This window comes from Anarhichas minor, unplaced genomic scaffold, assembly GCF_050575085.1.
Source record: "Anarhichas minor isolate MPS153535 unplaced genomic scaffold, ASM5057508v1 ptg000007l, whole genome shotgun sequence".
Taxonomy (NCBI): domain Eukaryota; kingdom Metazoa; phylum Chordata; class Actinopteri; order Perciformes; family Anarhichadidae; genus Anarhichas; species Anarhichas minor.
This window is the reverse complement of record NW_027466453.1, coordinates 18,969,719-19,040,984: the sequence shown is the minus strand read 5'-3', so window position 1 is coordinate 19,040,984 and position 71,266 is coordinate 18,969,719. Positions and strand designations below refer to the sequence as shown.

Genomic DNA, 71,266 nt, shown 5'->3' with positions numbered 1-71,266 from the left:
CCCTGCCTGAATGTGAGAGATCCTGCAAGCTACAATATCTTGTATTATGTAGTTAATTAACCTGCATAAAGCAGTTTTTTTTATTGTTTGTTTGCAGGGTGTTAAGTGAATTAATCACAGTGAATTATTCTTTCTAGTTTCAGAGGAGAAAGTAGAGAGTTTCACACCTCTCCACATTTTAAAGCTCCTTATTACCTCTTTGGAGAGTTGAAAATGTCTCAGCTACCAAGCCATTAAATATGTAGTCGCCTTCGTACTGCTCCATAATGAGCTGCTTTGGATCTCTTGGTGTTTCAGTACATGAATCAAAGCACATAGCTTTTTAATTGTCCAGATTCTAAAAATAGTTTTTACAAAAACTATGTATGTATATATACTACACATAAAAAGTAAATCATTCTATCAGAAAATACCCTTTGGAATCTCTGAGCCATGACCTACTGATAATATCTAAGTAAATAAATATCGGTAGATGTGATTTCCTTTAATTAACTTCGTACAACTTTTTAGTCCTTCCAATTAGAATATCAATTGAGTCATGGAGCGGCGCCGGCTCGTTCTAAACAACAGTGGCGGTTCCTGAAGAGGTTAGCATAGATGCTGCAATAGCATCAGCTATATTAGAACTGGAGAGTTTTTCATCATTGAAGGAAGAGCAAAGAACGGCATTAAGGACTTTTCTCGATCGAAAAGACGTTTTCGCTCTTTTACCGACTGGTTTCGGCACACGTTTGATGGTTTATCCAATCACCTGCCAAGTATTTGTTGAAAGTGCCTTATTTCTCCAAACTGTTTCCGATGACAGCTTCTCACATTGGTCTGTGTAACAAACCACCTGGCGAGTCAGGTTAGGTCAGGGAGGATGGATGGGTCAAACAACAAAGGACTTTCAGCAAGGTGACCGGTGTTCTTGTCCCCAGTAAAACCAGAAGACAACATAGACTTATTTGTCATGTAACTCCTAACTTTCCCTAAACCTAACCAAGTAACTTTGTTGCCTAAACAGGCTCTGCATTGCAGGGATTTGCGCAGCCGCACTGACAGCTTGTCTTGCTGGACATTCGTAGGTAGCCTGAAAAACAACTTGTCATACAAACTGTTAAGGACGCGTTGCCCTGATGCAAGTTCAAGAGACTTTGCAGTTAACACGTTCTCACAAGCAGCGTTTGTTTTTTAAATTTCAGATGTGATCTGAAAGATGTACTCCATTGTTTGCATACTATTTTTCCATTCCAGGACGTCTGAGTGTGTCGTCTGTTATCAAAGGAGTTTGAAGGTATTGTGTGAATTCTCCTTGGAATTACTAAGCGACAGTGTAGAAAACAAATGGATGCTATTTGAGTCCAGTTCCCGAGGCTTCAAGGAAAAAATAACTCTTCCACATTACCATCTGCGAAAATACATTGGATGTACGTATTATACCTTGAATCTGTCTACACAGCTTCACCATTTTCATTCAAGAAATGTATTGAGGTTTAAAAATATGTTTCAGTGTACATTTAATAATTGAATTAGGAATTATATTTCGGTACATCATGCTGCTGAATATCAATATTAGTTAATTTTTCAGCTAGACCGCTATGAATGCCTTCTGGCCACACTGATCTAATGAGGTGCTGCATCACAGACCAGGCAGATAATCAGTGGCTCAATTTAACAAAGTTATTTGAATTAATCAGGTGATACATTTTCGTGAAAATTTAAACAACACTAAAGGGCACGCTACTTATGTTTCATTTACATGCACATGTCAAAAGGCAGTTGAGACTGATTACCGTTAATGAACCCATCAACCAAATATGCTCAACTATTTAGACGGTGTTGGTGAAACCCATCAATATCCCCACACTCTGATGACATTAATTCCATCTTGTATAACTATTATATTTTCTTAATTGGCCAAGTCTGGCTCTCGGTCTGCACAGCATACATGCATAGATAAACTAAGTTAGCACTTAATGAAGGTCGTTAGTAATGATTAATGATTACAAATACAAGATTGAGAACCAAATACGGGCACTCAATGTGTGAAAACAATGAAAATGTGAAGCACTTAATATCTCAAGTACCCCTGAGGTGAGAACAATTTGTTTAAAGCAAGTCTTCTCTGCTGCCAATTATTCAAATATTCTTGCTGAAAATACAAACATCAGAAAATGTTGCAGAGGAAACAACCAAGGATGTAATCTACAAACAAGGACAAGCAAAGTATATCCACTGCTGACCTGAATACTGAGGAATCTGATGTTGCCGAAGGGTTATCACTTATATAACACCTTGCAACTTTCAACCAAAGGACAAGGTTTCACTTTCAGCATGATGCAAATGTTAATAGTGTACATTGTTCCCACCTCTACTCTGGTCTCTGGATATAGTCCCCCCCCCCCCCCCCCCCCCCTTCAGTGTGGATATTTATATTTCAGCTGGAAGTTAAGTTATTATAGCCTTATTGGATCATAGTTGGATTAAAAGATTACCTCAGCATTACCTCTATGTTTCTTACTTCCACAGCATCAACTTAATTACACTGGCTTAAGGTATTAATTGCTGCCTCTGCATCAGTTTTTGGTAGAAACTTTTACATACTGGCTACTGGTTTGTGTATTCACACGTGCAGGGCCACTGTCCACCGCCAGTAAACAGGAGCAGAGCATCTTCTTTTTCACTGGCGACATGGAAAGAAAAGTAAAGAAATGAATGTCTGGCTCTTGTATGCCACATATCAACATTGCAAAGATACTTAAATCAGTCACGATACATTTTTTGATGCAGCTGTTTGAAATCTTTTTTTATATGGAATTCATGTCTTATGTTCTCGTGTCTCTGCTTTTGTGTGTTTGAGGAGCACGGAGCCATTTAACAAAGCATTCGAATGTTAAACCTTTGAAAGGTGTTGCAGTCATGATTTCTGGAGCGCTGTGAAGAGCTGAGATGAGACAGAGTGAGATGTGTCTTTGCTGCTTCTCTGGTTTCTGTTTTCGTCTCCAGAATATTTCAATATCTCTTCTGTCAGTCACAACCCAAACCAGCAGAAAAACAATAGAAACATGATTTGTGAAACATAAGAAATGATTACCTCTTTTATGGTGCAATATACTGAAATAAAAGGGTTTTTTTGTGCTTGAGAATGTCTTGCTTTTCTCAACACTGGCTTGTTTTAATGTCTGCCACTGTTGAAAAGTTGAAAAAAAATGGAAAGTAGATCAGAGACTGCTCAAGCATGTAATTTCAACAGGCAGATATTTTTTTGTACAGTTCAAAAGTGCTATTTCAAAATCCGAAACCTCTGTTGTTGAAGTAATCTTTGTTGGTTATTAATTCCTGTCTCCCTAGATTATGGTAATCCTCTGCTATTGGATGATACAAAGTTTACAAATTGTTGCTTAACTTTGTGTTGTTCATACTGATTTAGGTGTTTTTTTTGTCTCAAGCAAAAAACAAAGACCAAACTCAAAGAAATCATATTGTCATACTAAAACCACTATTACAATACACTAGAATAACACTTTTGTAGGTCTGGAGCAAGAAAAGGTAAATCACAGTTTGCTTAGTCTTTCTAACAAATGCCCTGAACATGTTGTATTCTCCCCTTTGGGTTTTTCCTTGCTTGTTTTAAAAAAAACACTTAATGGAAACTAACCCCAGGGGTTAACCTCACGAGGCATGAGCACAGCTTTCAAATGTCATGGTAAAGTCGCCATTGAGCTCTATCTGTAATACAGCACAGCACTCTAGTGGCCACAAGGGTAATAATTGTCTATGTGTGTGTATGTATTCGTGTGTGAGTGAGAATTTGTGACTGTGGAATGTACTGAGGCATGAAGTTGCCTTTTTGCCTCCATCCACCATATGAGCTTGTCTGATTTTACAAAGGTGTGAGGAAAATGTTTCACCGATGACCTAATATTGAGTTAGTTATTATTCAAAAGGCGCAAAGAGACAAAAATGAGTCTGCGTGATACGTATTCAGTGCGTACCAAAGAGAGACTTGATGACATAAACAAAAGCAGCAAATTTAAATGTGAAGACGAAATGCAGGGTGGTGATGGGAGCTGCCTCATCTAGCAAATATTTTCATCTGGGATGACATTTTACTACAGAGTGTCTGTGTGTGAGACAGATAGAGAAAGAGAAAACGCTTGACTAGTCATACAGACACAGATAAGATGTTTGTAAAATTGAGAACCCTTAAGCACCATCAACTCTTTTTCTTCCAAGACAGTTTAAAGGTGCATCTGGTTCCTAAATTTGACTTGGCGAACCGTCATCCACATCCACAGTACATGTTGATGAGTTCACACCATTTTACATAACGACAACTACAATGTAAATCCTGCCCTTCTTTGATGTGTAATCCAAAGATTCTGATTTCAAGGCCCGCCAATGCATTCCCTCTAGCTTCAAGGCTATGATTGTTAACATGGCAGATGAGTTGCAAAAGGTTGGAGTAGCAAGAGGAGTGGAAAGAAGGAAGAATAAAAAGCCTTTGTTTTGAAAATCATTCACTAATAATTCACAACCTGTATATCTTCATATGAATCAAATTAAAAGGGATTAGACTACTGCTTTTTCCTGGAAACAGCTCAAGGACCCTCGATAGCCTGAAACAGCCACTTTAATCATTAGTCTACTATTCATTATGCAAAACAAGTCCTTACTTATTCACAAAGAAACATTACATGGAATGAGTAATTAGAAACTCATTACACATTTCCTATCATAAAAATCTTCTCGTGACCCACTGGATAAACCTGCTATGAGTATTTTCTCTAAGTTCCTGAACAGAAACTGACATTTGTGAATTTGGCAACGTTCAACCAAAAGCAATGATATGGAAAACGGTATATCTGTGTTTTCATTCCATAGCTGAGGGTAATAAATAGCAAGGGCCTCGTGGACATTTCATTCAAACTGATTTGAACAAAATTCATGAATATGTCGTGAAGCTTTTATGACGCTGTTCTGGTGTGTTTTATATTATGATGTATGACAAGTGTCAAGGGGAACATGTTGCTGTTTATCTGTTTGTAGCAGGCGGCAACATGATTTTATGGTCTCAATCGCTAGTTTCAAGTCTTCTTCAATACAGCGTGATGTTCATTTCGTAAGTTTTTGTTCCATTTAGAGTAAAATTGACAATAAAGCAGAGTATGCTTTAGGGCGGGGCTACCTTGTAATTGACAGGTGGTTACCATGGCGTTGTCTGGTCTGACAGTTGTCCGTGTTTTCGTCTTACAACTTTACCCTTTCACAGTGTGTTTTCAGTTGTTGTGCTAGCTACACTCTCAGGTCACTTCTGGTTTAAAGGGAAAAAAAAGATGGCGACGGCCAAAATGCCAAACTCAAGTCTTGACAACAGCAGTGCACAAACCAAGCGGTGATGTCAACGGGACTACGTCTACTTCTTATATACAGTCTATGATTTGTATTTGGAGTTTTCTACTCTCAAGAATAAGTGACTTGCCTTTTGGCATAGTTATGCATATTCATTGGAAGTAATGCATATTCATTCCAAAATGTTTTTTTAATATCATAATGTATTAAACATCTTCATTACCTCACTGTGGCCTTTCATGAACATTTTTGTGCTTTGCTAGTTCACGTGAATATACCATGACAGATTTCGGTGACAGTACATTACACAAATAATGCTAAAATGTTGCGCATTGATCTTTGCATTACAATTTTTTTTTTGTATCAAAATGATCACTGAAGGACACAGATGGTCAGCCAGGGAGTATAGGGAGCGGTCCAACCAATTTCATACCTACTGCTGCCTACTCAGGGTGCATAACAATTCCGCTGAGCTGGCGCTATTTGACATTGTGAGTGTGTCATGTTCATGGGGATGGCTCCTTTTGGATCAGTCAGCCTGATGCAGCACTTGCAGACTTCAGTGGAGCTCACATCCACCTGAAAAAAAAGGTCATGCAAGCACTTTTTCTAACAGTGAAAATTCCTGCACTGCTTTGCCTCTCCTGTAGCTGTAAATGCAGATGTGATTGCTGTAGTTGGCAAATGTAGCCAAAATGTAAAGGTCCTACTAAATTGTCCTTGCAGAGCCTACTATAACATTTTGAATGCAGTTAAAACGTCAGGTCAATACCAAGCTAAAAACACTTTTTCAGTTGGTTTTCATAATGGATGCGCTAAAAATTAAAACAATTCATGGACTATTTATACTTCCATTTCATCTGTATCATAAACGTATTAACCAGATTCAAGCGATCAAAAAACGTCCTCCAGTCCTCTCTATCTACTGCCACTATTTAATTAAAAAATAAGTTAAAAATAAAAAATAGTTTAAATTTCTTTATCTGCTCTTAAAAGTAAAGCTCCATTGACAGTTAATTAGAAAACATCTTGCCTCTGTGGTTTCTTGCTTTGGAAGATTTGTTTCTATTACTTAATATTGATTGAAATGTACCAGGGCAGAGGATCGGCTTAATTTTAAACTCTAAGACATTCACTCTTGATAATACTTAATTAAGTTCAGTTGAATCCTTACTTCATCACAGTCATTTCTATGACAATTACTATGCAGATTAAAGGAATACTTCACCCACAAAATAACCATTTGTGTATCAATGACTTGCCCTGTATTACCTTGAATTCTTGAAGAAAACTTTGTTTTGCTCGCATGCTTCCACGTTGAAAGGAGAATAAAAAAATCAAGAAAAGTCTTGATGAGTTGAACTAAATGGGGGCCACATTTAGCCACATGCAGCCTTGCTAAAACTATATTACAACACTTCGTACTTGTCCGGACTCACACAGATATGTGCCTGCGCAACAGTGAGATGGTTTGAAGTATTCCTTTATGTATAGTTGTGCATTGTGAACAATGATGGAACCTTGACTATGCTTTGTGAGAAAAACAAAGAGAAACACTAATTTATTTAGTTTTTACTGTAGTTCTGGTGAACCTGTAAGGAAGGTTCAGTATGAGGGCAATGACAGAAAATTATTCTTAAAGAATACACTGGTTTTTTTTTAACCCAAACTCAACATGATATCTTTTGAGACACTAGTTACCCACTCGGCTGCAGGTTCCTTCTGGATTTAAACATTTATGGTAACAGTTGTTCTTATGATCATGTATTTGCTTTATTAAAATATACACACTTCTCTATTCTTAGTTTTTCATTTGATTTAATTCAATTAAATATTACCTGGGATGTTCTTACAAAATGTGCTATTAGTGTGATTTAATTACAATAACAAAGGTCTTTAATTGAATCGAGAAATTATTGCAAAATCCTTTGCCAAATCTGTAAAATTACTCAATTTCAAAAGGAGGCATTTAATCGGAGGCAAACAGTTTATTAGACATGATTTTATTCAGTCTTAACCACTGAAAAGCCTCATGGGAGCTGTAGTTGTTGGATACTAATAATCTGAATCTGAAAGTTATTTGACCAATTATGCCCACACATAAAATATCACATTTTGTTTCAGTTTTACATGATGAAGGACCTCAGAATTCCTCTAATTAGTTTGAAATTGAACAGAAACTATCCTGGAAGTAAGGCGTGACTTCAGCTACGTCATCACGCATAGATATCTTACGTTCATCCCGACGGCGCATGTTTGTTTTCGGTGAACGACAGAGCACCACAGATCGCTGCAGAAAGTGAAGTGTTTAAGTGCAGACGGAGCTTTCCGCTTTCCACAGACGAAGTAACAGAGTGAGGATTTGTATTTTATTTCACACACACGCTGATCTGTTCATTGTAATGTCAACTATGACGATTACAACCGGAGCTAACAGTAAGGTTAGCTGTTTGGCTAACGTTAGCCTCTGCATGTCTACTTCCTCAAAGCTGAGCATCACCTCTGCGGAGCTTTTCTTTCACTTAGTTAACGTTACTCCGCTGGAAAGTAATAATATGGCCTCTGCAAGTGATGGGATGTAGATTTTAGTGAGGACACAACTCTCAAATACTTCTGTACTTAGTACTTAGCTGCTGCGTCTGTACTTGGCTGCTCACAATGTGCAATATGAGTCTGTAACCATTTGTTTGAATCTCATCTTTGACGATTATTTCCACATATTTTGTAAATAAGTGAAAGGTGTTATGCGCAAAAGTGATATAGAATACAGTAATGCACAATAGCCTAATATGGATGATGAAACACAGAGAAGTCCCTTAAATATTAAAAAAATAAATTTCTCACTGGAGAGGTAACGGTATTACCTTTGCACTCATAAAAGTATTTAGTAAGTAAAGTTATTTGTAGAAGTGACTGTAAGTCGTTATACAACTTCAACTTTACTTTTGTTCCCGGGGGGTAGTTGGTTTTTCTGCAAACACATGATAGAAAATAGATGCACAGTACAGTTAGGGGAAGGAGCGACGTCCTGAATACAAGTGGGCCAGCAGACAACTGGCGTCAGACTCACATTTCTACAGTCACAGCATCAATAACATCCAAAATATTTGAATCTATATAGAATAAGTAAGGGCAGAATATGACCATATGAATACAAATACACAGGAGGAGTCAAGTACATAGTGATAAGACGTGTTGAATAGATGATAAACATCTCTGCGATCATAACACAATTGTCATTGTCAGTGGTATAAACAGAATTGAACTACACCTGTTAAATGTAATAACTTATAAATGTCATTACTTCCACAAAAAACAAATGTGTGCGTGTTGTTAATCTAGTACTGAAAGGATTTGTCGATTTTTGATGAGTCGTTTTACATTTATTATTTGGCAACTGCCATTTTAGAAGCAAAAATACCAAACATTTGCTGCACCACCTTGTCAAATGTGTGATGCTTTTCTTTGTCATATATGTTAGTAAACTGATATGATTGTATATTTCCGAATTTTGGTTGTCACCCTGGGCTCTAGGAGATTGTGATGACCATTTTTCACTATTTTCTGACATCTTATCACTAAAATTGATAATCAGATAAGTTATGAAACAAGCAAATGGCTGGCAGAATAATCAGTAGTGAAGATACTCTTTAGCTGCAGCCTTTCAAATACGTTGTCATGTACCATTTCCTGTTTCTTTTTCTTCCCCAGGATCGACAAAATGTCTTCTACTGAGTCCGTCATCAGATCGAGACAGACAGAGAAAGAAGTCAATGGAATTTCAACACAGGTCGTCTGTACAGAGTTCAGCAATTACATATTCATAGTTCTCACTCAGTACGGAAAAATGGGGACATTGATATCTGTCACACCTGACTCCAGATCTAATGATATCAGCACCCCAGCGTTCTCCACCAAAGTACTGCTGGGCAAAGACGAGGTACGCTGGATGAAATTGTTCTGATGAATCAGTGCGTTATAGACTTGTTCACAGGGCATCAGACAGACTTATTGCAACACAGGGTAACTCATTTCATGCTGTCAAAGGGCAGATAGGATTGGTTCTGAATTGCTGTGGTGGATGGGAAGGAGTTCAGTGGGCTGTTAAAGTTTGCACAAGGCAACCTATTTCAGCTCTGCATTAGCATGTCATTTCTAACTGGCGTTCAGTGCTAGACATGGATTATCAAAAGATAAATGGAGTATAATTATGTCTGCTTGTGGAATTGACAGTGCAGGTTCTTTTTAAAGACAATACTTGCACTCTCGTGTAAGGTGTGGGGGTTTTGACTCGGGGAGGAAAACACAGTGTTGAAGCCCAGTCACAGACTGTAAGAATGATCATGATTGAATGCTGTTATGTAATGTAATCAAGCTTTAAGTCAACAGCCGAGTCTTCATCTCTGTTATTGGAAAGTTTACTGGATTTCACAGCAGCCAGACAACCTGCCACAGCCACATCAGGGGTTTTATTAAAATGTAATCATATTGTAAGTCATATTTAGAGTCGTGCTAACGCTGCTTATTTTGGGAGAACTTCACAGAAAGAAATTACTTTTCTCCTGGTGTGTGTGGGATATAGCCCAATCAATAATGCTGCATGACAGTAAAGGCGAGTTCTAACTGTTTACCACACAGGCGATGGCAGCGGCACAGAATGTAATTGGAAAATTTTTTTTTATTTTGTCATGTCAAACTTGGTGCAGTGGGAATGATTTGGAAAGTGAGCTGATACCTCTAAAACCTCAGTGTTTGAAGATATGTTAAATAGATGAGGAGATTATTGATGCACATAATATCAAACATGGAGTAAATAGATAAGGTGTCCATGCCAGTGAAGTGCTACAGGTGTAATGTCCTCATTTTATCAGTGGAGTTTCTCAGGCCAGGCTTTTGCACGTACGAAGATTGTAGAAGTCATTCATGTTAATCGGTTCATTTTCTTCTGACGTAAACATGTTGCATCAAAACATTTATCTGTGTGATAATCTAACCCCTGATTTGTGTTTCACTTTTCAGCCACTGACACATGTTTGTGCCAAAAACCTGGCAACTTTTGTGTCACAAGAAGCTGGCAACAGGCCTGTCTTAATGGGTCTGGCACTCAAGGATTCCACCATGGATGCAATAAAACAAATGAAAGAGATCATCAAAAGTTGTCAAGTCTGGTAGGGAGTCAACATAAGGGACACACAGCCTGAAGGCTGGCTGAAATACAAGCCTCTGGATGCCCCAAATGTCACATTCTTCTGTGTTTTTCTTTTAATCGGAAAGACTTTACTATTTACTAAATGCCAGTCTGTGATTTGAAGAAAGAAAACAACTGATGCTTGTGCTGCGAGACAGAAATGTTTGATACCAATTTCATTGACTCTGTTATGTTTGATTTGTTGAGCCAGTAAAGTTTTCTTGAAAATATTTTACAGTTTGTCTTGTTGGAAAGAGAGATTTTCTGAAAGCCACTGTGCTCTCAGAAAACGCAAATATTAAAAATGTGTTCATTAAGAGAATGTAGAAATAAAGCTAAATAGACCACTTTTAAAACTTGTTGTTTTTCCGTCTTCTCAGCCCCAGTAAAGGATGTTTTAGGCTTTGCACTGGATAAATATTAAATATTTTAAGCGTCACAAATATTCACATCAAACTGGAAGATTGGACCATGCCTTGTCTAGTCTTTGTAGTTTGCTTTATTTATCAATCACATCTGTGTTACACTGCGTTAAATGCAGTTAAACATCCATTTGGAATGATTTTCAACACATTTCAAAGGAATGCATTCTGTATTTGCAGTGTTTTGATGCAGATCATGCCCGAAAGCACAGAGCAATGAGAACTATACTAAGGATCCATCTGCTGGGAGGACTATTGATTTAGCATCATTAGAAATGTGTACAATGTAATAGATGAAAGGAATCTGTAATATGTGAGTCATTTGGAATCGTATTTGTGTGATTGAATATAATATATAGGATGTGATAAGAGCCTTGACTTTGTAAAGTTGATTTTATGTCTCACTTATTCTTGTAACATCAAGCTAGTAAAACATGGATGTACAGTATAACCTGCATACATATGCCAATTGTCAATCTTATTTTCTATGTTTAATTGCATCAGAGAGGTGTTTGTTCAACTTTATGCTTGATTTTCTATTATTTCTAAATTGGTGGTTGATTGTATTGAAAATGCAGTAGCCCATATATGTATAAGTAAATGGTAATACAAATATTAGATATGGAATATTTTAGTCAAGACTTTACCTTTGGCTACAACGTAATCTTTTTCTTATTAACAAAAGTATAACAAACAAAAAATCAAGTAAACAGTAGCAACGCATACAGAACAGATTGAGGCAACACAAGTACATATTCCATGATTTTCCAAAAGCGTAATACTTTTTCGTTGTGAAGGCTGGCCGATACGTAATGTGTCCCACATAAAGCCGACGTGATGACGACACACGTGGAGCTGCGGACACGTGACCCATTTACCTGTGCTCAACCTGTTGATCTCTACTGCGCCTCCGGCTCGCCGCTTAAGGAAACATTCAAATCCTCGTCGTTTACCTTGAAAGTCAGTCTTTTCCACGGGTTTCTCAGAGTAAACGCTACAAGCTACGACACAATTGTCAAGTTTTTTTGTTGCGAGATTTTATTCACCGAGTTTGTGGACTTCGATCTTGGTCAGACACCTGCTTCAAACAAGGAAGTCCAGTCTGGTTCAACCCGTCGTTGATAAAGTCGGTGGGGCGTCTGTAAATGGATGTGGATTAGGTCGGTTGTCTATTCTGAAAGGCGGGTTTATTCCCCATGTTGATCCTATAATTGCGTTTTGGACGATAGCCTGCCATCTAAACGGGATAAAGCTGCTTCCACCCTCCCCGCGACAAGGTGAGCTGTTTGTTGACTGTAAAGAAGGTGCATATCAAGACAGTGATCATTTATACACGATTGCAGCCTTTCACCTCCATCTACAGTAGTTTTATTTTACTAATTAATACATTTTTTTGAATAACAGTACAATCTAGGTTTCGTTGTGTTCACAGCAGGCGGTATGACATAATTGAGCAATATTCTGTCAAACCCACATGGGAGGTATTTCTAAGTGTTACCTGTAAGTCTTAATGTGTGTGTGTGTGTGTGTGTGTGTGTGTGTGTGTGTGTGTGTGTGTGTGTGTGTGTGTGTGTGTGTGTGTGTGTGTGTGTGTGTGTGTGTGTGTGTGTGTGTGTGTGTGTGTGTGTGTGTGTGTGTGTGTGTGTGTGTGTTTTCCCCTTCTCTGTTTCAGATGAACATTTCTTTGGAGTCCATGGATTCATCAGCAGAAAATAATTCTATTGTCCACCTGGCTGCACCAATCCTCCCAGATATGTCGGTCATCTCCAATATGACCATCATTCAAACCAGCAACGGGACGATCATACAAGACCACATGTTTTTGAACACATTGGCTGCTCAGGCCCTCTCAGGGATATTTGTCTGGTCCGCCTTGCTCATGACATGCCACCAGGTGAGTTTATGTTTCTAAAGCTTGGAAGAAAATCCCTGCACAACTTGACACTAGTGATTAAATAGCCTACAGCTTCAAAGCATTGCACTCTCAGTGGTGTAAATGTAATCACAGATGGTAACAGAGTGACACATTGTACCTCCCTTGCCAGAGGACAAAAACAAATTCTTCTATCCACAAAGGATTATTACCTCACAGCATAGTGTTGTGAGTTCCGTGTCTCAGCTCACAGTCACAGTATCTAGTCCTAAAGTATTCCAGGCATGTACTTTCTACTTTGTGCTTGCACTCCCTCGCTGCATTGTGTGAATGTTTTGCTTAGTTTATAGTTGACTGAGATTAAAAATGGACGAAAATCCTTGAGCAGATTAAAGGGCAATAAATACGCAGTGAGCTCTCTGTATGTTGGGGGTGAAATCAGGAAGAATAAATGGCTCTTGTGTGGGCGAGTTACCCGCTGTGCGTGGATGATAGCTTATCATTATGGTTTCATCATTGGTAGAGAGCGGTAGGGTGCAGTGTATTATCAGCGGGGAAATCAATTGATATTGAAATAACATTTACAGCATTCTAAAGGATGAGGGTCTTGTTTTCTTGTTAGCTGTGGCTTTAATGGTGTGCAGCTGTTATATTTCCCAGTTTTAGTCGATGATTTTATAACCCCTGAATTGAGTATGCATCCATCCAAGTCATACGTCTGCGTCGTATTTACGTTAACACACATGCAGTCATAACTGTCTGTATTTTAGTGTGATTAATAAAATAGTTGTTATTCTTTTGGTACTTTTCTAAGCTTTGTAACATCCTCACAAAGCATCAACATGTTGCTTCCTGTGAGTATGAAAACAATCCGTGTTTAGGGATTTGTGACTCAATATCCAGCAAATTGGTTTCTATCGTTTTTAATATAGTACTTGTTTGGACAAACACTTGCCACAAGACATTTTAATTGAACAAATAAATAACGAGTGCACCGCAGGGAGAATGAAGCGGTTTTACAACAGGCATCTCTTCGGACACACTGGGAGAATAAAATGATCTGCAGGACTAGTGTTGCAATGCTGGTGGTGTTTCATCTGTCTCGGCTCTAGAGGATTGCTATAGACTCCGAAACTCCCATTCTGAATACTAAACGAGGAAAGACAATGACCTTAGTTCCTCTTTGCTGTAAAGTCGGCAATGCTTTTCGGGCCAGTAATCGCTGGAGTGTGGCTCGTTTGTCTTGCTGGGCTTATTGGTCCCCTTGAAACTTGAAGCATTCGGGATTGAGAGCAGCAGACTACTCTTATGGTGTGCTGTATGGCTGCGTCATGTCCCTCACACGAAGTTACAATCTGTACAATGACTTTAAGCTATATGTGTGTGTTCAAAAATGTGGCTCCTCTATCACTACTGTCGGGGCAGCCGATGCAGAAATAAATCTGAGCTTGACTTGAAGCCATTATTCAGCATACAACTGTGCATTACTGTCAGGTCAGCTGTATGGAGTCAGGAATGATGTCGTTGGCTTTTCTTGCTTTTCAGGCAAATGGAGGACGTCGGTCTACAGTCTGCTTCACGTCACACCCCCACCCTCACAGTAATCAGGCTTTAATGTGCTGCCTCTAATGGGCATTTAATCAAGCTGAATGCGTCGAGCAGAGCGAGACTCTGGAAGTTGTTTAGTTTGCTTCTACAAATGGAGGTTTTTAGAATTAGAAATGTTCACACCCACTGATGGTAGATTTTGAATCAAAACGGCACAAAATATGTTCAAGAAAATAATATTCAGTAAGTGAGCTTAAGTGTGAGTGAAACTACTGCAGAGCTGCAACGGTTAGTCAATTTAATCTAATAATCAATTAAGGCCACTACTTTGATAAACAATTCATATTTGTAGTAATTTTTCAAGCAAAAATGCTTTTCAGAGGTGATAATTTGCTGCTTTTCTTTGTGATTGTAATCTGAATATTTTGTTTTATTTGACTGTTGGTCGTATAATTCACATTAAAGCCCAAGCTGATGTCTTCATATTCCTTGTTTTTCCCAGCCAACAGTCCAAAAGCTAAACATATTCAGTGTATAATCATAAAAAAGAGAGAGAAAAGCAGGAAATCATCAGATTTGAGAAATCAGAGAATGCTGGACATTTTTGTTTAAAAAAATAACGTGTATGGTCAATCTATTATTAGAATAGCTATTTTTCCGTCAATATACTTAACAATTAATTGACTAATTGTTTCAGCAATCTGTTTGTTTTCTGGTGAGGTTACACACGGATGTGTTTGTTTTCTCTCCCTTTCAGCGAGTTATCAGTTTGAGCTCGATGTTATTACGTGGATATCCTCCTCATACTCTATTAGTAAACTAATGGGCCGTAAGCATCTCGGTTTGCTGAGAAACTTTTGGATGGTTAGTGATTTTTTTTAAACATATTTTTTAAAACTTTATGAAGAATGAGTCATTATTAGAAAATGATTGCCAAGTCTGTGGCATCACAATAATATTCCCTAATAGGTTTTGGTCTGTAATAAGGGCTACATTTTAATCTGCAGAGGGACAATGATACTGGAGAAACAATTTAACAGGTTTCCCTATTAAATATGCTAATTGTTTGGTGGAAGAGGTCCTATGAGCATTAGTCAGATATGAATTCAGTTATGCAAGGATAAATTAGATTTACTATATGATAGAGTTTTGATGTATTTCTATTCCATATTGTCGTTGGATCAGAGGTGTTGCCAGGTTATGGCATTTTCCCTTCAGCTTTATGTTGCTACAGCTTTGTTTTTGATTTGTTAACATTGGTGAGATTAGCCAACCAGCAGTCATCTGCCAGCATTACCCAAGAGGGGCAGTTTAACTGTGCTTGAAGACATACAGATCGTTAAGTGCTGGATTTGCTTGAGATCAGAATGGATAAGCCAACACTTACCTCAGCCTTAGACATTTCAGTAGGAATTCAAAAATGTAATTCATCATTTGGATTTGGCTCATGTGTGTTGAAACTGTATCAGGTGTTTGTTTTGCCATGACTAGGGGCGTAACGGTACACACAGGTCACGGTTCGGTTCTTACCATGATTTAAAGTTCTGAACAAATGCAAAAGGATACGTTTCCTTTCATTCATATAGTGTCAAAGATGGAAAACAATCTTCTTGATGAAGTAACATTTTGCCCTCTGGCAACTTTGGTAACTATTTCAAGTACAAATATATGGAATGTTTCAAACACTTCTGTGAAACTACGAACACTGAACAAACACTTTCACAAAAGGCAACACGGCACAATTTCTCAAAACTGTAAAGCATCTCTTATGCTACGAATTTCAAAGTGCATAGAGAAATAAATAAAATAAAACTTCTGCATTAGGATGAGTGTTTCAATTATTTCTTATGACGGCATAAGGCTCAAAGCTTTTGGGGCGCAACATTATGTGCATTATTTCACATGCCGTATATTCTGCGTGCCCCAGACTGTGACGGTTCGGTACGAACACATGAATCGTTACAGCCCTGCTAAAAATGAGGCCTTGTGTATAAAACTAAAGGCCACTAGAAAGAATGATCAGTCAGACTGTCTGCCATATGCTGTGTGTATTCCTATAGATGTTGTCAGCTGCACCATATCACCTTTATGATACGGCATGTATGAGGTGTGTGTTTAAAAGGTAGAGGTTAAGACCTTTTTATCAGCTCAGTGAACTTCACTGATCATGTTGTCTGCTTCTGTATTTGAAGCTATAGCTGTAGAATAGAAGGTGTGGCCACTCGGTATAAAGCTGGAATGTTTTGGGTGTCATTAAAATAGGAGTTGGGTGATGTCTTTTTATTCTAGTCAGCCCCGCTGCCGTGTTTCATAGTGACGGATCTTCACACACACAGAGCAGCCAATGCAAGATCAAATGTAGCTATGAATAAAGTCATCGAGTTAAAGAACCTATTTCATTGTTTTTCATAAGCTCTCTGTTTGTTGACATATCACGTTGTTCACAGCCATGTGGGGAATATGGCTTTAGAGTCAAGGCTATAGGAAAACATTGTTGGCTACAGTATGTCCTCTTCTATTTTAATCTCATAAATCATGTTCAGAATTTAAGTTTCCTAGTTATTTAATTCATAACTCTATTCTATGAGTGATCAGGGAGTTGTCATTCTTCTTGTTTATGCTTTTAATATTCTTTGTTTATGTATTTTCAGATCTATACACACCTTCGGTCCTACACTGTCCCCAACGAGCAGCGCTACATCATCCGCATCCTGTTTATCGTGCCAGTTTATGCCTTTGACTCTTGGCTCAGCCTGCTCTTTATCAGCAACGACCAGTACTACGTCTACTTTGATTCTGTTCGAGACTGCTACGAAGGTAAGGCTCACAAGCACTTCCCTTGACATTATCTGCCTGATAATGAAAGGAAAGGATAGACAAGGAACTGACCAAACTAGTTTTACACACCAGTCATTGTTCTCATGTAGATAGACGTCACTATTTGAGGTGTTACGTTTCTAGGAGTCGTTTTAGGAACATCCTTTTTTGTGCACTGGTTTCAGTGCTTGCAAATGAGGAAAACAACTTCAATGTACCTTTTCTTAAGGTAGGATATTTTGTCAAATGTATTAGTTATAATATTCAGATATTATTTAAACACTGTTCTGTGTACATTGTAGTTCAATTGCCTTTGCACATTGCAACTGTCGTTGTGTATTTGCTTTGTATGTTTTAAGACCAATGTACTTTACTAATGTCAAAGGTGAATGATATGCAAAATGGATTACAAGTCATTTGAAAAAGGGGGAAGTAGGAAATACATTATTCAGGAGATTAGTTTCCAGTTTGCAGGCCAATTTTGTGGCTGATTGATAAGTGCAGCGCATCAGAAAGCAGTAAGACTGGACTGCCACCAGCGGCTGCGGCTAAAACATAATGAACCTTCTCTTGACTGGACACCATCTGCATTAGCTTCATTTAATCCCTCTTTAAATAGCAACAAAGGATTAGGAAGGGATTTCCAAGACACAGAACCCTTGGAAGCTTCTTAATGTAAAGACTGAAACATTTATTGTTCCAAAATGTAGGACTAATTATTTTTTATCATGTGGATGTTTTCTCCTCTGAAATGATTTGACCTTTTTCACATGAAGTTATACTTATGAAGGTGACGAGATATTCTACAGTTAAAATCATGCCATGGTTCATAAGTTTAAGAAGTAACTCTTTTCTTTCTGTCGCAGCGTTCGTCATTTACAATTTCCTGAGCCTGTCCTTTGAGTATCTGGGAGGAGAGAGTGGGATCATGTCAGAGATCCGAGGGAAGACCATACAGTGAGTGATTTCGTTCTAATTCATACACGTACATACCGGTTTGGTTTGGTACTGGCTTGAAGATTTTTAAAGTACAACCTTCACTTAAGCTCAACTTGGACAAATTACAATATGGTTTCATCTTCATGTTTACAATCACAAAAGGTGCAAGGTGCATCTTGCTGCCCTTGAATTAGCATTTGGTGTGAACAACCCAGTGAAAGAGCAATAAACAAGTATGTTGTTAATCTGTGAATCTTATCCTTTATCTCAGAGCTTTTGACCAGCCTCAGACAGGCTGTGTTTTATGGCCGACTCAGCCGCAGCGCAGCAGCTCTTTTGCAGGTTCTCAAGACAGTGGAGACACTAATGTTGAGCCCTGATAAATGGTGGCATCGCTCAAAGCTGTCCACTGGGGATGAGGCATAAATTCTACATCTGGTTTTAGATTAAAATCCCTGCACTGCCTTGCTGTTACGCGCCCTTTAGGATTTCGAGAGACATCAAATATTGTGGATAGTATCGTAGCGTGTTAATGTTCAAGTCAAGTATGTTTTAATCAGCAGCATGGCAGATTAATGACGCATTTAGTGTGTGTACACCATTACCATTGTGTTGGCATGTTAGAAACATGGTCTCTGCCTTTTAGCTGCACATTAAACCTACTCCTTTTCTAATAAATATTGTACATCAATATAAGCTTCAGTTTAATTTGTGATGTTCCCATTAATCAACTTGATTAAGTGTGATATTCCTAAATAATACACCTCAGATGTCCACAGGTTCTGTGGGAATGAACACAGAGCAAGAAATACTTTCACAATGCAGGCAAATCCAAATTTGTTTCTCAAATTCAACTTGACTGAATATACATGCTCTCATTTGCAAGTGATGACGATGCATTTGAGTGTTCGTCAGTCATTTACAATTATGAAAAGGATTAAAATACGACGTGTAGACTATTCGATTATTTGTTTGTTGGGTAAGTATTCTGTTTTCAAATTTGGTATTTGGATATTTTTTTTTGAAAAAACAATACTTTACAATAAAAGAATCGCTATGAAACGAATGCCTTTAATTAAACTGAAAGACACGTCTTACAGCGCTATGTGGTCCATCCCAGCTGACAACAGAGTTGGCTCAGTCCCACCCAAGACAAGTCACGGATACAAGCCAAGCCAGAGCCCTCGTTGTTATAACCTATGCGGGGCTTGGGCCTAAAGGGCTGAGTGGAAGCCTCCGGAGGCTGCATTATCCACAGGCTTGCAGACGGTCACTGCCAGAGAGGTGGTGATTAATGCCCAGAGACGGCAGCCTTAAAACGCTGCTGTTTATATGCTGCATACTAACCGAGTGGTTAAAGTGCTCCTCCGGTCACGGCTGTCCTCCGCACGCAGCAGTTTGAGTCTTTCTCTCTTATTACTCCTTATTTCACTCTTTGTCTATCACTCGCTGAGAAGGATGAGGTGCGAGCTGTATTGTTTTCCGAGTGGAAACGGTAGACTTTTAGAGTTTTATAGGTTATATATATAATTTGTCATAAAACGGGCAAATTGCCACACGGCGAGGAAACCGGGAGAGGGTAAATAAAAATCGGGAGGGTTGGCAAGTATGCTTTAGGGGGAATCTGAATTTAGACCTAATCCTCATGTCTGCTCCTTCCAGGCTCAGTCCGTCAGCAGAGTCAGTCTTTCTCACCAGCTTATTTATTCCATCTGCCTCCCCACCCCCTAAACTGCCTCCTGAACACACCACTTACAGTAATAATAAACAAAGAATAGGTACAAAAATGTTATTACTTGTGCTGATACCAGAGCTTCTTCAGGCAAAAAGTCTTACCTACCGTTCAGTTCCTCGGTACTGTCAGACCAGATGCTGTTGTTTTAGCCCAAAACCATAAAGTTAATCTGCTAAAGACGCCATAAGACCAAGCAGCCTTTAAATCCACTGTCTCACACAACGCCTTGAGCTACTACTGTTCATGTACATGTATTGTTCTATGGACATGTAAAATTACCGCAATATTTGTTTTTCATTAATGCTCCAAATGCTAGTATTCCGAATCAAAATGAAGACGATTGTATGTGCAACTGCACACAATCTGGTGTAAGCAGCTTGTCTTTCACTTTACATTCATGGTTTTTATATAGCTGTAAATAACTCCCAATTGGGATTTTGTCATGTAGGCAGCTTATGCAGGAACAATATAGTCTCATTTTGTGGCATTTTTTTGTCAATTGTCACTCGGTGCCAATTTTTGACTCTTTTTAACCTAGTACATTTTATTAGTTTTGTGTTTTTTATATTTTTGATCCTACATGCGTGAAGTAAATTATGTGGTCAAAATATTTGGAACATCTCTCAATACATCGCAGTCAAATACAACACCACTCAGAAAATATACCATAGAACTGAGCAGTAACAATAATGTTCATTATAGATTGATCTGTTGATTATTTTCTTGATAAAACGATTTTTAGTTTTGTCTATAACGAGGTGATGTCTTCAAATGTCTTGTTTGGTCCGACCAACAGTCCAGAACCCGAATAGATTCAGTTTACAGTCACATAGAGGCAAGAAAAACAGGAAAGCCTGGCTGATGTTGGATAAACTGGGAGAGTCAAATGTCAGGCGTTTTTGTTTGAAAAACTTCTAAAACAATCAATTCTTTTTTTGATTAATTGACTAATCGATGAAACAAAAAATATAAACATTTAAGGAAGCTAGTGTTTATTGTGTGTTCTAGCTGTTGTAATACAAAGTAGCTGTGTTTCTATTTTACATCTCACTCAATACATTCTTTAACTCGCTTCTATTATCTGATGCTAAATGTTTCAGTGTTGACTTAATAGCTCATCATGTCCTCTTGTCTTCACAGGTCAAGTTGTCTGTACGGTACCTGCTGCCTCGGCGGAAAGAGCTACTCCATCAGCTTCTTAAGATTCTGCAAACAGGTGAGCCTCATCCCCTTATCGCGGCACAAGAGATGCTCCTTTTGACCACTGAAATATATTTACACCCACTGAAAATAGGAATATGTCAAATTGTCTTGGAAAAACTAAACAAAAAATACTGCGCTATAAATTACCATTCTGCCCAGATCTCCATACTGCTTAAAAATGACAGCTGTTATAATTGGCTGTGTGCTTTTCAGAGGATAACATCCACTGGTTTAAAAAGAGAAAAGAATCAAAAGCAACTGAGGCCAGGTGAAAGCGGCTTGATAATAAACACAGAGCGATGATGTGAGCTGTCAGCGCAGCGCTCCCAATGTCTTGGGATGCTGCACAATCTACCAGCCTGATTTAAAAAAAACATTGGAATTGAGCGTTATGTCTTCAAAACAAAATATATGGTGAAATGAACATTTCTTTTCTTTAGAAGTGGCAAGTGATAAACAATCGGTGTGCCTCCACAGGAGTCTAAGGTGAAGTGTTTTTAAAAGGAAAACACGGCAAGTTCTCTCTGGTGGCATATCTGAAACAAATCGTAGTTAAAGGATTTTTCTTTGTGAGAGGACAATTAAAGATCCGAGCGTTATTAAAGAGCATTATACTCCCCGTTGTAGCATAAAACCCCCACCAGGTCTGTTGGAGTTTGCTGGGTGTCAGTGCAGTGAAAGTGTTGGCCTCAAGCGAGGGCTTAGCACTGATTTATTCAGCTTTTTAAAATAGGTCAACAACATTAACAGTCATGCACAGAAAATTTCAGAAATCAATATATTGAACACTTCAGATTATTAATTGCTGTTTTGCAGGTCAACTCCCAGGAAGTGAGTGGATTCAAAGTAGTGATAATCTGCTGTCTGACTTATTTATTATAACTTCAAAACTCAATAATATTGATCACATAGTGTTGTCACTTGGAGAAAACACCAGTGCGTTCGTCTTTAAAAGAAAACTTCAAGGTGAAATATCTATAACAGCACATCAAAGTCAAATACAAAAACTAGTGGACAGGACCTTAGCAGAGCACAACATCTGAATGGCCTTGATCCATTTTGTGGGTGGTGGGGTCGGCGTAAAAATTCTTTGCACATTTTGGGGAAGCGTCAGTATTTGATTGGATGAGTGGTTAACAAATGACTCACTGATATGGAAAAGCAGCCTAGACTAATTGTGGTTCTGAGAGATAAGGTTAGAGGATAAGCTGCATTTCAGTTTAAGTCCTTTATCACATTTTTAGACGCTTTATTTTCCTAAAAACTGGGCAAAAGTCAAATGCTGCGTCCCAGGGAAAGCTGTTGTGCTGTTGAGGATGCAAAAGACGAAGGTTCATTGTGACTGCGTTCATGCTACACCTGGCTTTACAACAGCACCTGACCCTTCGTACGATGTTCTTTCACTACACAAATGTAATCATTTAGTAGCTGTGTTTTTTGCTGATAGTTTTCTTTTTTTTTTTTTTTTTTAAAGTAGAGATAAAATGAAATATACCTTTTTAACCCTTCTAGATCATGTCTCTGGTAATATTGTGCACCTATTTAACAATATCTGCAAAAAATCAATTTGTTCGTATTTTTATGTCAAAATCGAATAATCTTTTTCTCCTGTAAAACAGAATATGAAGTGTGCTTACGTAAGCTTATACCAACCAATTTCAACCAATAATATGACATCCATCCATCCATCAATCAATCTGCAACTTTTAGCGACACGGTAGATGTGTGTGGAGCCACAGACCTCTGGAGCACCGTGTTGCGCTTCATTTGACGTCCGCCCACTTTTTTTGCCGTTCAATCAAATGCAAAGGATTTGATTTCAATCCCTCTTGTAGTTGTACACCGTTCAAATATTCTGTTTCGTTCTAAAATACAAACTGTACAGAAGCTAAAGGCGCTCTAATTTCCGTTTCACTGGGTCTTTAAAGGGAAGAACAGCAGCCAGAATGCACAAGCAGTTGATGTAGAAAATGTAACTAATTTATTGACATCAGACAGAGAGAGTTGCATAACATCTGTCCTGCTGTCCACTCTTGCATCTTTAATTCCTGCTGAGTGTGAGGATGACAATAACAACATTGACCTTGTGGCCAGATACATAAATGTGTTAATTAAACTGTTCAATCAATTTCGATGAATCAGCTTTGAGTGTCTGTATTGTAATACCCAATCTACAAAGTAGAGGGGTGTTGCTGTTTAATATACGACTCAGGAGAAATTTAAAAAGCAGTTCTGTCGATAGTTGCCACCAGTGAACTTTTGCAGTGAACTCTGATGTCGTAAAAAGGCTAACGGAGAGAAAATGCTTCGGGTCATTTCAAGCTGTGAATTCTCTGAGAAATGATTTAGTATTGTAATGGAAAACGCTGTCAGGCTGATGACAAAATAAAAGTCAAATGTGGTGAATATACCAGATGTGCATGTCATCCTAAATTCACAAAACCCTTTGATGCACCAGTTTGAAGTAAAGCTATTATTAAGTATGTAGTCTAAGTATATATAGTTAATGAACATATTCTGTTATCGTACATCTGTATTGTGTCGTTCACACTGACACATGTAGCTTAGTATTAAAGTATATTACTAGATTTGTATAGAGTCTGTGTGCGGTTATTAACTAAATTAATTTGAAGCAGAAACGGTGGTTGACTTTTAATCTACTAGTATTATGAACATGCATTGTGTTTGGAATATTAAGCATGTCCGGAAGTATCGCGCAAAATGATTTGCTTTGAAGCTTTTGGTACTGACAGTTTTTGCTCTCCCTGTGCCTGTTCTAGTGCCAACCTGTCACTTAATATTCTCAAAGCAAATCAGTTCTCTAAATGATTATTGATGTCATTTTGTCAAGCCCACGACCGACTTAGACTGGCCGTTCAAAAAAGCCTCCCTCTGGCTAATCAAGTCGAACGCTCCTGATCTGTTGCTTTCAAGTGCCGCAACGGGGATGGGAGTTTGGAGCAACCTCTGTCAAATTGGTTGGTTCAGGCTTCAATACACAACACAGAGGACACCTGTCCTCCAGTCTTGTATTGCATGCAGGTCGACATTCCTGTGCAAAACATCCTCCCTATCCACATCACCATGAAGACATCAGCATCAGATTGTTTGCTTTCTAGAATGACAACTTTAACAACGGATGTATTAAATGTATTTTATTGCCTTTTTAATTAATTTACTAGTTTGACATTTAAGGAAATATGCTTATTTTCTTACTTGCTGGTAATTAGATGAGAATATTGATACCACTCTCATATCTGTCCTTTAAGTATAAGGCTACAGCCAGCAGCCAGGTATTATTATTTTTATTTTTTATTTAATCAGGCAGTCTCTTTGACATTCAAATCTATTTTCCAAGAGGGACATTCACAGAATCATTCACAAGAACACAATAAGCAAAACAGAAACAACACCGCTACATGATGAGCAAGGAATTAAAAACTGTTAGAAGAATCATGTAAAACATCAGTTAATAAAGCTTTAAAATCTCCCAGGGGAATGCAAGACTAGGTTTAAGTGCAGTTCATTAAAAAGTGCTGAATACCTGAAACCAGTTCTGCCAACATTAGTGCATACGTGAGTGATCTCTAAGGTTAACAGGTTACTGGATTTAAATGAGAAAAGAGATGTGAGAAAGTTTGGAAGCTTCTACAGTAGAGCATTGTGAATGAATAACATGAGATGGTTATTTCTTCTTGACTGTAAGGAGATCCATCCAACTGCGTGATACAGAGAACAATGAGTCTGAATTGTGTCATTTGTGATAAAACGTCATAAACTATGATACACAGGGTTTAACAGCTGAAGTTAAGATACGGCGGCATGACAAAACATAATGTTTGTGCTAAGTTAGCTTCGCAGAAATGATTGGCCTGGAAACGTCCAAAATCCACCTTCAGGCACCTCTAAAGCTGTGGTTTAGGAAGTAGGGCGGATTGACCTTTTTAATTATAAGGTTGGTAGTTTGATTCCTGGCTCCCCCTGTCCGCATGATGTGTCCTTTAGCAAGACACTGAACCCCAAGTTGCTTCCTGAGCGCCCAAGGCTCCTCAATCTTAGGATGTGTGTAATCCAGAGGTTGAATTGCATTACGTTGGGCTGTGTAAAAAAAAAAAAGCTTTTTTTTTTTTTTAACAAGTTATATCTTATTTAAGTGATCTGTACTAAAATTTAAAGCTTAAAAATAAGTCCAACAAACAGTCCAACATATAACTGCCCATAAAACAGCAAATCATCTTTTTTACACTTTTTTTTTTTGTACGGATTAAACAAACAGGATATAACCTTTTTAATTTGTGTCCTTGCTTGTTGTCAGTGAGCCGTTACACATCTTTTTCAGGTTATAAGACGTACAAACCGATTCTGACGTTCTTCTTCTGACGTTCTTCTTCAGCCTTCATCTTCCTCCTCCTTCATGGTGTCCTTGCTTGTTTGGGTGTCTCTTTCTGAATTGTAATGTGTTCTCCAGGCGACTCTCCAGTTCTGTGTTGTCAAACCCATCATGGCAGTCATCACCATCATCCTGCAGGCCTTTGGCAAATATCATGATGGAGATTTTAAGTGAGCAGCACCTCTCTTTCCATTTCATTCGTTATGTATCTTGCATGTTCCATGTCGTTGCCAGAAGGCTTGTGTGCTGTTTATGTGCACATGGAGATGATTATATCACCTCTTCACAGTTGGCACGATGAAGATGTTTAGAATTAAAGGGTTTCATTTCAGACAAAGTGCTGGGATCAAACTTTCCTGTGGGAGTCTGCAGGTACTTTACTGCAGGTTGTCCCAGTTGTGTCAGCCATAATCACATCCTTCTGGCTGTTGCTGGTATTGCAAAGAGTAATTCAAAGGTTTTCTATATATCTACTAAAGAAACTATATTTCTTTATAAGTTTTCCCCAGATGTAGTAATTGTCTTGAAATGAAGACACTTAATTCTTATTTTATGTTGCACTCAGTAAAGGACAATATTATAACGGAAGATGTATTGTTTCATTTCATGCTTTTGCTTTGAATGTCGTACAAAGACGGAGGCAAATTGCAGACTGACAAACTTAATTTGAGTGTATTTGCAGTTGTACCATATGAGACTATAAGGGTCCCAAAATAATATGGAGAGGGTAATGCATCAATAAAATTGTCTAGTGTGTAATCAAAAGCTATAAAATTTGCAGCCCATAAACGGTCTGACTTATTTTCAGGTGCTCTTCTCCGCCTCTCGGCTCGGTGTCTCTTTCTGAAGATTCAGCTGTGACAACACTTGTTTCTAAACTACTCAGAAGAAGCACAGAGTTCAACAAGGGCTGGCGACAGACATTTATCAGATATCATTACCCTCTTACTGTCGAGCTAAAAGATAGACATGATTAAATTCTTCCTGCTTATTTCTCCATATACTTCAACAGCAAAATTAGCAGGCATAAGTAACTTGTCTTATTTCATGTCTTTCTTTAAGTCCTCTAGCAAGACCATGATGATTCACTGATTGTTTACTTATACATTATCAGCCAACCATGCACTGTATGGATAGGAGTAATTAGTGTAGTCACAGCTGAGGCCTCGGAGAAGCTCTCTGGAATGCAAAGAGGGTAGAGAGGCAGTCTGACAATGAAAGTCTGCCTGTTTATCAAATGCATTCTGAAATAAGAAGGACGAGTACAAACGGGCTTTATTAACTGCTTCAAGTAAGAGGCTAAAAGGGCTTTACTTCCAGCTGCTCTAACAATATGGCGGAAAAAGGTCATCAAGTTTGAGCTGCCAGTGTTTTTAATTCAGCCCAAAGTAATAAATGGATCAAAAACATGAATGGATTGTGGCCGTCAAAAAAATGTATTGAAGTTTCTGTATGCTGGCTTGTCATATGATCACAGACAGAAGTATTTCACGGTCATAAATTAACCAACTTTGTAATTCTGTGACTTTCCCTACTTTCTGTGCAGCATAAATGGAGGATACCTATATATCACCATCATCTACAACTTCTCAGTCAGTCTGGCTCTCTACGCTCTCTTCCTCTTCTTCTTCGCAACAAGTGACCTGCTCAGGCCGTACGAACCAGTGCTGAAATTCCTCACAATCAAATCTGTCATCTTCTTATCGTTCTGGCAAGGTAAGTTTGCTCATTCACTTTTTCTGTATCCGCACGTAAAAGTATAAATTGCTAATTAAAATGTTGCTGCTTTGTAGGAATGGTCCTCGCCATCCTGGAGCGCTGCAGCGTCATACCCAAAGCGCTCTACATCGATGGACATATAGTCGGCGCCGGCACCGTGGCAGCAGGCTGGCAGAACTTCATCACCTGCATCGAAATGTTCTTTGCTGCGATTGCCCTCCGATACGCCTTCACCTGCACCGTCTACCAGGAGAAAAAAAATGATGTGCCAGGTAAGCGCTGTAGCCTGTACTGCCCTCCTGTTCTCCCCCCACAGAATATGGACCGACACTGGCTTGATCTGACTGGCCATTTAGTCCAGTCAGACTGACTTTTAAAGTTAGATTTCACATTCAAGCCCTCTATTTTAACTGAAGGAACCAGCTGGAATGGCCACATGGTTACAAATTTGTACTTGAATTAAATGTAGTGCTGTCGTGATCAGTGTGTCAGGCTGATGAAGCCCCTGCCGACTCACCTGACCAAGGGCACACATTGGGCCTCGTGCAGCAATATTCTCTTAAATATCTCTTATATTTTCTATTCATTTAAAAATAAGGGAAGTCGTCTCCTGATTCACCAAATGTTCTTAACCATCCAAATCTGCGCTTACCCAGGTGTGCTGAGTGATGATCCAATGTGATCATAATTTAGGGGCGTGTGGCCGGTGTTTATTATTAGCATAGGTAACGCTCCTTAAACACGATATAAGTGCAGGTGTTGTGTTTTGTGCAAATACTCCAAAAACTACAAGAATCGGGAGAGATGCCACCAAAAACAAGGCTGAAAAAAGAACTTTAGCATTAGCTTGAGCGCCAGTACTGGTGTTACAGGAGATTCAAAAACCATTGAAGAGCAGTATGTAAGCCATTCAGAAGCTGAATGTTAATTATATATAATATTAATACGTTTTTTTTATGTTCATCAAATTTAACATTTCCTCCTACCTAAAAGAAGAGCACAACTAAGGAAACATTGGTGAATCTCAGAGATCAGTGAGTGCTAACACAATGAAATTGTGGATGCAAACACGAACATGAAGACATTTGTTCTTATAGTGCTTCCTGCGTGAGGCCTGTTGTTACTCATGGCTCAGAGGACAGTTGCCAGTAAAACAATGAAGAGGGATTGAAACGCCACAGTACAGTAACAGAACAGGGAGGGAGCGGCACCCCTTGACGTCAGTGCTGCTTGCAAGTCAAAGACAAATGGAAGCCATGGGAAAAGCCTTCCGCAGTGATATCAATCATTTTGCCTGTTTTCTCCTGCTATAGGAAACCCTGTGTTCCCTTGAGCTGCTTAACATGCAGAAGTACTTGAGGCGATGATGAAAAATGAAACGTTTCTGTATCTACTTGACATTACTTTTGTTTAAATCAAGATAAAATAATTGGTTAAAGTATAATAATGATGTGGAATGGTTTGACAGCTCATTATTTCATTTTTTTGTTTAGTTAGTTGTGTTGCTTCAGCCATCCAGTCCCCCTTTGCAACTTTTTGACATTACCATTAACACTGTAGTTCAGCTGGTGCACACCCACCCTCAGGTGTTGATGTGTGTGACTGCAGATATTGCCACTCCTCTGGTTTACCCTTCCTCTGCGTCCACTCCGGCAGTAAGGAGAAACTCAGCAGACCGTACATAACTGCCCTGGACACCCATCCACCCACCCCACCTTGCCCTTCTCTTTGCCACCTCCATAAGCCGATCCAGACAGCACTGCCAGTGACCCTGAAACAGAAGGCTGTGGATGTCCGCCCACCCTTTTTTCGCCTTGAACACCCTTTTCGTTCTGGGAAAAATTCAACCTGGCTCCCTGCTGGGGGCTAAGGGACCATCAGTGAGGACAATGCCTGTGACTGAATTGTGTTCGGCCCATTTATAAACTGCAGCCAGTGAAGTCATGATGAAAGAAAGACATCATGCCTAAAGTTTTTATTTTTTTTTTATTTTTTTTTTTTTTTAACCGATCAAATATTACTGCTGTAATGTCGCACAAAGGGTAGTTGATGGTACCAATTAAACAAAAAGACAATTAATCGATAGACACAATTTATTTGACAAGCCATTAAGTGATTTATCCAGCAAAAATGCAAAAACATTTGTTGTTCAGATTTGTGTTATCTTATATGATTTAAGGTTCATGATGTAAATTTTGTAGCGAGTAATATGAATGTCTACTTGGGCATTTCTTTAAATTTTTTGGACAATGAATAAATGAAATGAAAATGATGATTTGTTGTTAGTTAGTTGTGTACGCTGGGCTATTTCTTGGCCGGGAACAGTTCTCAGGCAACCAAAGGAGACTCCAGGATGTAACTGTCTAGCTATTCTTTTAAAGTTGTAACATTGCAGTCACGGTCATGATTATCTTCTCAAGCATCTTCCAACCTCCCTTGTGCCTATGTTGTTCCTACAGAAAACATCCCTCCTATGCACAGCATCTCCAGCGGTCTGAAGGAGACCATAAACCCGGGAGACATGGTACAGGATGCGATTCACAACTTTTCCCCAGCCTACCAGCAGTACACCCAGCAGTCCACACAGGAGGTAGTCCAGCCCAGCACAAACGGAAAAGTGGCCGCAGGCAACAAGACCTCCCGCAAGTCTGACAAAATCATGCTGATCACCTCTGATGATGAGTTATAGACATTTTTTCCAGCAAGATGCAGGTGTTTGGGTTCTTGTCACCCATATCTCTGACCTCTGGGGAATCAGCTGTATTGCACATTACACAGAGCTGGATTGAATCCAGGTGTTTCATTTTTATTATCCCAGTATTTAAGATGGACTGCTTGCTTCTGTCCTGTTATAATGAATAATTTAATCAGCAAGAGGAGGATGAAATGAATAGTATTTTTTTTTTTTTAATTGATAGCTCAATGACCGGAGAACTCGCCTGTCTTCATCTCGGCAGGAATAATCTCAGGAAGATAACATGTCACCTTCACGGTATCAGAGACATCTGGAGCTGTGCATTTTCTTTAAATCAAGCTGCAGCAGTGTCCCTGATCCTGATTCTGTTTCATTCATTGTGTCACTGCTCATTCTCTGGACGTCTGCAGTGCGTTCCCTCTGATTCATGTCAGTTTCAAAGAGGAAATGATTAATATGTGACTCCAGGAGGGAAGCAGGGAAGCCAGCGATGGCTGGGAATGACACTTTATGGACCGTCTCTCACATCTGCTCGTTTGAAGTATTTGCTGAGCATTCCTCTGCATGGTTCCCTGACAAATGGAAAGATTTGTTCAGAGACACGTTCGTTTTGGAGCAGGCACTTCAGACTGTAGTACTTCGCAATCCTTTGTATTTACCGTAGCATGGACAAATTGGATAAACCTGTCTCCTCCAAAGTGGGAGTTCTATTCTTCTCTTTAATTTTCCCAGCATGCTAAAGAGTTTAATTCAGTGCAACTAGACAGCCGTTCAACAGATGCTCGCAATTAGTCTTTTGTAGCTTCTGCACTATTGTAAAAGAGTTTGTCAGACCCTTTTTTTTGTTTGATGCGTTCACATCACTATTCGTGTTAAAATTCCGTGTTCCAGGGATTATGAAATGCACAGGATTTGATTGGTGTAAATTGTGGTAATTCATATGTTCTGTTTATGTAAAAAGCCAGGGATAACCCTGTTTGGAATATTTTAACGTAATGTGTGTATTCAGACCAAACCAAATTCTGTGTGGAGGAAAAGTAAAGCAACAAATCTGTGTGGGTTGAGAGACTTTGTAGTTTCTTCTCCCACTTAGTTTTTTAGAAATGCTATCTGTATTTATGTGACATGGGAGACGTATAGCTTTCCTAGTACATTGTTGGAGACCCCTTCTGTTTATCAAGTCAGAGGTTGTTTGAATGTTCATACCTTCTTGTGCCAATTATAGCTGTCTTTCTGGGAAAGCAGAAATCAATTGAGTTGGGTACAAAGATATAATTGACTTGTGTGTCTTATTCCTGTTTTTGTTTGTGTAACTTGAACTGAGTGAATCTGCACTTCACATTGAGGAAAAGAAAAGCTTTATTTGAAGGTACAAAAACAGACACTGCAGACTTATTTATAGGAATAATTTACCATTCTTTAAATCGGAGTAGAAACAAATACAGACTTTATTTGTACATGAGGGTAGTTCATTGAGAAAACATGTAAGTAAATGAATGTAAAATAATTTAGGTGTTTGTTTTTTTTATAAAATTACACAATTCAATGAAATAAATATAAAATATATATATGAGCAGAGTAATGACTTTGTTATGGGTACATACTCAGTTTATGCTGCCTTATTACTGTCCTCGTTTGGCCTCAACATGTTGTTTTGAGACTAGAACAAGGAAAACCATTAACATCTGAAATACAAACATAGAAACCGCTGATGTTAAACTAACATGTAATGTTTTTCACCCACAACCCTATTATCCATAGAACCTGCTCCAGTCCTTCTATTGTAGAGCTTCTTCTGAATTTATAGTAGAAACCTCTTCGATCTAGAGTACTAACACTGACTTTCTACATGTCTAAAGTTAAATACTGTAGCTTGTTGGACTGGCAAAGCTTGTGTGTGACATCTTATTTAATCAAAGTCATGTTTTCAGGACGGATTTTTAAATTAAAAACTTGAATACATAGTCAAGATACACAAGAAACCTAATTTCCATACATACATTTGCATTGTTATGGTTCATAAATGTGTAAAATAACCACTGATGTCTTTAAACAGTTCCATTACAGCTCCTTGGTTTTGTATAACGAGCTGCAGTTGCTTCAACAGGAAGAAAGACTCCATGGTAGGTAATGCTTCTACCTCTTCTCACCCATGCACTTTGTCTACATTCATGTATAACGCTCACTAACATTATTTACAGGACTGCTTTTATCTCAGCAAAAAAGTGGCTTGTAGAAAATGTAATCATTAAAATAAGTGCTTGTGGTAAGCTAGCCTAAGAGCAACACGTATTTGAGAGCTTGACCTGTGCTCAGTCACACTGGATAAAGGATCAACAACAAAGAACTTAATTCACCTGGAGAGAGGTTTTGTCTTTTTACTAAGGCACAGTACGGAAATGTGTACTCCTTAGTTTTTATTTTTAAGATGTGCTGCCTAATCAACCTTGGATCCAAATTCAGTAATATGTGCTAAAATTAACAAATGTCTAATTTTCCAGCATTTTGTTTTGAAACTTTACCACAAGAGGTCACTAACGCTGGTCAGAATATATATAAATAATTCTTATTCTTCTGACTCAATTTTGACACAAAAAGGTTTGGGTGGACAATTTTTAGCAGCTTTGGAATTATTTTCCGGTAAAGTTTCTTAGAGGTTACAAAAGCGTTACGATCATCGATCATTTGAAACAGTCAACTAAATCAATTGGCATTTTGAGAAAAATATATTGTCCTTATGTCCAGAACAAAATGCAGGTTCCAAAATAATAATATAATTTCTTTCTTTTTCTGAATAAATGTAATTTATTCTGTAACTAATGGAGCCCATAAGGCCCAACTGAGAATTTACAAGTTATGAAGTAAAATTACATGTTCTTTACTATCTATGAGAACTTGCAGTCAATGTAATTTCTTGTTTTTTAATAGTTAATTCTTAACTTACAGATAATTAGTTGCAGCTTGTATGCAACTCTAGGTACGGTCTGTACTTTGACAACGAGACAAATAACATCAAAGTTATGAAAATAGTTTTCTCATTGTACATGTGAATACAACTTATTCAGAAAAAGGTCAGCGTCAACATAGACTGATTAAGAATGATTACATAATCACACCACTCCCAGGATAGTCGAAGACATAAATATAGAAAAATCTGTAATATATATATATACTGTATATGCATACAAAACTAAGTATCAGAAAAAGAACACAGGATGTATCAACGTAGAAACCAAGTGAAAATACAAAAAGTAAGAACACAGCATTGCCCCTGCCTAAAAATCACAGCAGGTTGTACAGCAGCAAAGTTCCCCAAACTGTTCTTTGCAGCTATGGAACAGGGGGAAAACTCATGTCCTCTTAGCCAAGAGACAATCCTGACATGAACAATCTCTATTGACTTCACTCCAAATTAGGAATGGATCCTCAGTAAGAACGGCTTGATTTCAAGTGAATTTCATATTTAGATACCTCAAAACGTACAACGGGAGGAAGGTATTTACTGCATTTAGTTGTCGCGACATCACCGTTTCTAGAGATGGGTGTCAGGAGTTCTCTTGCAGAAGAGTGTGTCAAAAGCAAGGTTAATGGCTACTGTTTCAGAGTTACCAACACCCCAGCAGCAGCACTTTTCGTGACCCAGCAGTAGGAATGATTTCTATTTGGACGGAGTTCTCAATGTAAAGTTACAAAGGAGGCAGTGGGAGTTTTATCATTTCGGTAGTCTGTAATATACAGTAAGAAAGTTCAATTGCATTTCACTTGTAAGGATCACTCTCATTATCACTATATCCAATATGGATTACCTGCCAAAGAGTTGCGTATAAAGGAAAGAGGCAAAACAGAACCCGGTAAGTGCTGTGGTGTACGTATCGGAGAGGATACTGTCCGGTACATTAGGCTTGACCTTGCAGTCGGGGATCATACCACGTTTAATCATCGTCATGCAATTAAGCCCTGCCAACTTCAGAAATACAAGAATGGCTTCTGTCGGCGATCTCTAATTCGAGGAATCAGTTGCCCTGTGAAATGTTTTCTTTTATACGGCATCCCAACCTGCTTTTAAAAGTGCTCTACAATGATTCCTGAATCCGAACAAATGCTCACTAATCTCTTTCCTACGTCGCACTCTTCCCAAATCTGCCTGTTTAATCAAATAGCATTTACAATTTGTGGAAAACAAGTATTCACCTCTTTTGCATTTCAAAATACTCGAGCAGAAGTTGTGAATACTTTCTCTCGTTAAACGGGCCACAAAGCTACCAACAGAATCACTTGCAGCACCTGTCCAACCACCTCCGATGTCTTAAACAACATAGCTAACTGTACACAACACTTTTCAGCCCCTCTGACAAATCCAACAACTTCTCAAGCGTTGCATGAATGAGCTCTGACAGCAAATCTAATGTGAAAAATGGTACAAATGGCCATCTTTTATATTCCACAAGTCCAGCAAAGGCTTGCACACACATTTTGGCCTAACAATTGAGTTTTAAACTCATCAAATAAAACCTAAATTAGGCCGAGACAGACGACGGCAATATAAACAGCACATCACGAGTAGAGGCCTTTAGTTGAACGTTGGTCAGTCATCAAACTGCATAATGCAGTGCTCTCCATAATGTACCACAGAGAGCCATGTGTAGGCAGGTTTCAACTTCAAATCAAACAGGTGATTTTAGTGCTTAGCATCGTCCAACAGAGAAGAGGAGCTAATCAGTGAAAACATCTGTTGTGTTTGGCTGGCTCTTGAAAGGCAACTGGTTGGAGACCACTGGCAACTGTAGTTATAAAGAGGCGTCCACCTGACCTCAAAGCTGGAACAATACATCCTCTTTGTGTTAAACTACATGCAAATATTATATATGGATCACTTATAGATCCCTTTTAAGGCAACAGCTTCAAAGGCTAAATTTACATTGAAATTTGGCATTGGCTGTACTGTCACATACAGTATGTACGACTAAACCAACGCTGCCACATTAAGGCATGTCGTATACGTTTTCACACTGGAGTAAAAAGCAAATCTTAGCTAACAGTCATGTAGGACGGGGTCACAGAGGCCCAGTACCTTGCCGGTGCTGGGGGGTCAGGGAGGGGGGAGTTTGCACAGTGCACAGACAATGTAGATTGTGTAAGAGGGACAGAAGGAGAGAGACAGAGTTGTGAATGCAGCATAACGTCACATAGAGCTTGCCACCCCATTCCATCCCTCAGTCTAACTACCGAGCGTCCTCTCAGTACAGGATGAGTGGGTTCAGGCTGGGTCAGAACCAGGAAGGACCAGGCCAGGCAGGAGAACAAGAGCCCACTCCTGTCACTAGGAGAGAGAGAGAGTTGAGAACGGGGTCGGGCTGGAGTTGTTGCGGTTGGAGGACTTGACGATGGTGATGACGCTGGTGGTGGCCACCTTGCCCGGCGAGAGGGGCCCGCGGGTCACGGACCGGGCAAAACACTGCAGGGCCTCATACTTGGCTCGCAGGGAATCCAGCTCCAACTTCATGCTGGCGTTCTCGCGGGCCAGCTTGTCCACCTCATGCTGCAGATCTATCTTTTGTCTCTCCAGCTCCTCCTTCTGGGTGACACGTTTGATGCGGCAGCTGGCGGCGTATCCCCGGTTTTTCAGGGTCCGCCGCCGCTGCTTCAACTTCGCAACATCATCCTTGGTCAGCCCACGCAGGTGCAGGTTGAGCTCCCGCACGGACATGGCCACCAACTCGTCGTCGCTGACCACTGGGGCATTCTCACCCGCCTCCTTCTTTACCTGCAGGACATGAGCAGAGGGTGAAGAACAACACCATGTCTGAATATTAACAACATCCACATTTCTCAAACTTCTCTCACTTACCTTTAAAGCGTTGCTCGTCTTAAAATTAGTCGTCATTCCCTGCATGCAGACAACTGGCCAGAATCTCACAGAAGACACACTGAAAAAAAAAAAAGACAAAGTGAAACACAACATATAAGGTGATGGAAAGTCACAAAGTATTTATTTATATATATTATGTGCTGTAAATACAATTTAGAGATACTGGCATGTTACTTAAGTATTTCCTTTATATACTTACTCCACTACATTTAATAGGGAATTATTGTACTTTTCAATCCACTACATTTATTTGACAATTTGGAATACCGATCACGTTACAGATTAGGATTTTAGAGACAAAAATGTGATCAGTTTTTAAAATATGATGTGCATAATTAAAGGATCTCCCTTTGGGCCAGTTACAACATTAAAATGCTGCTCACATCTTTCTATCAGAAATAATAATTCAGTAACTTAATATATAATTCTAGATCACTGATGGGGCATTTTATATTTTAAAGATGTTTGCTGAGAATACTTCTGTACTTTTACTTGGATTTGAAGTATTTTTAAATTGTAGTATTTGATGATACTCTTACTTGTAACACATCTCGATACTTTTTCTACTAACGCATATTTCTTTTGTATATTGCAGATACTAACATCAGATTGGCACTCCTCCCCACAAATTCACTTTAAAGACACCTCAAAAACAGTCCAGGGTTACGTCATGTGTCGACATGTATGCTTGCGTGATGGAGTCACTGACGCCAGCAGAGGGCAGCATGACCACATTAAACACGAGCACTGGAGAGTGCCTGTATTCACTTGTTAGAGGAGAGCCCTGGCAATGTAGTTCACGACACCAAGCAAGCTTAGAATCAGACAACCTCTCTCTACACAACTTTGCATCAAAGCTCTGTGTACTCGTTACAGTGAGGCACATGCTCTCCTGACTGCTGCCATGGCCAAAAAAAGCGAGAGCGCTGAGCTGTGATCCTGTGAGAGGCACACATCCCCCCAAGGCTCCATTTCAGGACCTGCCGACCAGCCTGACTACGAGTGCACTGTTCCATGCTCGACTGCTGCCATGGAAACGCCCTGCAAATGGGCGTGGGAGTGTGAGTCACATGGTGACCAAAAGGGTAAACAAGTCTCATTCACAACCGCACCACAGCCTATTCATAGTACAAATAAGAAGCACCAACTTGTGCTGATAACTGATAAACATCCTGTATCCTCAGTCTGTCCCTTTTTATCCTGTTACATCCCTTAAATCCAGTTTAATGTACATTGTTTATTCCCTTAATCAGATGTCTCGGTATCTACCACTCTGCCTCCTCATGGCACATTAAAACAGACCGTCAGCATAACATTTACAGTTATGCTGAACTTTACAGGGCAGTAGATACGCATGTGGAACATTCCTGGAGATAGAGTGTCACAGAGAAATACTTTCCTTTATAGTCACTGATGTATTTTTGCTGTGAGACAATGTAGTCTGTGGATTTAGGCCTGTGTCTCGCTGGTTGGATCCTCTTACACTGGGCTTTCCTGAGCTACTCTATGCCCTTATTTATCTCTGGCGGATATATTTAGCCCACAGTGCTGACACAAGTTTCTGCCAACTAAACAATTTAAGTGAGCAAGCGATAAGTGATACCTCAGTAAGAGGGCAAATAGTCTCAGCAGTCCTGTTAGCTGCAGCTTTCATGTGAGGACATACTCAGGGTGTGGCTGCTCTTTTTGGGATGTTTATCACGATTGCACATCCCATGGCTGTGTTGCTAATACAGGACTTTGCAACTGTTGATTTACAGTTCCTTATTGCAAGAAATAGTGCAGTCGATACAAAAAACAACGTTGTCTTTGATTTGACCTGAACATCAGTCAATGATTTATGATACTGTATATTAAATTCAACATTGCTGTCCACAGAATGAGGTTCATCTGCTTGTGACAAAGACTTTTCCTGACTTGGAAAATAAGCAGATGAGAAATACGTGTACCAGTTAAACCCAGCACCACATAAATGCACGTTTAGACACTCTGAGAACATCTGCTCCTCTCTCTGGTGTACTTCATTGATTTTGCAAAATAACACATGCAGCAAAGAATTGCATAATTGAGATTTAAGAAGCATTAAATAAAGATGAAGAACTGAAATATGTTCCTCGACAACTAGTTGGCCCAAACAGCCTAATTTAAGTGGTATTGCATCAGAGGGGGTCCCTGGGTATATTCCCTGCAAAGATCACAGAAAAGTGGTGTGGGGCCACCCTCTCTTCATACAAGGGGCCTCCAGCTTGAACCAAGAGGCCAGGTTGTTTCACTGAAATTCTTGAAGCATGTGCTTATGTTTTTGCAACTCGCAGAGAGACAATGTTTTCCTGATCAAGATGCCAAAGTTTCCTCAGAGGAAAAACAGCAATTATATCACACAGCCAAATCCGCTCTTTACGGTTTTGCCCCTCAGACGAGACTTATTTTATAACAAATCATGGCTTCTCACTATAGTCAAAAACAACTCGTATTAGGTTTTTCATAACGGTAAGAAAAGGAGTCTGGGACAATACCTCAAAGAAAAGCCACAGATGGCGGGCAAAGAACAAAACCACATTCCTGAGTGAACACACATGTGCAAACCCTCACATGCACAACAGTGTTCACTGAAGAAGGAACATTCTGTCTGAATATGTCCTGCGATGCACTCTGCTATATGTGGGGGTGGAGTTCAGACAACCCCACTTGTAAAACAACGGCTGCAATATTCACAAAATGTCTGGAATTCAGAAGCGTCTCACATCTTTCACTTGCCCAAACAATTCAAAGGCAGCCTGTGTGCACATGCGTGGCAGTCAAGAGTGAGGGTCTATCTTTCATTTTACTTTTTCATACAACAAAGAAATAATGTTCCATTCCTCAAGATGATACTCTGATGGCTAATAACCCAAAAAGCACTATATTTCAGCCGCAATGTTATCACAAAGTTATGACAAAGTCTTACAAAAAAAGCAGATTAGAGCCATGGGGTGACACTCCTTAACTAACTGTCCATTACAAATGCCGTACACACATTTCATGGCTATGGTTGTGTGTAAAGCATGTGTCTTATTTGATGTGGAAAGCAGAATGTTTTCTGGTAAACCTGCTACTTTGTTCTTTGGGCGCACACATTGCTTTGAAGATGAACTGACCCTTTTAAGGCTATTTTTGAGAATGCTGGGGAAAAAAACGGGCAATGACAAATTTTTTACATGCGCACAAATCCGCCCCAGCTCTTAATGAGCAAATTCATGAAATAGTGTATGCACAAAGTCTAAACTTGAGACGAAGTCAGTTTAATAAACCTATGTATCATCTGTTCACTGTTTATACTGGTTTTAAAGTCAGGCATCTGGTCAACTTCAAGGCTGCACTTCAGTAACAGCAGGTAACTGTGGGGTGCAGCCTCCTCCTAAAATAAACAGCATATCAAAGACTTGTGATAAATGCAGAGTTAGCTTGTCTGGACTCTTTGTTTATCTTCTCTTTTTGTTTTAATTTAGGAGTAGGTTAAGCAGACGTGTTGCTGCCCTTGACAGCCTGATGCACTCTTCTGAGAAAGATCTCGCTGTTCTTGCATTTTTCTCAGAGGTGGTGGAGAGATTTGTCTGCAGACCGGTGCGCGCGTGCGTCTCTCTGTTCTTTCTCCAGCGCAGCACATTTGGTGGGATATTATGTGAAGGAAATGGAGAGCATAGCTGAGCAGTGTGAGTCATGCTGTTTACTGGTAAAAGCGACGACCAGCGGCAGGGAATCACACCCTCCCAATCTGACATTTCCTGGAAAATCCCGTTGTTTCACGGGGAGAAAGGAAAAGTACAGAGAACCTTGGATATGTCTGGCGTTAACTCCAGAACTTTTGTGGGGAAAGAGAGGAGAACTCAGAATATCTGAGCAAAGATATTGTCCCAACCAGGGACAATATCTGAGCAAAGATATTGTCCCAACCAGGGACAATATCTGAGCAAAGATATTGTCCCAACCAGGGACACTGGGATTCAAAGAAATGTCAAGAATGCAAGAAAATACTGTTAATAATTATCCAGGACCGTCCAGATTGTAGTGCTTCTCCTTCAAAACAACTAGCTGAGAAACTTGCAAAAGGTCAGACAAGATGTGACGGCAAAGCATACATTCTGAATGCTATGAAGTGCTTGTTTGTGTTGACAACATGCAATTTGAGTCACTTGTGAAATCAGGAAGTTGCGAAGGAAAAAAGATCAACAATTGAATCAGCAAGTCGGCCCCAGTGAGAACAGACAAGGCATTCCCAATAACACAACATATCCCACCAAATAAAACAATATAATCAATATTACGCAGTAGATAAATGAGTAATCTCGACACGTGCCACACCTCTGCGCATAACGAGGTGAAAGCAGTGGGTTGAGACCCGGCCACTGACAGAAAAACAACAAAAGGGCAGGATGCAAATCACTGTGGGTGGCAGAGTGAGCAGTCTCAGACGCTATATAACTGTCAGGGAGTCACTTTGGACAGACGCACAGCAGGCCTGTTCACACATCCATCTGTTATTGCCTGCATACACTCTGTTTGCCATGTTCAGCTGTGGATAAAATCACTGGCTTCCAAAGTCAACAATCAAGACTTGACATCTTTTTTCCAGTTAGAGGAGCAAAACACATCATGGTGAGCGTGTTCCCTGTGAGTCACAGCATCGCAAACCGCAGCTATTTCGCTTTCACAACACTAGACCACAAAAACGTTATGCCTTCGCTTTCATCCTTCACTACTGACCAGCAGAAAGAGAAATCCTATATGTCTGATGACAATGACACTGTATCCTGTGTTTTCAGGGGGATTTCTCCCTATGTCACTGCCACCGAGTATTGTGGCGGTAAAATGAGTCAGCCACAGTTACTTCTCCTTCCAAAGAAGACATCATCACTGTGGTGAATGAACCACATGTTAACCTCATGACAGGAGTGCACTCGCTCCCACCGCCTGCCTGAAAGCAGCAGACACTGTGTGCACCCACCCGAAACAACAGTGAATCACAAAAGCCTCTGAGATAGAAATCTGTGACCATCTAAGTGAAACAAGTTACTCAAAGACAAATACGTTCCATAAATTAATCACAATGGCCCTAAAAGGTCACAAGTCCAAGTTATTTTAAATTAAGTCAGCAGTATTATTTCTGAGGTAAAGTTGTGTTATTATCAGATAATTATTCAAAACAACAAGTTTCCTTATCTTTACTCTTGTCATAAATACTGTAGACCAGAAATGATAGCTAAACAGGGGGATAAGATAAATACTAGTGAGTTGTTTGTGGAAATATGTGCTGCTCCTGCTGTTTGGTGACTGCTTGTTTCTCCTTTGTAGGTCAGTCAGCCCCAGTGGTCTAACTTCTCATCGTGCCCTTTGTTCCACATGCCTAAAATGCTGACCACGTGTTGCTTCCAATGTCAAAGGTAGGCTGGTATGTTGCATCACAGAAGCCTAAATTAAATCCCGAAATGAAATCAGCAAGAGTGGCAGAATTCAAGGGGATGTGAGAATGTTCTTTATGACATAGTTTAAACGAGGGCAGTCAGGAAGTTTATTTCACTTCCATTTCCCCCCAAAAAAGCTAAGGTCAGTCCAGTGACAGAAAGAAGGCTATAAATAACCAAAACCGCTTTTATTCCCTTTTAAAAAAAATCTTGAAACAACTTATTATACTGCGCTCAGTAATACATGAGGGCGTTTTTAACAGTAACCGTAATACATATTATAGGCTAACATTGTAAACATCGCACAAACATTAATCTACTGATTTAGACTTATAGATTTAATATAATTTGTATAAAATACTTTCCTGAACGCTTTCACTCATTGAGACAATTCATCCACTTAAATAATTTAAAAAAAAATACCAGGCTGATTCAAATTCCTAAAAAAAAATAAAGTAAAAACAAAAGAAGCAGTTATTCAAATACTGCTCTTTTTTTAACACTTTTTAATGTTGTGCCCTACTTTTTTCACGCGACTACTCAGAACTTTTTTGGGCATTGTGTTATGTTACTCTAACACAACACGTGTCCACGCGACTGAAACATGCTACAAAGTCAACATCAACTTTCATGACCAGGATCAAAACCGTACATGAGTGGCGCGTGTGGTCAACATACTCCTATCTGCATGCGCCAATATGTCTCTGTGACAACTTCAGCAATTTAAAAAAGGCATGTCAAAACATCTTCCCAGAAGAAAAAAAAACACACACACACACAAGCTCACCTCTGTGGACTCGGATATTTGTGGACCGTGATGCGTAAAAACTGGCGGAGTAGGTTTCCGATACAGGCGGCGGAGTAACTTGACACAGTCGGTGTGAAGCGTCCAGCAGACGGGCAGCGGTGTAGCCTCGTACTGAATTAACTACAAAACAACAACAATGTACCAACATTCCACGCTCTGCTTCCGCAAGCACTCACGTCACCGATTCCTCGTGACCGCCCCCTCCATTCATGAAAATAACTTTCTACTGACGTCAGTCTGGGAATAGGGGGGGGGGGGGCGCCATAAATAGAAGGTAGAGAGCCTGCTGCTGCAGACTGCTTTTGCTTACTTTACAAAACTAATCTGTACAAAGTCTGCTCATGTGGCTAATATTAGCCGAGAATACTGGAGGAAAAACTTTAAGTTTTCAAAAAGAAAGTCTTAAACTCTCTGTCTGTCGCCCCCCCCCCCCCCCCCCTTATAAGTAGGCTCCTTTATGTTACAAGGTATTCCAAAGTGTGCATTAACTGGGAGAAAACGGCGAGCTCCTCCCTCTGTCTGACTCGGGAGCAGCAGCAGCAGCATTCCTTTCGTGAGGAAAGTATGTGGCGTAGTAGCTCAGCAGTCACAGGATTTCTCTTTTAACTGCACTGCTGCCGGTAACGTCAGAGGTTATTCTGGGTAAATACGTCCTGAATGTAAATATGTTAAGTCAGTAGCATTTTCAGAGCCGCTGCACTCTCATGTGTTTCAGTTATCCGACAGAAGAAGAGCTCAGCTTTGAGGTTGCTTCAGACTGTAGTGCCTGTTACAAACAGATGCCGTGTGTTTACTCTATAAACACTGTGGGCTGCACAGTTCAAACAAGGACAGAAAAAAAGAGGAGGAAAATGCACTTTCACATGTTTTTCTGCTGACTGCACCAACATGACTGAGAGAAAAATTTCAAAGAATAACATCTTGTGAAATACCCACAAGTGTGTTTCAGGATAAACTGCCTGGTAAATAACTTAACATCATATCTTATATGAATAATAATATTGTCCATCCGTGGTTTATGAATGTGAGTGTTTGTGGAATTCACAGAAACTTAAAACACATTTGGCAAACAGTTTATATCTGAACACATTCAAGGGAAAGGTAAACATCTGAGTCTGTGTGGCAGAAATGATTCAATTATACGGAATCTGGTTAGTTTAGCAATTTAGCAGTTAACGGAGCCTTTTTACTGTCAAACAACTTCTTTAAGAAGTATAGATTGACACAGAAAGATGTAGACACACATGAAGTAGAACTTAGTCGTGTCCTCGAGGTTTAAGACTTTTTAATTGCTCATTTCAGGCCAGAAGTAGCTTCAGCATTGAATGATCTTTGGTCCGTGATGGTTTTCTTAATGGTCCTGTGTTCGGCCTCTGGAGACACAAAAGACCAAACAGAGCGACACACAACTCAGATGCATGATGACATTTTGACCTTTAGATAAAATGTGACTAGCAGATGACTCTTAAATGCTAAATGTTGAGTTTGATGTGTCTCCTGAGACTGTTTAGACCAAAATAAATAACATTAGAAAGCTGCTGTACAGACGTCTCTCTTCACTTTTGCTGTCTTTTGCTGACGGTAGACAAAAAGAAATCATTAAATGTTGAGTTTTCTGAGTCACAATACAAATCACACGACCAGTGAAACTGACTGCCACTGACAGATCATGTCTTTTGTGCCAAATACTCCGATTGGTGTGTTGTTGCTGCCGTAGTCTACCGTTGGTGACTCAGATCGAGCTCTTCCACTGAATCCCATGTGGAATCAATCACTTACTGGAGATGCTGTTGACCTGATTCTCTCATCTGCACTGGAGCTGGTTTCCTGGAAAAAGCTAAACAAACGTTTTCAGATGGGGAACCATCTTTGTGTTTTGTGTCACCTTCTTGTTGACCACAAACAACAACACACCAGCAGCTTTCCTGTCGTGAGTTAAACACGAGCATCCTTCAGTGAAACGTTCTTTGCTTCTGTATTCTCTAGATTAAATAAAACAGCTTTGTGATGCAGCAGGCAGAACTTTGAGATTAGTTCTAATGAGATGTGATTGGATTTCATCAGATTAGAGATGTGATGAGTTAAATTATATATTAGAAGACATGATATGAGATTATATTACATGTGATGAGGGTACATTTGAGATGAAATCAGACAGTTTACATTACAATACAGATGAGATAGAATTAAAACGAGATTCGTTCATATAAATTACATTAGATTAGAAGACAGGATGGGATTAGATGAGAATCAGATTAGATATTAAATTAGATAAAATTACATTAAATTTAAGATTACATTCGATGAATTACTTTATGTCCCATCTCATTTTTATCACAAAGGAGATGAGATGATATTGGATTTTATTAGATTAGAGTTGGTATTAGATTAGATTACATTAAATTAGAGATTATGTTGAAGTAGATTAGAATGAGATGGGAGAGAAGAGACATGAAATAGTGCAGAAAGTAGAAACAAACAAACAAAATAGAAACAAGACTAATGTTCTGGTTTATTGTCTGTCTGTATCCAGCAGTCGACAAAGAGAAATACAAATTGGTGGATTAAACTCTCTGCGGAGCCTCCACTGATATTCTGGACAGACATCCAGCTGCTCAGTCAACACCACACCACCCAATTACTGTCCATCTGTCAGCAGTGGACATAGATGACCTGATTTACACCCATCGTGTCTCACAAAATAAAAACAGCGGACCATGTGCGGCAGACTCGTCAGGTTTCTCTTCGTTGGATCAACACGCTGTGGGGTCTGAGTTCTTTCGGGGCCGTTTTGGATTACAGGAAGTAACATTGAGTCACTAAAGTCGCCTCTTAGTGACTCAGACTGCTGAACTCAGAAATGTGATCTGGCACAAAGAGGCCCCCTGTTGTATGGGGATCTTTTTTTCTCTCTTCCAATTACTCTGAATAATCAGTGACTTAAAGGCTGATGTTTAGCATGCAGAATTGTTTGAAGTTTAAAGTTGAAGAAATATAATTTTAAATCTCATTGGATACAAAACATTAAATCATAAATCAGATGTGTGTTCGGGAGAAGCTGACCGAGGATGCCTGACACAAGACGTCTGCCTCTGGCACAGTTTGGACCGAACGTAATTTCAGAAGTAAAAGGGTTGTTTTTGCAGATTTTCAAACTTCCCTTATGACACAAGATTTAATTTGGAACATCGACTGGACATTCCACTGACGTCACCAAAATGTGTTTCATATGAGAACACTTTACGTAAGCGTCTGGGAGGTTGGAGCTGCATGGAAAGGAACACGGTGAAGTTACAGTAGTAGTGGAGGCAGCAGCTGGATCAGGCCCCTGCTGGACTGTTCAAAGCCTACTAGTTCTGTAGGATTCTCTTGAAGCTGAAAACTATTTGATCATCAAAATAAAAGTATGGGATTGTGAGGAAAGCAGGCTGGAATGGTGCAGCTTGTACACATAGTGCTTCGTAATGTTTAAGGAATGAACACAGCCCTGCCGCTGACCGTGGCTCGGACTAAATATGGACATTATTGTGGGTGGTAAAGCTTTGATGCTCAGACTTTGTTCACCTCGAGGCATTGACATTTAACAAAAATGAAAACAGCTGTCGGGATGAAAATTTACATTCTGTAGTTTCTCAGGAGATCTTGCATGTGACTCATCATCACATAGTGCTTAAACTTTCTCCATGACTTAAGACTGAAACAAATTCTGGCTCTTGTTTCTTTTAAGTTTGTTGTTTGCTGTTTCTTTTGTGCTAAACTGTGGCTGTTGTGTTGTTGAATGTCATTTGATATTTTGTGCATTCTTCTTCTCAGGTGTTTGGTCCTTAAAAAAATCTTCACAAAATTCTGTGATTTTATCAATGCAGATTATTCATTGTTAATATTCATTATTCTTGTTCTGTTTTGATTTATCTTTATGTATTCACGCACATCATATGAGTCTATTGTGGTAAGATAGAAACCATGGAAACCAACCACCTTACATTCAGTTTTACTATTTCAGAGCCCTAGACTGGAGAATGCTGCCACCCTGTGTTAAATTAGTGGTATTTAAAGAAAGCTTGAAAATATCAAGTGGTCAACTTTGCTTTTACGAGAAAGTGAATCTAGTGTGTTCATATGAAAAATAAAGTGAATCTTGTGTATTCATATGTAACACAAGAGAAAGATCAATTAAAAAAAATGTGATATATTTTTCAAAACGTGCCGCCATATATAATCTTGTTTCTTTTTTTTTGTGTTTTTATTTTGTCTAAGAGGAAAACAGCGACCGATTCATCCTTAAGTTTAATTATATAGAGATATGCTATGCTACTAACAATGCGTAATACCTCTGATATGAGGATTATTATCAAAGGGAAGGATAGTAGAGATAGGGTAGATGCCCTATCAAAGTCTTTATATTGATCAGGTAATGTAAGAGTTCATGCAAAGAATATAGAAAACAGGGATAAAGGGATGGTCTTTGTAGGATTTTTGACCAACCTGAATCTGTAGTGATGTGCAGAGATAATGGTGACTATGATGATGATTATGAGATGAGACACCAGCAATTGGGAAAAACTTTCCCAAAACCTGAAGTAGTTGAAATAGTCAGATTCTATCATTTAATTTCAGTCTATCATTATTTATTTTTAATTACTTTTAAAACTCTGAAGTTATATCCCCGTTTTGTTGGTATATAGTAGTGTCCAGTATAAGAAAAGAAGTAATGAGTCGTTAGTGCCCTCCAGTGGCCACAGTGCGTACCTACATCTTAATATTTATTTCAAAGTTTTACTTTGAAAGTGTTAACCGGAACTTTACTATGTCATTTTGTCTAACTTGATAATGCAGTTACCCACCATGACCACCAGAGGGCACTCCATAGCTATGCTTTGTATCTATGGGGAACACACGTATCAATTGGATTAGTTTGCTTCATAGACATTGTACACACTGCCCTCTAGTGGCCATCGCACATAATTACAGCTCCCTCTATTGTTAATTTATCACAGCATAGGAATACTTCTGGCAAACGTTTACAGTAGACAAAGAGATCAATAAGCCATTAGTATTGTGTCGGCCTGGATATTTCCTTCGCGCTGATACTACGAGACTAGCCTTGATGCGACTGTGGCCAACGTATGTATTTAATGCTGAGCTTTTCTGCCCTCTTGTGGTCAAAGTGAGTAACTACAGCTGAACGCCTCGAGCATCAAGCTAGACATATGTATCATAAAGTAGTATTTCCGGTAATACATTTCAAAGTAAAACCTAGATCCATGCCATGATGAACATAATAACGACGTAACGCTCAAAATATACGTACGTAGTCTTGATTATGGTGTTTTGATGCAAAGCATACATCTTTCTTCTACTTTAACAACAACGCCAACTGACACTTCCTGGCGGTAGGTGGCGGCACTTTTCCCTTTGTTAACAAGCAACATTGATTCAGAGAAGAGAAGAAGAAGAAGAAGAAGAAGAAGCAGAAGCAGAAGAAGCAGCAGCAGCCGTCATGGCACCGACTGTGTGATAGCTTTTGAGTTGGCTCATGCTATCTTTTAGTTATAAGTGCATCGCTCAGGCTAACCACGATCCGTTTTATGAAACCGATTATATATGTGAGCCACTATAAATTCAAATTTACACGTCAATTAACGCTAGTCCACTCTCAGTGCTGCGCTTTACACCTACCAGCTACTAGCTAAAATTGCTAACAACCACATATTCAACGCTAGCTTTAACCGTATTTGTTGTCGTTAGCCTAACTGTTTGTGTTCAGTATGTAGTACAGATGTAATAAACAGCGTGCAGGCTGTTAACTGAGCTTGAACACAGCCTTTTTGATACTTTTGGTCGCTTACGCTACTGTTGTTTTCCTTTGCCAAGTGATTAACGTTAGTTATTGCACATTTAGGGTCTTTAATAGCTAACGGTAGTTGTGGCTCCAGCCGTTAAGTTATGACAGTTAACGATATTAAACTAGTGTGTTCTACGTTCGCTAACTTGTATACCTCCTTGTTTTCTCACACACAGACTACCCCAAGCCAAGTAATGTCACCTGCTTAACCTACTGTTAATTGGGCTTTGACTTGTGCCTATTAGTCGAGATGAATCGTCCAAAGCCTACAACTCTGAGGCGCCCCAGTGCTGCAAAACCATCAGGTATGATTCCCAACTGGTGTAATGTCTGCCCCAGTGCCTTAGTGTGGTTTTGGTGATGTTGTAACAACGTAGTGTGACGTCTGCCCCTCCCAGGTCACCCTCCACCAGGAGATTTCATTGCTCTTGGATTAAAGAGCCAGGGCGGGGAGCCCAAAGCCCCCGCAGTCCTGCTGAAGCCAGCATCCACAAGTTTACCAGCTGACCGTAAGAGAGAGACCTCTTCCGCTCTGCCGTCTTCATCGGGTCTGTCCGGCCTCACCAAGCGGCCCAAACTCTCCACCACCCCTCCAGTCAGTGCTTTGGGACGACTCGCTGATGTTGCAGCCGTGGACAAGAGGGCAATATCGCCCTCAATAAAGGAGCCGTCGGTGGTACCTATTGAAGGTAAATCAATGGCTTTCTTTCGTTTTATAAACTTAAAAAAAGCCAACATAGAAAGTTAAAACGCCTCTTTTTTTATTATAGTGTCTCCTGGAATTCTTCTCGATGAGATTGAAGCTTCAGAGTCTGAAGGAAATGATGATCGCATTGAGGGACTGCTGTGTGGAGCAGTGAAACAACTCAAGCTGAACCGAGCGAAGCCGGACATCACGCTGTACCTCAGTCTCATGTTCCTGGCCAAAATCAAACCTAACGTTTTTGCTACTGAAGGAATTATTGAGGTAAGATTTGTCACTGACATTGTGTCAGCCTTGCACAGAAACCTTCCCCAACGTGAACCCTACAGAATTTGACAGGATTTCTGTAACTCTCCACCTGTCTCGCTTTTGTCACTAGGCCTTGTGCAGCCTCCTGCGTCGGGACGCTTCGATCAACTTTAAAGCCAAGGGGAACAGCCTCGTGTCTGTTCTTACTTGCAATCTGCTGATGGCAGCCTACGAGGAGGATGAGAACTGGCCAGAGATCTTTGTAAAAGTGAGAATCTCCGAAACACTCCAAACAGTTTTATAAATTCCCTTATTTTAGCCATGTAAGATGTCTTGCACTATGTTCACCTAAAATGTGTTTCCAGGTGTACATTGAGGACTCTCTGGGGGAAAGAATCTGGGTGGACAGTTCTCACTGTAAGAACTTTGTTGACAACATCCAGACTGCTTTTGGGACAAAGATGCCCCCTAAGAGCATGCTGCTGCAGGCTGACACTGGCCGCTCTGCTGGCGACCTCAGTGCAGGTACAGTTCCATGGAGAAAACACTCACACGGTTTGTTTGGTGTCAGGATTGCTGATGTAGGGAACAAGTGCTGAGTGTTTATGCTGCTTTTTGTTTTTTTGACGTTTTGTGTTTAGGTAGCAGCCCTCATCCCTCAATCCCCGAGGAGGACGACAGCCAGACTGAACTGCTGATAGCTGAGGAGAAACTCAGCCCTGAGGATGAAGGGCAGATTATGCCGAGGTATGGAAAATACCACTTGAAATCGCCTGATTTGCATTTTATTTATTATTATTGCATTTTTGATATTTTATTATACTATCACAAATCCTCTATACTGATTCTGGGGTACTGTAGGTATGAAGAACTGTCGGAGAGCGTGGAGGACTACGTGCTCGACGTCCTCAGGGATCAGTTGAACCGCAGGCAGCCGATGGACAACGTGTCACGAAACCTGCTGCGTCTGCTCACAGCCACGTGTGGCTACAAAGAGGCCCGGCTCATGGCCGTGCAGAGGCTGGAGATGTGGCTCCAGAACCCAAAAGTGAGTATGAAGTGTCCTGGAATGATCCGCTTGTAATGCTCAGTTTCCACGCATTTCATCCTCCACGTTTTCTGTCCACAACCTGAAGTAAAATACTGCTTTTGGTGAGTCAATACATTAGTATCAATATTATCTTATATTGGTACCAATGTATTGACTCAATGCAAGAGACACAACAATATACTGCTGTATTGCAGTATCTCATGTTTTTTGTGTTGTTTATGTGAAATCAAGACTTTGGAGATGAATGTTGAGAACTCTAACTAATGAGTATTAACTCTCTTTGTTTGTGTGCACAGCTGACTCGACCGGCTCAGGACCTCCTCATGTCTTTATGTATGAACAGCATCACCCAGGGAGCAGATGACATGGAGGTGATCTCCAACCTGATCAAGATCCGACTCAAACCTAAAGTCCTGCTGAACCACTACATGCTGTGTGTCAGGTCTGTGGAGTCTCTTGTTGTCTCTCTCCTAACTCGTTGTTACGCGCAGCGACTTCCACTCACGGGTACTGTGTTCGTGATTCTCCAGGGAGCTGCTCAATGCTAACAGAGACAACCTGGCCACTATGGTGAAGCTGGTGATCTTCAATGAGCTCTCCAATGCCAGGAATCCGAACAACATGCAAGTCCTCCACACGGTGCTGCAGCACAGCCCGGAGCAGGGCCCAAAGGTGAAACTCTAGACTTTTTGAGTTGTTTTGAACAAATAATAGTTTGCAAATAGTGTTACTATTTGAATCAGTCATGAGCGTATGTGTTTACATTCTGGTGTTTCCTTAAATTCAACGTTGTTCTGTCGTGTCTGTAGTTCTTGGCGATGGTGTTCCAGGACCTGCTGACCAATAAGGATGACTACCTCCGGGCCTCCCGAGCTTTGCTGAGAGAGATCATCAAACAGACCAAGCATGAGATTAACTTCCAGCCCTTCTGCTTCGGCTTAATGCAGGAGAGAAAGGAGACCACCTATGTGGACCTGGAGTTCAAAGTATGTGTTTGTGAAAATGCCTCAGTAATTTCATCTTTAATCTTCCTGTATTCACTCTGGACTCTTCTCTTTGACTCTCCCATAGGAACGTTTTGTTATCCAGGTGACAGATCTGCTGACTGTCTCCATGATGCTGGGCATCACCTCTCAGGTCAAAGAGGCTGGCATTGCGTGGGACAAAGGAGAGAAGAAGAGTCAGTGCTGTGTATTTGTTCTAATGGTGTATCTATGAACCATAATATGCTTGATAGGCTTTGTCTTAAACATATGTCCGGTTTGTGTCAGATCTGGAGAGCCTGAGGTCGTTTCAGAATCAGATCGCTGCCATCCAGAGAGACGCTGTGTGGTGGCTTCACACCGTGGTTCCAACCATCAGCAAAACTGGAGCAAAAGACTATGTCCACTGGTCGGTGACTGCGTGCATCTGATGTGTTTGTTGTTAAAACTGCACAAGCTAACCATGTTTTCAGCTGCTTCATGTGTGAATTATTTCCTTCATGTCTGCAGCCTTCACAAAGTGCTGTTCACAGAGCAACCTGAGACATATTACAAGTGGGACAACTGGCCTCCAGAGAGCGACAGGAAGTGAGTCTTCCTCCATTATTCAAAAGGAGCCATGTTTTCCTCTGACTGGATACAGCACAGTCACCGTACTAAGCTATTTTTATATATATATTACTCCTCAGTTTCTTCCTCCGCCTCTGCTCCGAGGTGCCTCTGTTGGAGGACACACTGATGCGCATTCTGGTGATCGGGCTGTCGCGGGACTTGCCCCTGGGCCCAGCCGATGCCATGGAGCTTGCAGATCACCTGGTGAAGAGGGCTGCTGGAGTTCAGTCCGATGGTGTGTGTGAAGATCCACTTCTGCTGTAACTGTTTATGATCACAGTGAAAGCTGTGTATATTACTCTCTGGCAGAATATTTGGACATTTGTTAAACACACGTGCCTCAGTTAGGAAAGTATGAACAAAGGGAATATGGTTGTAATTGTTTGAATACTTCCCGGCATATCGGTGTGAAACCGTGGAGCTGACGGATTGTTTCTTTCTAAATAGATCTGGAGGTCCTGAAAGTGGAGAGGATCCAGCTCATCGATGCGGTGCTGAATCTATGTACATACCACCACCCGGAGAACATTCAGCTGCCTGCAGGGTACTTCAACTGTCTTTTAAAAGAACCTTCACGTCATACAGTTTACAGTCTGAAATAACAAATGAGCCTCAATGTTTAAGGTACCAGGTGCCAAATTTGGCAATATCCGCTCTGTACTGGAAGGCTTGGCTGCTGCTGCTCGTGGTGGCTGCGTTTAATCCTCAGAAAATAGGTACATCACTCTGTTCTTCATGTTGCATAAATAAGAAGAGCTGCTAAGCTATTAAATAACCTTATTAATATAGTGTCTGATTTGTCCGTTAGGGTTGGCTGCCTGGGATGGCTATCCGACACTGAAAATGCTCATGGAGATGGTGATGACAAAGTAGGTGAAGGTCATCCTCTAGAACAGAACAGTTCCCGGATAATAATGCTGAACCACTAACGCGCGTCTCTCTCTGCTTCCATAGTAACGATACCTACCCTCCGTGCACCGTGGCGGACGAGGACACAAAGACGGAGATGATCAACAGGGAGCTGCAGATCTCCCAGAGAGAGAAGCAAGAGATCCTGGCCTTTGAGAGCCACTTGGCAGCAGCCTCCACCAAACAGACCATCACAGAGAGCAACAGCTTGCTGTTGTCTCAGCTCACCAGTCTGGATCCACAGTAAGAGGCCCAGAGGATGAACTTTATGACCCCTGTAACGAGTTGATTGTGTTCTCAAAGGAAATGCCTCAGTTAGGATCTTGACACTTCTCCAACAACCTCCACTTTCTTTAGATTGGAGGGACAGTGAACTGACATTGTTTTACTTTTGATACAGCAGACAGTTCAATCTAGCTATCACCACTAGAAAATCCTCGTCAGTCTGTAATATGAATTTTAAACTTGTGACTATAAGATGGATTTATAGTTTTCGTTTGTGTTCAGGGGTCCTCCTCGTCGACCTCCTCCTCAGATCCAGGAGCAGGTGAAAACCCTCAACCAGTCTCTGCGTCTGGGACATCTCCTTTGCCGCAGTCGCAACCCAGACTTCCTCCTCAACATCATCCAGAGACAGGTAATGGCCATGGACACACTGCACAGCCGCCCAAAAAGTGGAGAAAACCTGTTCAAACAGAGTGATTTATTGGCAGCAGAAACATTGATCATGAAGAGAAATGAAAGCCGGACTCCAAGAGGCAGAAATAACTTTATTGTAAGGCTTTTGTTGTCTGTGTGCATCCTGTAACTGGAGGACATTTTACATCCTGCACAGGCTTCCTCTCAGTCCATGCCGTGGTTGGCTGATTTGGTCCAGTCCAGTGAGGGGTCCCTGGATGTGCTTCCAGTGCAGTGCCTGTGTGAATTTCTTCTGCACGATGCTGCGGATGACAGTCTGCCAATAGAGGATGACGAAGAGGGAGAGAGCAAAGAGCAAAAAGCCAAGAAGAGACAAGTATGTTGATTAGAACACTGAACCTCACTGTTGGCAGACAACTATTACTGAAATTGTCCTGTTTTGTTGTTTTTTAATGTTTCTTATCTGGTCTTAATTCATCTTTGGGCTTCATTTTAGTTGCTACATTTCTACCTGTTTTTATTTATACTTATGTACATCTTATTACTGACTCTTGAATAAACGTGTATTATTATCCGTCTTCCTGTTAGAGACAGCAAAAGCAAAGGCAGCTACTTGGACGGCTCCAGGATCTTCTGTTGGGTCCTAAGGCTGACGAACAGACCACATGTGAAGTGCTGGACTACTTTCTGCGTCGGCTAAGCTCTTCTCAGGTGGCATCGAGAGTCCTGGCCATGAAGGTACCGTATTGGAGGCAGAAAAAAAGCCATCTCTACTTGCATTGTGTTACTGTTTGAACGTGATTTTCTTAAATTTATTTTACATTTTATGTTTGTGTGCAGGGTTTGTCATTGGTGCTGAGTGAAGGAGGCTTGAAAGATGGAGATGAGCGGGACCAGCCCATGGAAGAAGACTCTACAGATGCTGAGCTCTTGCCAGGGTACCAGTGGCTGCTACAAGACCTCCCAAAGCTCCCCTTGTTTGACAGCGTCAGAGGCATGACGTCCACTGCTCTGCAGCAGGTCAGTGTCGACTCAACCGCTAACTGTCAATAACTGGAAATAAACCTTTTAGGATGATTAATGACGAGGAGTTTGTCGGATGTGTCTTGTCTGTTTGCTTTCTTACAGGCTATTCACATGGAGACAGATCCACAGACGATCAGTGCCTATCTCATCTACCTATCCCAGCATGCACCAGTAGAGGAGCAGGCTTCTCATAATGACCTGGCCCTGGTAATCACGGCGAGTTACTTACATTAATTACATTACATGCTTTTCTTTAATCTGTTTTTTGTTTTTTGTCGAGCAGCCCTGAAGTGAATCTGATCCTCAATTGCTCTCCACAGGACGTTGCCCGACTAATCGTCGAGCGCTCCACCATCATGAACAGCCTGTTCTCCAGACATTCCGGCAGACCGGAGTCTGATGCTGTGCTCAGTGCTTTCCTCACCATCTTCTCTGCATACATCAAGAGGATGAGGAAGACCAAAGAGGGCGAGGACCTTTACAGCTGGGTGAGCATTACCAAGAGTTGTGTTACTGAACTACATCGTCAGTTACATTATGGCTAACTGTTTACTGATACTCCCACGAGTTCACAGTAAGACAAATATCTAAGAATAAGATGCAAGGGCACCGTTTTGGGCCTAGTGACCTGACAATATTCCTGTGATTGAATGAACTTGATTGTGATTGCAAGAAAACATAAATACAACAGGAAATGAGCAGGTTTGAAGAATATGCTTTGAGGCTGCAACTAAAACCTAATTAACCTGAAGATTAATCCCAGTTTGATGTCTGGAAGGTTGTAAAGCACACGTTTAATGCTCTTTTTATGTCTCCAGTCAGAATCTCAGGACCAGGTGTTTCTGCGTTGGACCACAGGAGAGACGGCTACGATGCACATTCTTGTAGTTCATGCCATGGTTATCCTGCTGACTCTGGGGCCACCCAAAGGTAGTCCTGCTAACTCTGCAGTTCAATGTTTGCAATGTTGAAGAAGCCATGAGATAACATGTTTTACCATTGTGCATCTTTACAGGAGAGAGTGATTTCTACGCTCTTTTGGACATTTGGTTTCCCGACAAGAAACCTCTACCAACTGCCTTCCTGGTTGACACCTCAGAAGAGGCCCTTCTGCTGCCTGATTGGTTGAAGCTGAGGATGATCCGATCAGAGGTTTCTCGATTGGTTGATGCAGGTACAACTTGCCGTAGTACACATAATTATGTGCTGGTCTCCATGTAAATCTATATTTACTTTTTAACGGACCAATACATGTTTTCTCTCAGCTTTACAAGACCTGGAGTCTCAGCAGCTGCTGCTGTTTGTGCAGTCCTTTGGCATTCCTGTATCCAGCATGAGTAAACTACTGCAGTACTTGGATCAGGCGGTCTCTCACGACACAGAGACGCTGGAACAGAACATCATGGACAAACGTAAGAGTGCTGCAGATATCCTACTGTAGAAATTGTTTACAATTTTGAGATACTTGTCTTGAGTTGTTTATTGTTTTATCACATTTTGTATTTATCCTGCATTAGACTACATGGCCCACCTGGTTGAAGTGCAGCACGAGCGAGGTGCCACTGGGGGGCACACTTTCCATTCATTACTGAGCTCCTCCCTTCCTCCAGATAGAGGTTGGTGACTTTAGTCTCCGTATGATTGTGTATGTGCTGTTTTAGCTTATGTCATTTGACATTTAAAAAATGTTCATGCTTACATTCAAAGTTTTTATTACTCACAATATTGTAAAAAGTTTTTTTTATACTTGCACATTATCTCAGATGACATAGGGCTTTAATGTAAAGTCACAAAATGAATTAAAATAATCTAAATGAGTCCATGTCCTGACGTCATCTGACAGATTCTGCTGAGACAAGTCAGGCCAATGTTGCGGTGGAAGCGCCCCACAGCTCTGTGAAGCTGAGAGCAGCCAGTCAGCTTCCTGATGTTGGGCCTGATGACGACCTCCCTGGCATGTTGCTTCAGGTGGGATTTACTTGCTGTTTTATTCTCTTTCCTTTGTTGTATGACTTTTGGATAACTTGGGGTTAAAACACAACTCTGTGTGGGACAAATGTCTCATCATGAAAACAAAGCAATCACCTCTGAACAAAAGTTTATTCCCTTTATTTATGCCAAGCTGCTGTTGAATCACTTCTTCGTCAAACTGACCGGTTTCTGTATCCTTTGCTCTCACAGATCTTCCCGTTAAAAGTGGACCCTCGCTGGCTCGGCCCCCCTCCCAGCCAGCTCTCTCTGGCCTTGCAGCAGGCCCTTGCTAAGGAGTTGATGCGGGCCAAGCAGGGCCAAATTCAGCAGGGTGGCCTAGCATTTCGGCTCCTGCAGGCCTTTGCAGCCCTGCTCACCTCAGCTCACGCGGGGCCTATTGTCATATCGATGCACCACAGCCATGCCCTGTCCTGTCCTCTCATGCGCCAACTTCACCTCTACCAGGTAAGGCTTGCTGACAATCGGTGCATTATTCCATGCTGAGTCATAGAACATTGTACAGAAGACTTTTTGTTCTTGTTTCTCCCAGCGCCTCGTGTCCCAGGACATGGCGTTCTCCTCACTGTTCCTTAAAGTCATTGTTGAGATGCTAATCTGGTTAGACAACCCAACTGTGGAGGAAGGACCTCTGAAGACTCTGCTCAAATCCTTCGCCGGTCAGAACTCGAACAAACACCGGCACAATGACGGTGAGCACCTCAACTCTTTATCTTCTCAAATGTTGATTCATTCATTGCATACAGCCAGTGAGTGACGAGTGTCTCTCCGCCTTGCAGTGCGTTCAGGTTTCCTCCACCTGGCTGAGGCTTTGGCATATCGCAGAGAAATTGAAGTGCCACTGATAGCCGTCATTGCAATGCTGAAGTCTGGAGACAGATGTAATGCAGAACCAGAGCTCATTGGGAAAGGTACTGACAGAGTCACTGTGCGGATGATGTGAATCATGGCAGCCCAAACTAAGCATGCTGTTTTTAAAATTATATTCCAGTGTTACAAGGGCTGATGGAGGTGAGGTCGCCATATCTGGAGGAGCTGCTCTCTCTGTTGATGACTGTCGGTACACAGAACGGGACAGCTGGCCCTGTTGCGACGGTGATTTCCTTGCTGCTTCAGGAAAGTGAGGAGCGATCTGTGAAAAAGGAAGTGGACTCCAACAAGTGAGAATCGCCTTTCTATTTCCCTCTCAAGTCATGCAGGAAACATTCATATTTGACAGGACTGAATGACAAACACGGCTCCCTGCGACAAATAGCAAAGCGGTGTTTTGCTGTCTGTGGCGTTGTACCTGGAAACTGCTACTGGATTTGGTTCGGAAAGGTTTTATTGGTTTTACAGCTTTACAGATGAGAAGAAGACTTTACAGAATCGCTGCCAGTAGGGCAGGTAGGCCTACATACTGAGAAGTTGCTCACTGACACATGCAAGGTCTTGTCCAAGGAGTGCAAATATATGGAGTGATTGTATTTGTATTGTCATAATACTGTTTGTGTGTTGTTAGAATAGAGAGTGTCTTCATTTAACAGTAGAAACCTTGTTACTGGCTCCGTGTGTTTCCCCCAATATTCATTATGCGATTATAAGATCACAGCTACAATTTCACATGACCATTAATATCCAGCTGCTCTTGGATTTCACCGAGTCCTCGGCTTATCCAACCCGCTCGCGCACGGAGCAGAGGAGAGACGTGTGAAGTGAAGATCTCGTCGTCTGTACCGGTTACAAACGGGCTCGAAGTGAAGGACACGCTGTTGTGCTGCTGGTGGATTCAGTTTTTTTGTGTTTTTAGCCGAATTAGACCAGAGAACATTCAGTTAAAACTGATCAGCGTTGCTGTTTTGCTTTCATTGTTCTCTGTGAAGTTTGCTAGAAGTGATGCAATGTAGACCTGGTGCATTTTATGAGAGTGAGCACTGCTCCGGACTAAAGAATAGCATTTAAAATACTGCATTGTTTGTCAGCAACTGGTCATACGGTAGCGTTTTGGCCCTGTGTGCTCTGGTTATGCAGTTAACACAGCAGTCATCATTTCGTTTAAATCAAAACTGCTGTGCCATGGATCAAATTTATGACAATGTAACTGATGGGCTGAATATTTGGTGTCGTGCTGGGTGGTAGAATGGGAGTTTAATTGGGTTAGCCGCCCCAAAGCAGCCAATCCAGGGGGAGGAAGAAGTGAACGTTAATGGCAAGATGTTTGATTGGTTGGTTGTATTGAACCAGCACATTAAGAACATGAACATTGGGCATTAGATCTTTAGCACAGTTGTATTCTGAGGTCTTGAATAGGTGCAGTCAGCTCTCCATAGAGGTAACCTTTCAGTTTCTCCTTTCCCAGCAGCACCGAGGTGACAAAGTCCGGGCTGAGCTCTGGGCTGCTGGTTGATTGGCTGGAGCATCTCGACCCTGAGGTCACTTCAGTGTGTCCGGACCTTCAGCAGAAACTGCTGTTTGCCCTCAACAAGGTGAGAGACGCATTGCCAGCTGATAATGTACTTTTCTTGTCTTTTCACACTGGAGGATGTGTTTGCTTGGCGTTCCTGATGCATACTTTCCTACTATTTCTCTATTTCAGTCAAGAGGAACTCCTGCCTACAGACCATATCTTTTGGCTTTGCTTACACATCAGTCAAACTGGTCCACCCTCCTGCAGTGTATCAGTGCTCTTTTCAGCAAGCGCAGAGACTACAAGTAAACCATTTTGTTTTTTAAAACATGTGTTTTGTGAAGCCAGCAATATTCTTTTCTGGATGAATGAGATTTTATTGAGCATATGTCTATAACATTTTTCAGACTTGACCCATCATCAGCCCTTGATTTCCTGTGGGCCTGTAGCCACATCCCGCGTATCTGGCAGGGACGCGATCAGAAGATCCCTCAAGTAAGAGCAAGAGTCCAAACACAAGGTCCCTAGTGGTCACCTCTCTTTGACGAGACCAAAACCAGAGAGTTCATTCTGCTGACTTCATTGTTCTTTCCGGTCTGTGCAGAAGAAAACAGAGAAGTTCGTGCTAAGACTCAGTTCTGAGGAGCTGATCAGCCTGGTGGACCTGATCCTGTCAGAGTCCGAGCTCAACAGTCGCGACTCGCCACACGATGACAAAAGCAGCTTGGACCAGGCCTCCTGCTCTCTCATCCAGTCCAGGCTGCCCCTCCTTCACTCCTACTGCAGTGGAGAGATAGAAAACATTAAGAAGGTCTCAGAGTACCTCATCAACTGCACAAAGAAACGGGAGGACAGGTAAGGTGTATACGCGAATCTTTCCTCTATCTCACTCGTCTGCATGCAAAGACGCATACGCTCATCACCTTCTGTCGTACGAGTCACCAAAGTGTTCATGCAATCTATTTTGACAGTTGTATTGTTGTTTCTAATTAGCCTAATCATGGAAAGTCATTTTTCGTCCCGTTCTAGTGTGCTGGTAAACTTTGGAGAAATCGCACTCGATTTTCCTTCTCAGTGCAGATGAACTTTTCAGACTTCCTCTGTCAGCCACAATGCTGTGGACCAGGGGAAACTCGATAATTAGGTCTATTGGTGTGAAATTAAAACCAGCAAAAGTCGTCTGTACTGTGATCTCTTTAAAAGCTCAGTGCATTATAATGAAGCCAAGAGGATTAAGGCTGAAGCTCTAAACTTGCCTGTGTTGTGAATTCCTGCTCTGACTTAGCTGTCAGAGATCAGGGTGCAACTCTTTGTGGAGGCAAACCCTCCTTTCATGAATATGTCTCTGGTTATTAAACCACTTTAATGAGGAAACTTTGGCCAAGGTCAAGCAAAATTAGCTTCCGAATTACAGTATTTTAAGTACAGCTAAGCTGTCTGGTAAAATTGTTGCTCGTGAAACTATGGCGGGATAAAAACACGTTGAAAGTAAAGGGTTTTGGCCTTGTGTTGAATAAACACTTCATTGTATGTTGAGCATTCTTCTTGGGAAAACTCGCTGTCGGATAAGCTGGTGTTTATTCCGATTACACAACAACTCTCGAGCAACAAGCACACTCTTTACTCTTGGTCAAGGTCGCTCTGATTTGCTTAATTCATAGCTGTAATAAATCTCTTCACTTAGTAGAGAGTACATCATCTGAGCCTGAGAGGATTTTGTGAAACCACAGTGACTTCAAGGCAGAGGCCTAGAATTACATTACACTATTCATGTGCCTAGTTTGTGTTAGTGTACATTAATGATTGTCGCTGGTACACAAACAATAGAAAAGTGCTTTATCGTTCTCTATCTGTGATCTCATGTCAGCTCTGTTCATAATCTGCTGAAAGAGATGGAGAAAGTGAATTTGACAAAACCTGAAGTAATCTTTCTGTCAAACTGGGAACCTTGTAGTCCCGCTATATATAGTGAAGCTCACTTGAGTTTGAAAGCGGTGACAAACTTTCTGTGGCTACACAAAATTGGCCAACCAGTCATTGTCAATTACATAGCTTCAAGCTACACAACTCAATAACATTAGGGATTACAGTCTGTGTTGTTTTGTTACTAAGCTTTAACACGAACAGCTGAACGGTCTAAGCCAATAATAAAATGTATTTCCCCTAAAGGGAGTGCATACAGTATACATCCCGTTTTGTTTATTTTGTCTCTCAGTGCGATGAGTAAGCGGTGCCAGAGCCTGCTGCTGCAGATCTATTTGCACTTCCCTGAGGTCATCCAGCACGTTACCCTGCCTGAAGGCACATTCAGCAGTGGGGGGGCTGCAGATGGCAGCAGCTGCAAGGTAAAGAGGTCCTGTTTCATAGACAACAACGTTCCTAGTTCATTCTTTATTCTTCTTGTGAATGTAATAGAGATGTCATACTGTACTTACACCAGAGGATCTTTCATATTGAGTAAAATATCTGGTTAGATTTAATAGGAACTTCCTGAATACATTTGGATATTACTGAGTAAAAAGCAAGAGAAACGAATACACTGAAAGAGTCTATAGCTTATCACAAAACAGGTCACAAGTCATAACCTACAGCCTTCACTGCGCTCCATGACCTGTGGAGTCACAGTATGGTTTATACTTATTTTATGCATTTCTTCCAGCTTGACGTCCTGGTGCATCGTCTGGTCACACTGCTTGCTGATATTGGAGACTCAAAGTCTGTTGAGGGCCGTGTGTCTGATGCCAACCTCGCATGCAGGAAGCTGGCTGTGTCGCACCCTGTCCTTTTGCTCAGGTGAAGAACCAGGTGGTGCTCTATGCTGCAGTGTTGTAGGGTTTAGTCTACAAACACTGACTGTAACACTGTTCTTCCTTTCTTTTTTCCCCCAGACACCTGCCTATGATTGCAGGTCTCTTACACGGCCGCATTCACCTAAACATGCAGGAGTTCCGGCAGCAAAACCACATGACGTTCTTTAGCAATGTGCTCGCCATCCTGGAGCTGCTGCAGCCGCTCGTTTTCCACAGCGACCACCAGAGGGCGCTTCAAGACTGCCTCCTGTCATTTATGAAGGTCCTCCGGGTAGGCGGCTCACACACTGACAAATCCTCACCATAGGATTCGATCTTGGGATCAGACGTTTTACAATGTTCACATGTGTTTGTGCATCTTTCCTCCCGTAGAACTTCCAGAGGACTCGTTCTCCGTTGGTCTTCATCAACAAGTTTTTGCAGTTCACACAGAAGTACATCACCCACGTTGCAGCCGCCGCCATTCCCTATTTACAGAAGCACTCTGACATCTTGCAGTAAGTATATCCTGGCAAACATATATGTTTTAATGATCAAATTGCAAACTATAAATGAGTTTACTGTTATTACAGCAACAGTGGCTTTGTTAGAGATGTTGTTTTGCTCTCTCTCCTGCCAGGGGTCTGTGTGCAGAAAACCCAGACCTGGTTCAACTGAAATCTCTGCTGGCTGGACTCACGTTGCCAGTGAGAAGGTCTTCTTCAGAGGTTGCTCCAGAAGAGAGAGATGGTGAGCACGCGATGATCTTTTGAGTTCATGGAGTTGTTACAGATCCCACATATATCAGTCTAGATACCCGGTGACATTGTATGTAATAAGTCTAAAGAGTCACTGTTCCACTATGCAAAATTGTAGCAACATTTGTAACATGTAAGCTACATTTTTGCTAAATAATTGCTTTTGCTCTCTACCAGATGACATGTCCACTGGTTCCCTACCCCTCGTCAACATATCTGCCTCGGTTTCACTGAGTGCGGGTGACATGACAATGTACCTGAAAAAGATGTCGAGAGGAGAAGCTGTCGAGGGTAACGAACATACTGCTGCAGCAGTTTCACATGTGCAAATCTTGTATGTATCATAATGAGTAATAATGCTGTTTTTTCACTTCTGGTTTAGATGTGTTGGAAGTGTTGACAGAGGTGGATGACAAGTCTAGGAGGAGCCCAGAAATCATCCAGTACTTCATTGTGAGTCATTAACAACATAAACAGAAAGAAGGGTCACGGGTAGTACCTGCCGGCGTGTAATCACCGCTTTGTGCCACTGTTTTTAGAATGATCTGCAGAGACTCATGATGTCCTCTGAGGAGTTGTGTCGGAACATGGCCTTCAGTCTCGCCCTACGCTGCATACAGAATAATCCCCGGTAAGTTCACGGCAGTCTGGGACAAACCGCCTACAGTAAGCATGCAGGAACCAAGAGGAAACGTGTGGAGATAAATAAAGAAGAATAGCGTGGTGTTGTGATACCCAACCGTCGATCAATCAATCTTCAATCCATCTGTCTGCATTCTTTTATTTGTTACTCTTTACTTTTCACTATGTAACTTTGAAAGTTTTCTCTGCTGCAGCCAAGCAACAGACTTCCTGCCAACTTTCATGTACTGTATGGGCAGTGGTAACTTCGACGTGGTGCAAACGGCTCTTAGGAATCTCCCGGAGTATGTGCTTCTCTGTCAAGGTAAGGAGATACTCTTAAGTCAAATTCCTGTTTACCGTGAGCTTGTAAGAAGCAGCCCCTTCTGTGCCTGTCTTGCCTTATAGTCACATGACCACACAGTATTTTTTTTTAGGAAGACAAAAAGTGATTTAACAAAGCATGCACCCAAAGTCCTAGTCAGTCACACACCTATGTGCTTTTTTCCTTCACAGAACACGCAGACATCTTACTCCACAAGGCATTTTTAGTGGGTATCTACGGACAAATTGACACCAGTTCAATGATCGCAGAGTCTATGAAGGTCCTTCACATGGAAGCAACAACATAACGCAGCGTACCGCTCCACATCCAACAGTGTCAGTCATTGTCTGCATTCCACAGTTAGATTTGTTTTATTGCCTTTAGTTCAAACATTGCTCTTATTTCATCACTGATGAATAAACTCTGTGGCTCTTCAGTGCTACATATTGAAGGATCCACCAGTCAGCTGGTAGCTGCCAGTAATGTAATAACTTCTGGATAATTTAGTGACTTCAAAGAATGCATTACAATTCCCTCCAAATGAGTTGAAAATATAATAATTAAAACTGTAAAATTGCTGTTATCAATAATGGCACAATTAGTATATTTATTACTTCTAAAGGGATTTAAGTCATTTTTAACTAATGATATAATGATATAAGATTAGAAGAATGGGGATATAATTAGGTGTTATTATTATATTATCAGTTAAAGGCAACACAGAACATCAAACTTATTATGATTATTGTAATATAATAATAAATATTATATTATAATTTAAAAAAAAAATAAGTAAATTGAAATTAAAACATCTGTTTTTATTGTATTTTCAGACATTTGTGTGGGAGTTTTTGCACTTCTGCAGTTATTAAATTACTAATATACATTATTACAAAATGCAATAGCTTGAATATGAAATATCAGCAGTATTGTACAATTAAAAAGCAGACTATATGCCATCATATGTAGTTAATGAACCACTATAGAAAGTCCTCTCACAGTCCCCAAACAGTGTTGGCAGCAACCTTTCTATCATTTCCCTCATTCCTAAGAAGCCACGCTGATAAACTGTGTTATTGTTAATTGTGAATTATTTGAATCACTCAAAAGAACAGGTCATTTCTTACCTGAACATCATCTATGAGCCACCTTCATGTGAACTGAATAAAAACAACTTTTGGAATATGGCTTTTTCTGTTTTTTCATCACCTAATAGAAAGTGAATATTGTAACATATTTCCGCAATCAACCACTGAGTTCAGGGATACAATGGAGACGTTTTATCACAGTTTAATTGGAAAGCAGTTTAATGTTGAAATTGTAAAAACTCAAATATCACAAAAACCAATTATTACCTTTCAGAATATTATTTTAGTACCTCAAATAAGATGGAAGGGGAAAAATAAATGGTGCGAGGTTTGTGGCCTTTCATTTCATTCCAATAATTTCTTGGATGGATCCTGATAAAACTGGAAACAGCTGTCATAAGTACGCTTTGCTCTTCATTGCCGTGTTGCAGACAAATTAACCATGTGATGCACATGCTGCGATGGAAACTGTTTTGCCATGAAAGTGTGAGTTGTTTTGCTCAGTGCCACTGACTTCATCATCAAAGGGATAAGTTAAACAACGTATAGGCATGCCGGTAAACTAGGAAAGTGGACGTCCCTTTTGATGGTAAATTAACCATGGCGGTAATTGTTCAATCGCTCAAATCAAAGGGTGCCTTGAAGCCGTGATGTGGGTAGACCATTTTATAGCACAGACTCCTGCTGGTGTTTTGTCACACAGGAGGACATGGAATCCAAGACATTGTGAATACATTATATATATATATATATATATATATATATATATATATATATATATATATATATATATATATATATATATATATATATATATATATATATATATATATATATATATATATATATATATATATAATGTGCCTTTGTCTCTTCATGATGCCTCTAAATCCCCATTAATGAATATGTATTAACACATCCATTCCCGTAATTAACTTGTTCATATGTAAACCCACACATGTCCTCCCATCATGCCTCATACCTGCTGATCTCTCTCTGCTGACTCTGTCTGATGCGTTAATTGCACCTGTATGGTGTCCTATAACTAGCCAAAAGCTCTGTTTATGGTTATCTATCAACTTACAACACAAGTCTTAGCAGCCTGGGCTCTTGGTCAGGCGCCAGCCTCTCATTGGCTGGGCAGCAGTGAGGTGGAACAGAGATGAATGACAGCTAACGGGGAAGTAGTAGGGTGTGTGTGTGTGTGTGGGGGGGTGTGTGTGTGTGGGGGGGGGGGGGGTTGCTCAATAGTCTGACGGACCACTGACATGTTAACAACCCTTGCCTTTATTCATCATACCAGGCTGGATGCCCTGAAATGCAGCTGCAAAGAACTAACTGCCCATTTTGCTTCATGATAATAAAATATTAAGTATAAATATTTCTTTTATACTAATTAATACTTTTTATACTATTCCACTAAATTTCAAACGGAAATCTTTTTGCTACTTTTTACTACATTTATTCGAAATCTTTAGTTTGTAGTTGCTTTTCAGATTGAACATTATACATAGAAAAAGCAAATGTTGATCTTATACAACATACATGGTTAAAGATTAAACAAAAGGTTCCCAACCGCTTTGGCTTGTTACAAAAAACTGTCTAGAAGGAGCCCCTTGTCATGTTTCAGATATTTACGGGTTTCTAGTTCCAACAAAGATTTTACCTCGTATTCTCCACTTCTCATATCGGTTTATTTAGATAGTTTGAGAACAAAACATTTCAAAACTAATCTAATATTTCACAAAAAAAGCAAAGAATAAAAAGTGTAAAATATGAATATCTTTCCTTACCCATTAATTATCTCATGACCCCCTTAGTTCAGCTTGTGATTGTCTGTAGAGGGCCTAACCCCTCAGTTGGGAACCACTGGGCATAACTACCAAACTGTAGATACAAGTAGCTCCTTCTTTACCTGCTAAAAACATAAAATTCTTCAACATTTTTGCATCAGAAAGGACATTTTGTACTTGGTATTTCCCCCACTTTTACATAAAATGTTAAATGCACGACTTTCACTTGAAATGGGGTATCTTCAAATAGTTGTATGAGTAGTACATGAACTTGAGTAAAGGATCTGAATACTTCTTCCAGCGCTGACCACGGGAATGTTAGATTGTGAAATATGGCTGTCAGCGGGTCTTCCTGCCCATGTGAAAGTGGACAGTGAATGAGCAGCGGGCAGGAATGCGACCAGCGGAGGCTTTTTGGTGTCTCTCTCAGCTACAGGAGGGGCCCCGATGTGCCGCTACCTGCCCATGCACATCTGTCTGCTCTCCGTCTTCCTCTCAATGGCACCCTCGCCTTAGATCATCTCCTCTTCCTCCACGCTTGAGTTGCACTTGGCTTGCGTGGAAAAAATGTGGACCGTCTCTCGCTTCTCTTCTCTCTGGCACTTTGATGTCTCAAGTGTGATTGCTCTTGGATTGTGGCCGCTTTCCCTTGAAGGTTTTGACATGAAAAGCAGGCTGGGCTCTCAGGTTTATCCCATGGCCAGTGATCCAGGACTAAAACAATCAGCCTGTTCACTGTGGGATACTATTACCAGGGAGAGTGAGGCACCAAGCATAGGGGCTTCCTCAGCCATGAAATACACTTTTCTTCCAAGTTAAAAACACATCTTAGGTGTGTTGATTGAATTATACCAATCCACACTCCCATTAACAGATTTTAGTTTGAAGTTTGTGCAGACAGTTGACACTAAAGAACACATGCAAGCAGTCAGAGAATACATTCTCAGTGTGTTTGCACAGAAGTGGACGACTGAAATGATTCAACATTTGTAATGAATTAAAAAGAAATGAGGCCAGTAATTGCAGTTAAGATTGACCCAATCTGATAAGTCTGATAATGTGACATGTCATTAACAGCAGAGGCATAAGTGACAACCCTTAAGCTTCACTTACACTTTCATTAAATATTGATCTTATCTGTGCTCATTGCTGTTCCAGCCTGCAAATTACACCAGATAGATATATTCCCATGACAGTGGAGCGGACGATAATCATCCATCTTCGCATGACATTTGGCAGAACTCTTGCTTTATGAGCTAAAGTGCCATTGTATTGGATGAGAAGGAATAATAATGTGCAGTGCTCACGATCTCCATTATGTTAGATTGTATCTTATCACACTGAGGGCAGAGTGGGATAGTTAATCCACTTTAGCCATGTCTTTCAAGGAGAAAATGGAGTAAATAGCCCTCATCATTTAAATCACATTTCAACTCATTGGAAGTGCTTTTCTGCAACAAATTCCAGAAGGTAGATTATTCAATGTGAGGCTTCAAGTTTCCACATCGCACTTGTGTTTGTTGGTTATTGGATTGTGATTGGCTTCCAAACTAGTTTTGATGTCACGTGTCCTAAATTCAGATTTAAGCACAGAGAACCTTGTCCTCTTCAGCAGATACATGTTAAAACAGCCTTCGATTGTCAACCTGCACATACATCATTCTGCACAGCAAAGGCCAAACATCCAAGTGATGCAACAATAAGCAAAACACACTCTTTATTGGACAGGGACTTAAAAGTATTTAAACATTTCAGAATAATTACGATATCTGAGATCCAAAAACACACATTTGAGGGGGATTTCAGATGTCCCTTTCCCTCTACTTTGTAATGAATGAATGCAAGCTCAAACAAGTCTATTTCAAACTAAAGCCATCTGAAGGGCATCCCATTGGTGGCTTGCTAAACCCACAGATAACGCACATTCTGTCCCTGCAGTTGAAGCTCTGCTAATGATACGATGATTGCCATTTTAGCATTTTAGTCTTGCCTTGTCATCCAGGGAGCTAGAGATACCTGAGAGACCAATAAGGCCTGGCCATTAGCCATTACTATTGCTGTCTTAATGCCTCCTTCAATTATCCACAAGCAGCTCTTTTGAGTAACAACTGTCAGAACCTCCCCCACCGGTTTCCCCCCAATTTTGTCCCTGATTATCTGGATCAATGGGCATTAAAGGACCCAGGCACAGACAAACACAGTAGTTTGGGGGGTTGGGAGAAGGGGGTCTACTTTCAGACAGAGCAGAAATCCCTGTAACTACCTGTGTGCCAGGGACAAACGGAGATGGCTATTCAGTCGTCAGTCCCACCACACACACTGTTTATTTAGCCACAGCTCAAACAAGACACTTTTAATCTATTTTGCTTTTCCCCGCAGCACTCACAAACCCAAGAAATGATTTATTTTAATCTCTGTCTGTCTGTTCCCTGCATCACACACACACACATTCACACAGACTGACTGAAGTGCTAAAAGCTTTTTGTAATCGGCTGGTTATGTTGCCCACCAATGATGATGGTCCTCCCTATATGCACCTATATTAAAGAAATGCAGAGCCTGGATTATTTACATTATTAATTAAATACACCTTCTCGGTAATGTGCTTCGAGATCATTATAAAGACGGCATATGGCTAACTTACAAATTGCTAAAAATGTTTTGTTAGTCAAGTTTCACTGGAGCCTTCAAGCGTCCCATGATGTTCGCAGTGCTGCGATTTTAGTTTTTTTTAAATATCAAGAATCAAATTATGGGTGAAATTGTAAATGTTTGTAATTCTTTTGACGTAAAAACATTTAACCACACATCCAAATCCAAGTTGGTCAAACCCTAATACTGACCTCTTTACTGCCTCAACTAAGGCATTAGTGTAGTGTTTGAACAGGTGCAGATGAAAGGGCCACAGGTGAGGCAGTTGCAGTCCGCACTGCTTGCAGAGGAATGACCATCCCGTGACTCACCTCAGCTCTGACCAGCTGCCTGCTGCAGAGGTCCCGGGCTGATCAAAGCCGCCTCAGCCTGCCAGTTTAGCGGTGACAACATTGACAGCTGAATGTGTTCACCGCCGTCTGAGCGGATGAGCAGTTAGCGAGATGTGTTGTTAGGTGATATGTATCTTCGGATTAATTGACACACCTGTGTTTAATGCACGTAGACAGTGCTGGGCGATCATCTCATCAGAGATCCATCAACACTAAGCTACAGCTGCCTTGCTCATAGAAAAAAAAGTGTTAATAAGCTTCCTGTCTTGGCTGATAATGTGTTGATGTGTACGCTTTGATCTGACATGGAAAAATCCTGTAAGTGTACGGTAACACTTAGACTACAGTAGTGTCTATATACTACCTTGTGCTAGTATGTTAGAAAGTTTCAGATATTGTTATTCCAGTTTGATACCAAAATATGCCACAAAACACATATTCAATAATTTTGAGTTGACAGTTTAAATTTAACTACATTCAACATCTGCACTTGGGTCGACCAACATTAGTGGCTCTCATGTATTAGCCTGAAAGTCGAGTCTTAGTGTAAAAAAATCAATTTCTCTGTAAATAAAAATTCTGAAAAACCAAGAAGGTCGTTAACAAAGTTCCTGACTCTATCAGACAATGCGGATACATAAAAAAAAAAAAAGTTACTTAATTTTCTTCGTCAAAGGTATAACTGCTACTATTATTGTTTTTATTTATTTATTTGTTTCTTTGAGATGTTGCCAGTGGCTACCTTTTCCAGAAATCCATACGTTAGGCACTATGCTTTTTTAATGTTCCAAAATGAAAGACGACATAAATGTATAATCATAAGTTTTATAAGGATTAAAAGTATGCCATGCAAAATGCACATTTGTATTACAGTAGTAGAAAAGCACAATCATTTAGTTGTTTGTTATTGTTACAGGTGTCACATTTTCACTACACCTGGTTTAGCTCGTTTATTATTTCACCAGTGGATTTCTACTCATGAAGAAAGGATTTGCGTGTTGACGCTCCTGCTACTCGTTAAGTTGACAGACGTGATCATTTTATACAGCCTATCATGGCTATGTGGAAAATAGACATCACAGCTTTAGAAAAAAACAAGAAAATTAAATCAGCAATAGAGTAAACACAAAGTTAGGAGGGATTATAAACATTCAGTAAATGAGCTTTCAGGTTTGTCTCATTGTCTGGAGGAATGTGTTTATCCTGGAACCTGCTGTTCAGGTCTGCTGCTTTTGTGCTTGTTTTCATCCCACAGGACTGAACAACTTGTGTTTTCATTATGTATCTTTTGCAGTAGTTTGTTCTCATTATACTTGACAACTGTTAAACCGATCAGAAAAGAGTTGTGCAAATCTTTAGGGCGAACATGTCTCAATGAGCATTACTCATCTTCACAACTGCGTTTCCACACACTCAGCTCCTGTCCGTCTCACTGATTCAAATTTCAGAAGCCAAAGATGTTGCAACTTGTCCCAGGTAGGCAGAGAGAGAGAAACATGCAGGGGATACATATATCCTATCACTAAAATGTAAGAAACAGATTGTGGTTGAAAACGTAATGACGAATACAGCAAACACTGATGGAATAATACTGATAATCCACTGAGAGATGAATCACAGGTTGGATTTTCACCTCCGTCCTATAAACCAAGCCCTGCTGTCTGTTTGGAGGTCATGTGACTGGGAGAGGCGGGGGAGAGGATTTGGAGGAAAAGCAGAGAAAGCTAAGGTGAGACCACCTCCACTACTCAAGCGTTACCTTTACTCTTAAGGCAACACCTAATCCCTCCGCTGAGCTACATGCAGCACGTTTAACCACCAACTGGACAGATACATCTAGTGGACAATCGTAACTGTTTTCTATTCTTTTTATGGACATTGGGATGCATTTCACCATTACATCTGCATCCCTGTAGGAGTCAGACTGGCCCTTTTCAGTGGACCGACGCTTAATATTGGGCTCTTAACAGCATGGACATGTTTGGCCCAGGACAACTGGTATCTACTCTGCTGCCTGCAGTTTTCCATTCACCTGCAGCTCACTTTTTCCCTGCATTCCCAACCAGACTGGGCTCTCAACCTCAGATTCTGATCCCGGGGCCCTTTATCAGCTATGAATCCTTGAGGAATTATCTGCAGCCAGAGCCATGCAAGGAAGCTTTTCTCCTGGCCACACAGGCAGTCAGGATGGGGCCACTCACAGAGGGCATAGGTGAGTTCAAACTACATCATGCTGTGGCAGTAAAGACCAATGATACAGGACTGCAGAGCCAAACTGGCACAGTTTAACTACAGTCTGTTTTTAAGACAGTCAGTGAGTACCATCTGATCGCAATGTAAATGTTTACAAAAGATTGGCTAACAGCTCGTAACTAACAATCAATTATCAAGCAGTGTTAAAGTGCCTAATGATTGCTGTGCTAATTATCCAATCTAGAGCCATTAGTTCCTTGTCACCCGTTGGCGATTGTGTAATTGGTGCTTGCGCTGTGCTTTCCAGATGAACAGAGGCCAGTGAAGCAGCGTCGTGCACGG

General features: G+C 40.5%; 5 protein-coding genes across 10 annotated transcripts in view; 4 read left to right on the top strand and 1 right to left on the bottom strand.

Annotated features, from left to right (window-relative positions):
• The first annotated feature begins 7,564 nt into the window (after positions 1-7,564).
• psmg3 (proteasome (prosome, macropain) assembly chaperone 3) lies at positions 7,565-11,401 on the top strand. The gene is made up of 3 exons (XM_076086419.1): positions 7,565-7,688; positions 9,046-9,274; positions 10,354-11,401. Exons 2-3 carry the CDS (start codon positions 9,056-9,058, stop codon positions 10,504-10,506), a joined length of 372 nt encoding a protein of 123 aa, XP_075942534.1. The 5' UTR covers positions 7,565-7,688; positions 9,046-9,055; the 3' UTR covers positions 10,507-11,401.
• A 1,191-nt stretch (positions 11,402-12,592) lies between these two features.
• On the top strand, positions 12,593-32,016 carry tmem184a (transmembrane protein 184a). The gene is made up of 8 exons (XM_076086417.1): positions 12,593-12,838; positions 17,017-17,182; positions 18,049-18,139; positions 20,997-21,072; positions 25,528-25,619; positions 26,996-27,165; positions 27,243-27,440; positions 29,628-32,016. Exons 1-8 carry the CDS (start codon positions 12,617-12,619, stop codon positions 29,855-29,857), a joined length of 1,245 nt encoding a protein of 414 aa, XP_075942532.1. The 5' UTR covers positions 12,593-12,616; the 3' UTR covers positions 29,858-32,016.
• Positions 31,205-42,192, bottom strand: mafk (v-maf avian musculoaponeurotic fibrosarcoma oncogene homolog K). Its single transcript, XM_076086418.1, is given in 4 exon segments — positions 31,205-35,627; positions 35,712-35,790; positions 41,961-42,051; positions 42,054-42,192. Coding segments are annotated over 4 exon segments (753 nt in total). The 3' UTR covers positions 31,205-35,183.
• A 5,049-nt stretch (positions 42,193-47,241) lies between these two features.
• ints1 (integrator complex subunit 1) lies at positions 47,242-64,049 on the top strand. 6 transcript variants are annotated; one of them, XM_076086412.1, is made up of 48 exons: positions 47,242-47,374; positions 48,003-48,131; positions 48,225-48,515; positions 48,597-48,793; positions 48,909-49,046; positions 49,144-49,303; positions 49,420-49,525; positions 49,640-49,826; positions 50,126-50,271; positions 50,360-50,501; positions 50,639-50,815; positions 50,901-51,009; positions 51,101-51,221; positions 51,323-51,400; positions 51,502-51,659; positions 51,872-51,968; positions 52,049-52,140; positions 52,233-52,293; positions 52,379-52,576; positions 52,841-52,970; positions 53,169-53,348; positions 53,561-53,710; positions 53,813-53,992; positions 54,101-54,214; positions 54,319-54,486; positions 54,817-54,928; positions 55,014-55,172; positions 55,264-55,410; positions 55,516-55,614; positions 55,842-55,966; positions 56,180-56,434; positions 56,520-56,679; positions 56,767-56,898; positions 56,979-57,147; positions 58,326-58,452; positions 58,563-58,678; positions 58,781-58,868; positions 58,978-59,228; positions 60,589-60,718; positions 61,033-61,166; positions 61,262-61,454; positions 61,556-61,680; positions 61,803-61,912; positions 62,098-62,211; positions 62,303-62,373; positions 62,460-62,551; positions 62,757-62,866; positions 63,058-64,049. In XM_076086412.1, exons 2-48 carry the CDS (start codon positions 48,077-48,079, stop codon positions 63,171-63,173), a joined length of 6,570 nt encoding a protein of 2,189 aa, XP_075942527.1. In that variant the 5' UTR covers positions 47,242-47,374; positions 48,003-48,076; the 3' UTR covers positions 63,174-64,049. The 6 variants fall into 6 exon arrangements, with proteins under 6 accessions (XP_075942527.1, XP_075942531.1, XP_075942529.1 ...); XM_076086416.1 differs by lacking the exon at positions 47,242-47,374 and adding an exon at positions 47,386-47,587 and having other exon boundaries at positions 54,101-54,205; positions 58,329-58,452; XM_076086414.1 differs by lacking the exon at positions 47,242-47,374 and adding an exon at positions 47,386-47,587 and having other exon boundaries at positions 54,101-54,205.
• A 6,638-nt stretch (positions 64,050-70,687) lies between these two features.
• The window catches only part of LOC142945307 (visual system homeobox 2), a gene marked incomplete at its 5' end in the record, with an annotated part of 1,470 nt that continues 891 nt past the window's right edge, over positions 70,688-71,266 (top strand). The window contains 2 exons of the mRNA XM_076086723.1: positions 70,688-70,943; positions 71,232-71,266. The exon at positions 71,232-71,266 is cut by the window's right edge and continues 123 nt beyond it. Of these exons, the coding sequence (XP_075942838.1) occupies positions 70,688-70,943; positions 71,232-71,266 (291 nt within the window). The remainder of the gene's footprint in view (positions 70,944-71,231) is intronic.

Bases quoted from the DNA above. Each gene is read 5' to 3' on its own strand.
- psmg3 (XM_076086419.1), top strand. From the start codon at position 9,056: ATGTCTTCTACTGAGTCCGTCATCAGATCGAGACAGACAGAGAAAGAA. The intron at 9,275-10,353 runs GTACGCTGGATG...TTCACTTTTCAG, and splicing joins TACTGCTGGGCAAAGACGAG to CCACTGACACATGTTTGTGC.
- tmem184a (XM_076086417.1), top strand. From the start codon at position 12,617: ATGAACATTTCTTTGGAGTCCATGGATTCATCAGCAGAAAATAATTCT. The intron at 17,183-18,048 runs GTAAGGCTCACA...TTTCTGTCGCAG, and splicing joins TGTTCGAGACTGCTACGAAG to CGTTCGTCATTTACAATTTC. The intron at 25,620-26,995 runs GTGAGCAGCACC...CTTTCTGTGCAG, and splicing joins TATCATGATGGAGATTTTAA to CATAAATGGAGGATACCTAT.
- ints1 (XM_076086412.1), top strand. From the start codon at position 48,077: ATGAATCGTCCAAAGCCTACAACTCTGAGGCGCCCCAGTGCTGCAAAA. The intron at 51,010-51,100 runs GTCAGTGCTGTG...GGTTTGTGTCAG, and splicing joins GGACAAAGGAGAGAAGAAGA to ATCTGGAGAGCCTGAGGTCG. The intron at 55,411-55,515 runs GTAAGAGTGCTG...ATCCTGCATTAG, and splicing joins ACAGAACATCATGGACAAAC to ACTACATGGCCCACCTGGTT.